Below are 72089 nucleotides of genomic sequence, written 5' to 3' on the forward strand. Positions count from 1 at the left end.
AATGAATCACAAAAGACAATAACTCCTAAACCGCCGCTTTCCCTTTCCCTTTTGCATCAATAGCCTTGGCAGCCTGGAATCTCTCCATTTCACCTCGAATAACATCAACAAGATCTGCCCTCTGGAAGCCGGCAATGGCACGGGAAGGGAAGTGCTATTGCTGGAAGCCAAACAGATCCCAAGGAGGCACAAGCCTCCCACATGCATCGAAGCGCAAAGCAGAATCAAAGGGCCTTTTATCATCTACTGCAGGAGCACGTGAAGATTGGGGTTTCATATAAAACCCCCTTCCTCTACATTGAAAGGTTTGAGTGATAGGGGGCGACGGAGGATGGGCAAGAGTGGCGCGAGAATCCTGTCTTGCATTACGACGAACATCTGTAACCCAGGAATCCTCCAGAAGAGGCAAATTCCGCTCACCCACAAGCGAAGCACGCTCCCAATCACCATGGGAAACGTCCTTCTTGCCTTCATTAAGATCATGTTGGAAAAGCTGCTCAGGATCAGCCATGGGCTTTTGAGTCGTCTGCTGAGGAAGGTGGTCTTGCATTCCCATATCTGGGTCCATAGGGCATTGCCCTACCTCCATATTTTTGTCGCATTCCAAAATGAAATGGCCCAACTGGCCACATCTGAAACAGTGTCCTACAAAAGTACCCCATTTCAACTCATACACCAACGTTTGTAGCCCTAGAACCTCAAAATGAATCTTTCTCGGGCGAGGTTTCCCTATATTCCAAAGCATACATGCCCTATTCCGATTGCAGAAAGCCAGCCAAGGTTCCACCAAAACCTCCCCAATAGTTCTCAAAACCAGAGGGAGGAGTCTCTAGAGATGCGTAGGGAAATCCACCACCTCAACCCAAATCGGGCATGCCTGTCTCAACACCTCCTGAAACTCAGCCATGGGCCTCCAAGGGACCACATGAACTAGTTGCCCATCCATAAACAAAGGAATGCATTGCATAATAAGAGCCCATACTTCTGCAGAACGAAAAAGAACCTCAAAGAACCCCTTCAGGCCATCATAAATCTCTTCCACCAAAGGGACCTGCATACGCCCTAAAACATCTTCAAAGCACTATTCAAAACTGGCAAGCATAGACTGTAGCCAAGCATGAATTCTAGTGATCAAAGGGGTTCTTCCAGTAAAATAAAATATGGCTGCCGTCTCATGGAAAGCAGCTATCTGTTGTAAAACCAGGTCAGCTCCCATGACTGCAACTACTTGATCCCCATCTGGTAGTGCATTAGCTTTATCCTCATTACAATGGACATAATCAGACATAAGATGATTGGTAGTGGCCAGCATGAACTGTAAAGATCCATCGGGCTGTGAACACAAAACATGAACCTCCGTAAGACAAATTCGGGCCCAAGACCGGTTCTTCGATCGACATCCTATGACCTTTGGCCATCTCTTCGCTATTTTGCAACGGCCCGAGTTCATCGGCCAAGGAATCACCATCCAAATCAGCGAAGTCTTTGTCATTCCCTTGCCCAATCTACTGATCGATAAAGGCCATATCGATGCCATTAGATTGTAGAGCCAGAGTGTCGCTTTCCATTTCGTTGCTGGTAGGAGAAGTCATCCTGACAGAATCAAATCGAAGGTGCATGCAGTGTCAGGGTAATGCAGGCGGTGTCAGAAATGGTGCAGCCTAGGCTAGCCTTGTCCTCTCTCTCTCTCTCTCTCTCTCTCTCTCTCTCTCTCTCTCTCTCTCTCTCTCTCTCTCTCTCTCTCTCTCTCTCTCTCTCTCTGTGTGTGTTCAGAGGCAAGTCTACTCTCTTTCTTAGTGTGTAGGGGCAAATTGCACATGCAATAAGAGAATGTCTTGTCTGCAGCCTCTAGTCTACAGTAATCGTCAAACCTCCTAGGAGCGCAAAAATGTTATTTCTGTGTAATTCTGTTGCCGCTAACATGTGCAGGGTCAGAGTCGTGCCGCTCATACCTGACGTGTGCACGGTTAGAGTCGCACACCCCCAAATCCTAACAATTCGGTAGTACGTTGGTCAAGGCTTGGGCTTCCTCTCTGCTGAACAGCACAATCACAGGAAGGCGGATCGCAGGACGCGTTGGTGGGTGCGAGGCGTCAATGCAAGTAGCGGCAACCACGAGCGTAGGCTTGAAAACTTGATGTTGGCTGCACGAGAAAGCAAGGGCAAGGAGCTGGGGGCTAATCGCAGTGCAAGGGGGGGTCACAAAGGGTCACCGTCAACCATCGCTGGACCTTGCCATCGTCCCGTCCTCATTCTCTCTCTCTCTCTCTCTCTCTCTCTCTCTCTCTCTCTCTCTCTCTCTCTCTCTCTCTCTCTCTCTCTCTCTCTCTCTCTCTCTCTCTCTCTCTCTCTCTCTCTCTCTCTCTCTCACACACACACACAAACAAAAGTCCCATAAAATAAAGCTTTGAGCCTTACAAAAGTGACTGGAAAGTATTAGAGATTCAAAGCCTAAGCATGAGAATAATAGTGGCTCTTTGCACCATTGATACAGTGCACAACACCTAAAGTGAATGCTAAGCCAAAATGATTGAAGCATGAGCCTTGTGATCGTAGTAAGTGTTGTTGTTGAAGAACTATAGCATTGACGAGGATTGGAGTTTTGATGAAGCAAATTGCATATCATTCTAAGGATGTTGAAAGCTTTTGAGATGGATGTCAAGGTGGATTCTACTTAATGAAATCAACTTATTGCTATTTGCTTGGGTGCTTCAATGATGCCATCTTTAAGCTCAAGCGTACCGCTTATCACCTGTTTTGTCTTGCATTCACTTGATAAAACTTAAGAGTACATTGCAAGGGTATTAATCTTGTGGCGTGTATGGATATTTTTTTAGTAAAATTTTTATTTATCTACAACAATTGAATTCAATTGATTCTTCATATACAAAGTTATTGACCTATGATATAATGTTACTCCGTGTTCCAAGAATGTGAAATTTTGATGCTTTGCTTAGAATTTGATTTAAAGTTTATCAAATGTGCAAATGTGACTTGCACATGTGAGGTGCAAATTAATTATTCCACAATTTGGAACCCATGACCCCGAGAGATCTATGGGTGCCAAAGGCAAAAGTTATAACAATTTATGCCTAACAAATACTAAGTGGTATCTAGTGTTAGATTTGGGCCTAGACCAATTTGTTGGCCACTAATGTCAATGGTGACATTAGAGACTAGACATTAATTAATTAATCAACGGCAATCTAAGAGTCAATAATTGCTCTCACATACTTGGGAGACAATTTGGTCTAACCAATGAAATTATTGGCGAGTGAATTTATTTTTTTGAGCACTAACTATTGAAGTAATTTTTTAAATCAATGCTATGAAAATTAATTTAATAAGCCAAATAATGCTAGAGAATGAAATTAGAAGACTGTCACTTGGCAAAACTTGATCACACAAGTAAAAAAAACGTTTTTGAGACTAGGGAGAGGAGAGAGAGAGAGAGAGAGAGAGAGAGAGAGAGTTTGTATATGTAATGCTTGCTGTAATTATTGAATAATTTGGTTAATTGCCACGCTATCCGAGAAGAAAGGCTAGTCTCATAAGATACAAGAGCTTCATGACACTTTTAAGGGCTGCCAACTTCACCATTGCTAATGATAAGAAAAAGAGTTGCTTGACATAAAAGCAAATTGGGTGTTAGGGTTCATGGTTTTGTGAACATCTATGATAAGAAGATTACTTTAGAGCATAGGGAAATAACTCATGTTTTCGATGTAACACTTAAGAGAGAATCAATCCCTTTTGAATCAACTTTGCTATTTCTAATATAATGGAAAACCATCTTTTTGTTAGCGGATATGTTAGTTCATGTGTGAGTGTGCAGCATGTTAAGAGTGGATTGGGCACATTATAGATATTCAGGCATTTTATATTTGTCATTTTCAAGGTGTTTGAGGCATTTGTTGTTGGCCGACCTAACATCATTTACGGCATGGATTTGGCCTATATAGTCTGGTCACTTCCTCCTCCACAAATATATTGTGTGCTTCACCATCTGCAAGTTTTGGTAGACAGAGGGAGTTGGTGCTAGTGCCTTCACAGCCAATGACTTACTTGGTTTGTGCTGTCTCATGTCTTGGTATATGGATTCCATTTCCCAAGCATCTCTTTTTTCCTGAGTTCTTTGTGCAGCGTTATTTTCTTTTGCAATGTTTCTCTTTCTTCTTCTCTCATGTTCAGCAATCTATTACAGCAGTTTTCCACTCTTCCATCACTACACCCACTTCTGACATGGTATTAGATCTCACCATCAAGGTTCCTGCTGCTATTTTTTGCTCATACAAGTCTGCGTTTTGACTTTTAGTTTGCTGTTTGGACCTGCTCTTCACAATTGCATCTGATTTACAACTGGTTGACCATCTTCTGATGATTTTCGGCCTATTTCCATCAGCGTTTTGTAGATTGCCATTTGAATTTTGGTGTCTACTGGCTGAGACGACTTGTTTCTTAGCCAAATGACTGCATTTATTGCAGTTTATGCCTATATTTTTGTCATCAGCCTCTACATTTTGAACGTTTGTTCCTATGCAGGGCTAGGTGATAGTGTTTTAGGCTGGTTTTGTTTGTGTTTGGTCCATGTTTTCACTGTGGTACATTGCTAAGCTTTAGAGAGGGCTCATATGCATCCGGTTGTCATGTTCTTATCACTACACTCCGGCTATTTTTTAACATTTCTCTATGTGCTTTCTTTACTGCTTTGAACTCATGCAATCCTTGTGAGTCTATATTCTTGGCATACCTTTATCCCTCAAGATCCCTTGCCTCTTCATCTTCTCTGTATCTCCCTCATCATGGCTCCTCCGGCATCTCCCACTAGTGATCATCATGTAGACATTCTGTACTGATCTATGAGTATTATGTTGGAGACTTGCTACGTTCAGCTTCAGGTTTTGGTGAGGATGCTATCTCTTGGTACTTCAAATGTTCTAGTTTCAAAGAGGGGTGACATACACTAGAAGAAGGAAAAGTCTCGATGCTATTATTGCAGCTAAAAGGGACACCTCCGAAAGGACTACTAGACATTAGTTGCTTTACGAAAGGAGAAGGCACGGATGGTGATGAAGGGTAACGACTCTCTCGGCGAGTCTTCCTCCTCTCCATGTCAAGGTTAGGCTCCTTTCATGCTACCCTAGCGATGGCTACCAAGGCCTTCCTTCCAAGTTGCTAGTACAGGTGATGCAAAACATCCCTCACAACTCTCCAAAGCCAAAGAGGGAGTGTAAGAGGGTGGTAAGGGGGGGTAGTTGTACCATCTGTACAAGTATACAATTGCACAAGATCTAGAGAGGGGTTTCCCTGACGCATCAACCAAAGAACGGCAGGTTTACACATCCTAGAGTTGGGATTGCCATTCAAGTTCATCATGAGTTGTTTGACAGAGAGCGGGCTTGGCTCCTAGTCTGAGTTTACATGAGAAGACACTTTGGCAACCTGGCCAAAGGTGGGAAATCCATAGTCGTTTATGCACTGCAACATAGGTGACAAGATGATCAGGTGTGCTATTTCAAAGGCATTATTGACAGCTACTATGATTCTTCTCTATTTTTAGGAGCTAGTACAATCAACATTGACCTCAGATTCTCTCCAAGGCATCTTGGTGGTGGGCCGGCCACTCCCTACCTAGATATCCATGGTTCTCTTCTAGTGGTTAATGTTGTCTGGACTATGATGCGTTCTTATCATTATAACATTATATTGTACCAAATCACCCATGATCTGAGAGGGTGTTAGCAGATATGTCAGTTCATGTGTGAGTCTGTGCATGCCAAAGTGGGTTGGACACATTACAGATATTTTAGGCATTTTATAGTTGTCATTTTCATGGTGTTTGAGGCATTTGTTACTAGCCAACCTAACATCATTATAGCAGAGATTTGGCCTATATAGTTTGGTCACTTCCTTCTCCACAAATACATTGTGTGCTTCACCACCTGCAAATTCTGGTGGAAAGATAAAGCCAGTGCTAGTCCTTCACAACCATTGACTCACATTGGTTCTATACTATCTCATGTCTTGGTATATGGATTCCATTTCCCGAGTGCCTCTTTTCTTTTGAGTTCTTTGTGCAATGTTCTTCTTTTCTTTTGCAATGTTCCTCTTTTTTCCTCTCTCTTATGTTCAGTTGTCTATTACAGCAACTTTCCACGCTTCCATCACTGCATCCACTTCTGACACTTTTCGGGTACCTAGTTTTTGATAGGGATAAGAGTGATACTGAAGTTGAGATAAAGTTGTCTAAGTTGGATAAGGACAAAACTTAGTTCTTGCAATAGCAAAATTTATGACAGCATGCACCTATGGTTTTTGACCTGAAAATAGTAGAAATACACTAAATGAAAAAATGAGATTGGAAGCTTTGGCAAGTTAAAAACAGTATGCAAATCATTACTAGCCCATCAATTTGGTCAAAAGCCAAATCCCAACCACTTGCAAGGATGAAGTTGGCCACCACACAAATGACTAAAGGGCCACACCTGAACATCCCATGAGTCACATATCTCATGTGCTATTGGATTACCATTGCTATGGCATGATCTAAAAGCGGGTTAGAACAACATTGATTCATTGAGTTCAAAATGCGAGTACAACAATGTTTGCACATGGGACAATAAGGGTTCTTGCATTCACAACATATCTTCAACAATACATTTAAAGCTTATATTAATATAAAACATGCTTAAGTAGTGTGTTCATGAGCTCTTGCCCATTCAAACATTCAGTGGGTCCTCTTCATAGTTGTCTAATGTTCTATATGCTTATGTTCAATGTTAGCTAATTGATTCATGGGCTTCATTTCATATTAGGAGGGTCTGGGTGTGATCAGCCTCTGTTATTCATTTGGCTTGCAAGCTATCCTATTTGTACATAGAAAAAGTCAGCATGGCTCTTGCCTGCTCTCTCAACTATATTTGGAGGGGAGGTGTCTCATCTTGTGGCCTTTTCAGTGTCCAAGTGTCTTGCTTTGAAAAAAAGTTGGCATTAAGTTAACCAGCAAGGATAGCCCCAACATCTTTTCCTTTTTGAGGAAATCTTACCGTCCAGCCATGCAACACATGTACATCTCTGCAACATCACAGAACATCCTCAATTTGTCAAAAGTCCCTAGACTTACAAGAAATCTTTGGCAGCGAGAGGCAATTTTAGGTAGCTGCATTATCTTTGATGACATAAATTACAGGCAATGGCAGCAGGAAAGCTCTTTAGACATACTGATAAAGTGCATATAGACCTGGAAACAGGAGTATGATACCCACGCCAATAGGTTAACTTCTATTAACTTCATCGCAACTTCTCAACTTAGGTTGTCCAAATAAGCAAGACATAAACATTATCATCCTCGAAATTAGATTATTGCTTGGCATATATCCATTTCAAAATGGTGACAGTCGATTCATATCACGAAGCGGCTCGTTAGGTTGTTAGTTGTATTCGGGCTTGAATGGTCTAATCGTTAAAACACACACACACACACACACACACACACACACACACACACACACTCTCTCTCTCTCTCTCTCTCTCTCTCTCTCTCTCTCTCTGTGAGTGCTGCTTGCCTGCTCAAGAGATGGTTGAGTAGCAGCAGCCGCCGTTTCCAGAGATGGTTGGGTTAAATCATATCCGGTACATGCTGCCTGGCGCCTGTGCCTACTCCCAGCTTCATTTTCAGCTTCTATCTCCATGGCGGGGGGTGCAATAGCATGTCGACTGCTGAGAGGCCGAACAAGCTAAAGACGACAAGGCGACAACGAAATTTCTGCACAGCTGGTCGACTGCTGAGGCCGCCGGCCAGATGGAAGGTAAAGACGAAGCAAAAGGCTCTCTATTCAAAACGGCGACAACGAAATCTCTGCACGGCTGGCTAGCGGCGATCTTGAGGAAGAAGAAGTGCGATGAATCCAAGGTTTGTCTTCGAAGAATCCTTCACTCTGGGCAATCAGGGCGTGTGATCGATCATTCAAGGGGATGGAATAATGATGATGAAAATAATGCTCCTGTCGTTTGGTGTTTATTATGCCGTTTTGTAGGTGGAATGAGTGCAGTGCGGGTGGGGTTGAGCACAAAGGGCCGTGCTTTCAACAACAGCAGCAGCACCAAGAAGAAGAAGAAGAAGAAGCAGCATGACAAGGTCAAGGTGCAGCAGCAGCAGCAAAAAGGCATGGCGGTAGGTCCATCGATCTCCGCGTCGTCATCACCGTCATCAATCACTGTGGCCGCCATCTTCTTTAACATTCCTTTTGCCACAATACCTCGAAAAAGGACCAACACAAAGATTACACTCTCGATTTCCTTTTTGTCGTTGTAACTTGTCATTGCTCCTTGCGAGACCATCCCTGTCACTCACCGGTGGGGTGGATTATCAAAAGCCCTACTTTTCTCATTACTGGGGGTGAGTTTTCACGAAAAATAGATGTCTTCAGGCTACCTTTAACACATCAGCTTTACTCCTCAAAACCCTCAATATAGCTAAATAGTCTTGCTTAGACATTTGAATCCATATCGTTGGTTGGGATTTTCGCTTCTTTTTCATTAAGTCTCTATTCCAATTACCCCGTAGGCATTTCATGGCCATGGCCCCAATCATGTATGAAGTAAAGTTAAGCCCATTTTGTAGCGAAACTTGAGGCTTAAACAAGGTGCCACAAGAACTCACTTTACTTGTACACATCCAACAATTATAACAAGTAGTTTGTGTGACATTACCCTAAATTTTGTGAACATCACTATGGGGTATGCCACTTAAAAATCAAGACTAGGCTTTTCTAAAGTCTAAGATGTGAAGTTAAGCCCTTATTGTGGCAAATTTGAAGCTTAATCAAGGTGCCACATGCAATCGCTTTACTTGTTATAGATCCAATAGCTATAGCAAGTAGCTTGTGTGGCATTACCCTGAGCTTTAAAAGGTAAGAGAGGGTAAACTATGTGTCCAATTGTGTCATACTTTTAAGTGTCAATTTGCACATCAATCAATTTCCACATTCCTCTCAAATGGGATTAGCCACACTCATAGCACATCACATCATCAACACAAGCATGTCTTTCGCATGAGAGAGATTGACCCTATCCACCTTCATGGGTGTATCGCATCCCATGTATTCCAAAGTATTAAAAAGGCTTAACCACTATCTAAAAAAGCTGAATAAATACATAATTGTATGAACTACAAATTGATCGATGAGGATGATGGTTCTATTGGGCAACTTCATTTACCCCTAAATCATTTTCAAATGTCTATAATACACCGATGTCAACATAGCACATTATGGTCTACACATTTTAATTCTCTTATACACAAAAGTGGCCCATTTCACATGCTTCAAATATAACATAATCAAAATTGACTCATGTTTGAGTCTATTTCACTAGTGAGCCAAATTTTCTTATATGTTTATTGGTCCTTTGGTGTTGTTTTTAAGTCTAATCAAGGGCTAGATAAGTTGCCCATTTCATGTGCTTTAGATATAATATATCAAATTTATCTCATGTTTAAGTCTAGTCATCAACGATTCAAATTTTCTTATAAACAAGCTAAATTATGCTTCCTCCACGACTAAGAATGGATTGTTTTTTTAAGCAATGGCAATCTAAAGAAGATCTTCAATTCAACTTTTAGACTCTAAAAGTAAAACATGAATTGAGTTATGATGAATCCCCTTTCTCCATATAGTTAATAAAGAAGTAGAACTTAATCCTAGTCGTGCAAAAGAGATAGTTTAGATAACATCAAGCTTAGTATTCATTCCAAAAATGCTCAATCAATTCACATACCTAGTTGTTTGCCTACAAAATGTATGTTGGGATTTGCATATAATAAATTACCCCAAAACAATCATCAAAATCATTTCATCACAAACATGATGTAGGGACATGATTGCTTCACCTTGTCTAACATCTAGGACTTTTTTCTCTCTCGAGATTCAACAAGAATTGAAGTAATAGGGAATTTAATGAGTGTAATAAAATGTTCATTCTTTGGTTCCTTTCAAATTCTTTACACTTTGAATACTTTGTGCATATCTCAAGAGATATTATATTCTGTTATGTTCACTTGATGCATTGATCATCCTGAAATATCAATTTCTTGGGGGTAAAGCCACATGTGCCTAGACACCCGTTACTATACTAACAATACCCTCACACATGTACATTGCAAGTGGCAGGCACCCATCAACCCATCACTGTCACTTTATTTATTCTTTCAATGACATTTGAATAAAGGGAAGGCTAATCATACATCTTATTACTATATTATTTTAGCTATAGGTTCGAAAAGCCCCGAACCTCGAGAGGGCTTCCCGAACCTACCTCCTTTTTCAAACCTCCTTTCTTTAATCAAAAACCCCCTCCCCTCTTCTCTTTCTCACGTGTAATATCTCATTTCCCTTCCCCTTCCCTTTTTTCATTAAAGCCTCCCCTCCTCACCTCCTTTTTTTAAATTAAAACCCCCTTCTTTTTTTAATTAAATTCCTCCCCCTCCCCCCCTCTCTCTCATGTGTAGGGCTTAGGTTCTCTCTCTCTCTCTCTCTCTCTCTCTCTCTCTCTCTCTCTCTCTCTCTCTCTTTGTGTTAGATTAAACTTTTTAATTTAAAATTTTTTAATTAAATATTTTAAAAGATTTTTTAAATTTAAAATTTTTCGAACATAGTTTTTCACACACTTTGAGAAGGAGAGAGAAGAAAAGAGAGAGAGAAGAAAAGAAGAAGAAGAAGGATAAACAGAAGAAGACGAAGTCTCTCTCATGTGTAGGGCTTTGGTTTTCTCTCTCTTTCTCTCTCTCTCTCTCTCTCTCTCTCTCTCTCTCTCTCTCTCTCTCTTTCTTCTTTAATTAAATCAAACTTCTTTTTAAATCAAAAGTTTCTCTCTCTCTCTGTTAGATTAAACTTTTTTAATTAAACATTTTAAAAGTTTTTTCAATTTGGCTATAGGTTCGAAAAGCCCCGAACCTCAAGAGGGCTTCCCGAACCTACCTCCTTTTTCAAACCTCCTTTCTTTAATCAAAAACCCCCTCCCCTCTTCTCTTTCTCATGTGTAATATCTCATTTCCCTTCCCCTTCCCTTCTTTCATTAAAGCCTCCCCTCCTCACCTCCTTTTTTTAAATTAAAACCCCCTTCTTTTTTTAATTAAATTCCTCCCTCCTCCCCCCCTCTCTCTCATGTGTAGGGCTTAGGTTCTCTCTCTCTCTCTCTCTTTGTATTAGATTAAACTTTTTAATTTAAAATTTTTTAATTAAACATTTTAAAAGATTTTTTAAATTTAAAATTTTTCGAACATAGTTTTTCACACACTTTGAGAAGGAGAGAGAATAAAAGAGAGAGAGAAGAAAAGAAGAAGAAGAAGGATAAACAGAAGAAGACGAAGTCTCTCTCATGTGTAGGGCTTTGGTTTTCTCTCTCTCTCTCTCTCTCTCTCTCTCTCTCTCTCCTTTAATTAAATCAAACTTCTTTTTAAATCAAAAGTTTCTCTCTCTCTCTCTCAGTTAGATTAAACTTTTTTAATTAAATATTTTAAAAGTTTTTTTAATTTAGCTATAGGTTCGAAAAGCCCCGAACCTCGAGAGGGCTTCCCGAACCTACCTCCTTTTTCAAACCTCCTTTCTTTAATCAAAAACCCCCTCCCCTCTTCTCTTTCTCACGTGTAATATCTCATTTCCCTTCCCCTTCCCTTCTTTCATTAAAGCCTCCCCTCCTCACCTCCTTTTTTTAAATTAAAACCCCCTTCTTTTTTTAATTAAATTCATCCCCCCTCCCCCCTCTCTCTCATGTGTAGGGCTTAGGTTCTCTCTCTCTCTCTCTCCCTCTCTCTCTCTCTCTCTCTCTTTGTGTTAGATTAAACTTTTTAATTTAAAATTTTTTAATTAAACATTTTAAAAGATTTTTTAAATTTAAAATTTTTCGAACATAGTTTTTCACACACTTTGAGAAGGAGAGAAAATAAAAGAGAGAGAGAAGAAAAGAAGAAGAAGAAGGATAAACAGAAGAAGACGAAGTCTCTCTCATGTGTAGGGCTTTGGTTTTCTCTCTCTTTCTCTCTCTCTCTCTCTCTCTCTCTCTCTCCTTTAATTAAATCAAACTTCTTTTTAAATCAAAAGTTTCCCTCTCTCTCTCTCTCTGTTAGATTAAACTTTTTTAATTAAACATTTTAAAAGTTTTTTTAAATTTAAAATTTTTCAAACATAGTTTTTCACACACTTTGAGAAGGAGAGAGAATAAGAGAGAGAGAGAGAGAGAAGAAGAAGAAGAGAGAAGGGGGAGAAAGAGAAAAGAGAATAGTCTTTTTTTAATCAAATATTTTTCTTCTCCCCCTCCCCCTCCCCCTCTCTCTTATGTGTAGGGCCTAGGTTTTCTCTCTCTCAGATTAAACTTTTTAATGTAAACTTTTTGTTTAATTAAAATAAGGAGAGAGAGAGAGAGAGAGAGAGAGAGAGAGAGAGAGATACAAAGAGCAAAAAAGAAAGAAGAGAAGAGGGAGGGAGAAAGAGAGGGGGAACAGAGAGAAAGAGAATTGTAGAGAGAGGAAATATAAAATTGAAGAGAGAGAGAGAGAGAGTGAGAGAGAAGAAAAGAAAAAAGAAAAAGAGAGGAGAGAGGGGGAGAGAGAGACACAGAGAAGAAAATGAGAGAGAGAAAATAAGAATAGAAAGAATTTGAACACAGTGAGAGAATTATAGAGAGATGAAGGATAAAATTTAAAAGAAAGAAAGAGAATTATAGAGAGATGAAATATGAAATTTAAGAGAGAGAGAGAGAGAGAGAGAATGAAAATAAAAAAGAAAAAGAGAGGAGAGAGGGGGGAGGGGGAGAGAGACAAAGAGAAGATAATGAGAGAGAAAAAATAAGAAGAAGAGAAAGAATTATAGAGAAAGGAAAGTTAAAATTTAAAAGAAAGAGAAAAGAAAAAGAAAAAAAAAGAAACTTTCTTTTTAATTAAAATAAGGAGAGAGAGAGAGACTGAGAGAGAAATATACAAAGAGCAAAGAAGAAAGAAGAGGAGAGGGAGGGAACAAAGAGAAAGAGAATTATAGAGAGAGAGAGAGAGAGGAAAATAAAAAAGGAAAAAAGAGGAGAGAAGAAAATGGGAGAGAGAAAATAATAAGAAGAAGAGAGAGAATTTGAACACATAGAGAATTATAAAGAGAGGAAGGATAAAATTTAAAAGAAAAAGAAAAGAAAAAAAATTAAAGAGAGAAGAAAAAAAAGAAAAAAGAGGAGAGAGAAGGAAAGGAGAGGAGGGGGGGGAGAGAGAGAGAAGAATAAGAATAAGAAGAAAAGAGAGGAAAAGAGGAAGAGAGATGAGAAAAAAGAGAAAAGAGAAAAGTCTTCTTAAAATTTAAATATTTTTTAAGAGAGAGAGGAAGGAAGAGAAGGAGAGAGAGAAAGAATATAAAATTTAAAAGAGAGAATGAGAGAAGAAAAAGATAAAATTTAAAAGAGAGTGAGTGAGAGAAGAAAAAAAGGAAAATTAGGAGAAGGGGAGAAGAAGAAAAGGGGACGGAGAGAGAGAGAGAGAGAGAGAGAGAGAGAGAGAGAGAAGAGAAGAGAGAGAATATAAACTTAAAGAGAGAATTATATATAAGGAAAAGATAAAATTTACATACTTTAAGAGAGATTGAGGGGGGGGAAGAAAGTGAAAGAAGAAGAAGAAGAGAGAGAGAACATGTAGAGAGAATTATAGAGAGAGAAAAGTTAAAATTTAAAAGATAGAGAGAATAAAAAATAGAGAAAGAGAGAAGGAAGAGAGAGAGAGAGAGAGAAAGAAGAAAAGTGCAAAGAGAAGAAAAGGAGAGAGAGAGAGAGAGAAAAGAAAAATTTTAAAAAGAGAATGAAGAGAGAGAGAGAGAGAGAGAAGAAAAAAAAGGAAAAAAGAGGAGAGGGAGAGAGAAGGAAAAGAGAGGAGAGAGGGGGATAATAAAAGGAGAGAGAGAAAGAGAGAAGAAAAGTGGGGAGAGAAAAAAAGGAGAGAGAGAGAGAATCAGGAGAGGAAAAAAATAAACTAAAATAGAAGGCAAAGAGAGAGAGAGAGAGAGAGAGGAAAAAGAGGAGAGAGAAATATGAAAAATGGATTGTTGAGCGAAATTGCCGTGCGATAACTTTGCTTGCCGCTTCGAGGCAGCGAAGCTGCTGCGAAGTGGCCTAGTGTTCCGTGCGCGCGAAGCAAGTGCAGAACGCTAGTTGTGATTGTTGAAGTTCCCACATCTTCTCTCTCTCTCTCTCTCTCTCTCTCTCTCTCTCTCTCTCTCTCTCCCATTCTTCTACTCCAAACTCACTCCATTCAACTAGTATTAGAGCCAACTATTCGAGGAGCTTCTTCATCCTTTGTTTCAACCTAGATTTAAAGCTTCAACTCAAGGTTTCATGGTAGCCATTGTTTCTTTCTCTCAAGGTATGCATTGAGTCTTTCCTTCTTCCGACTAGTTCTAGCTTTCTTCGTCCTTATTGAGAAGCTTCACGAGGCTTAGCTAAGCTTTGTTGAGTGCTTATTGAGTTGAGGAGCAGCCATTTTATCCCTTTTTGAGTGGATACAAAGCATGTTGTAGAAGTCATAGACAGCCATGGCAGCTTGACATCACTGTCATATTTGGGCCATAACTTTTGCATACAGTATCGAATTCAGGCGTTCTGCAACTAAAAACGAAGATTGTGATGAGATCTACAAATTTGACACTCATATTTGATTCTATGCACTTTTCTATTCTCTGTTTCACAAAAACAAAACTATTTTGGTTTAGATAGCAAATAGTAGATTTCATGATGCATATTTGATACTTCAAGGATGCTACTTTGGTGCATGGATGGTATGGCTACACTTTTGGGACTGATTTGAGCTTGAAATAGCTTAAATTTCATTGTCATTTCAATGCTATAATAACATGGCAACAAGCATTTATCAATGAAAAGCTTATGTCTAATGCTTATTGATGCTTTATGGGATGGTCAATGGATGTGCCACTACTTCGATTGTTATGTATACTTCCCAATATACTATGGCATGTCTTGAGCTAAGATTTGAGCTTCATTACATTAATATTGAAATAGCTTAAATTTCATTGTCATTTCAATGCTATAATAACATGGCAACAAGCATTTATCAATGAAAAGCTTATGTCTAATGCTTATTGATGCTTTATGGGATGGTCAATGGATGTGCCACTACTTCGATTGTTATGTATACTTCCCAATATACTATGGCATGTCTTGAGCTAAGATTTGAGCTTCATTACATTAATATTGCTTGTGGTTACATGCCTTGCTTACTTCAGTGGCTTATGCACTTACGAGCTTAAAGAATATATTGGGTTTTATGATTCCAGATGTATACTTTATGGAGCTTGGATGTCTAGATATCATTCACGTGATGTTTTGAGCTTTGGTTGCTCATTTGGCATTTGACTTTTGCTTTAGTGGAAGCTACTCAGCTTTGTGTATTAAGCCACATTGGCACTTGGATATACTACAAAGCATTTAGTTTATGTAGTTAAGCTTGAGCTTATTACAGTGAGATAGTGGGACTTATTATGACATATACATGCTCTCTTGATATTTATTGGATATAGTTATCCTATCATGTGTTGATTTGATCTCTTGGCTAGGACGTGGTATTTATGTCTATCAGGGTTTTGTCAATGGTATTTATCTACTTTTGGATTATATATTAAGCTTTGCTTAGTGGGCTATGCATCTATTAGTTCTCTTCATTTACGCTTGAGACCTATCCTATGCATGATATCTATGTCTATTGCATGTGTGGTTTCTGACACACTGCAGTTGTAACAATCTTCAATGCCAATTGTTCATGGCTTCTTCCCTCTTAGTTGCTCACCATTGCTTGTTGGCATATTGTTGTAGTTTATCATGGTAGCATGTCATTTCAGTTCTATGCATTCTATTTGAGGACAATTACTTGGACTTGACAATCTTTTGCTTATAGTTTATGGGCGACTCATTACTTTGGCAATATCTCCTATCTTCCGCTTGATTTAGCAATGGTTTTAGGACTGATTTGCAGGATATTACAGCAGCCTGTCTTGCTCTTTTGTGTACTTGCTTGGCCTCGTTGTGGCTAGTGGTTCTTGTGACAGTGCTATCTTCAATATCGAGAAACTAGATGGGACCAATTACAACTGTTGGGAGACCTAGATATGGTAGGTTTTAGTGCAGAAATTGAATATTAGGCACTCAAAAATGGGGTGTCGAATCCAAAAACATTGACAATCGAGGATTGGGATGAACCAGATAAGCTATGGAAGTCCACATTCATTTTATCACTCTTTAAGAAGGTTTACTACAATGTTGTAACTAGAAATTACATTGCATATGAGCTTTGGACACATATTAAGAATCTTTATGACAAGCAGAGTCTTGCATCTCAAATGTATTAGCTAAAACGATTGATGGGCCTTCACAAGAGGAACTTCTATGTCTACATACTTGAATGAGTTTCACTCCTTCATTAGCCATTTAGCTTCGTAGGAGATTGAGTTCACGGATACTTTGCATCCCTTATTTCTGCTTGGTACTCTACCTAAGTCATGGGACACTTTTCGTACATCTCTTTATACTAGGAATGGGTTGAAATTGCAGGATATTGAGAGTGTTCTCTTGATAGAAGAGGTGAATAGAAAGAATGCGGATGCTTTCTATATGTCACATCCATTGATTGTGAGAGATTGGCAATATGAAAATGACCGTAGTAGAGACTCTAACAGTTCTCAAACTAGGACACGTGGGCAATCTCATAGTAAATCTTGTGGTTGTAAGTCCAATCTTACTTGTCATTATTGTGGGAAAGCAAGTCATATTTGGCCATAGTGCCATCAAATGTGTGAAGACAAGTGCAAGGAAAAGGGAAAGGATAAAGTGTAGGATAACAATGATGATTGCAGCATTGTGCTTAGCAAGTCTAGTATCAAAGATTGAGGAGATTAATGTGGTGTAGCTTGATGTATTTGATGATCTATTCTTGGCAGCTTCTTCTTTGGATGCTTCACAGCTAACCAATGCTTTGTCATGATATGCTCAATGTTGGTTGATAGATTCAAGGGCTTTCTTTTATGTGAACCCCTCATAGAGAGTGGTTTCACTCCTATCATAGTATGATTGGATTCGTCCATGGTTTAGGTAATGACTTGGCATTGGAGATAGTTGGTATTGGTGATGTCCTCCAGCTGCATTTTGGTTAGGGTAGCATGTTCACTCTTCATGATGTACATCATGTACCGGCTCTTGCAAATAGCCTTGTCTCAGTTGGCATCTTGGATGATGCAGGGAATGCTATCTCTTTTGGTGATTCCTCATGGGAGATTACCCATGTGAATATTGTTATTGCATGTGGTGCTAAGTCTAGTACCCTCTATCCCTTTACTTGTATTTGGGTTAGTTGACCATGTTTTGGATGTGGCTACAGTTCCACATGTATCTATTTGGCATCATCACCTTGGGCATATATATTTTTAGAGGAATGAGAATGCTTACCAGTTTGCAATATATTTCGCCCTTGGACTGTAAGTGTTTTGAGTCTTGTGATCATTGTTTATATGGCAAGCAAACACATAATATCCATAAGGATCTAGTATGAGAAGCAAATGGGTGAGCCTTTGGCTCTTATTCTTTCAGTTGTATGTGGTTCCATGCCCTGTCAGTCACTGGGTGTTGCGAAGTACTTTATCACATTCATTGATGATTACTCACATAAGGTATGGGCTTTCCCTATTAAGTAGAAATCAGATATCTTGTCTATATTTCAGTGTTGGCTTGCTCTTGTTGAGAACCAATCTAGGTAAAGGCTGAAATGCCTAAGGTCAAATAATGGGGATGAGTATGTCTTAAAAGCTTTTGAGTAGTTTTGCAATGAGCAAGGTATTAAGTGTCAATTGATTGCCCCCTACACCCCTCCCCAAAATGCTATTGCCAAACACATGAACAAGATGATTCAGGAGAAAGTCCGTAGTACACTTAGCCAGGCAAGCTTATCCCAACACTTTTGGGCTAGGGCAATTACCACTACCATACACTTGATTAACATGTACCCTTGCATTGCTATTGATCGCCATGTTGCACAGGACATATAGACTGGAAAACCTCCATCATATGCTCATTTGTGCCTCCTTAATTGTGAGGCATTCTTCCATGTTCCCAGGGACAAGCGCAATAAGCTAGATCTTAAGTCCATGAAACACATCTTTCTTGGTTATGGGGATGTAGGTGAGATGGGCTATCGCCTACGGGATCTGTAGGGCTCACAAGGTCATCCATAGTCATGATGTCATTTTCCATGAGAAAAAAATGCATAAGCAACCTAAGCAAGTGGTTGAGGTATGCAAAGTGATATTTCAAGAGGACCCTCTTGCTCCCATATAGCTAGCTAGATAGCCTACAGTAACTAATGCTCCAATGGCCCAGGCCTTGCCTCTTATGCAGGATCAAAATGCTTTGAGACACTCTACTAGAGCTAGACGTCTGCTGCTTGAGCGCTTTATGCCCTCCATGGATTATTTTATAGTGGCAGATATAGGTGAGCCTCTCTCTTATGATCATGCTGTGCACATAGATGATAGTCACTCATGGGATATGACTATGTAGTCAGAGTTTGACTCCGTACAGACTAACCATACATGGGATTTGGTTCCTTTGCCTAGTGGCAAGAAGGCACTACCATGCAAATACTTTCATGCATTCACAAGGATATAGCCATAATGCTATGGATCCATGTTTATATAGAAGAAGGCTCATGATGACAACCTTATGATTTTGATACTCTATGTGGACAATATGCTTATTGCTAGGAGAGCTTATGATGAGCTGGTGGATGCCTTGAAAACTTAGCTCAAGAAAAGCTTTGACACGAAGGATATGGGACAAGCCTTACATATTCTTGGGACACGCATCACACGCAATTGCTCTAATAAGGAGCTCCTTTGTCATAGAAGGAGTTTCTCTAGAAAGTCCTTGAGTGGTTTCATATGCGAGATGATAAGCCTATTGGTTGTCCTCTACCTTCTCATATGAAGGTTAGTTAGGCGAATTGTTGATAAGCAGAAGGTTGGGACGGCCAAGATCCCTCATCTTGACATAGTATTTGTAGTGGGAGTTGTGGCATACTATATGGCTACACTTGGCGGATGGCATTGGGATGTTGTTAAGGATATCGTAAGGGATGTGAAGGGTACAACAGCTATGTGCATATGTTATGGTGGCAAAGATATAGGAGTCATGGGGTACGCTGACTTTAATTATGCAAGACATACAGACAATAGAAAGTCCACCTCTGGTTATGTCTTCACCTTGGTTGGTTGTTTTTCTTGGATGTCCAAGGTGCAGAAATGCATGGCCCACTCTACTACTGAGAATGAGTATATTATAGCCACTAAGGCTTGCAAGGAGGCTCTCTAGTTAGACCGTTTGGTAGCAAACCTTGGTATTACTAATGTGATCCCTACACTGCATCCAGATTCTATGAGTGCTATCCACTTAGCCAAGAATCATGTCTTACATGCGAAGATGAAACACAGTGAAGTGTTTTACCACTTCATTAGAGAAGTCATTGAGGACAAGTTTGTTGACCTTGTCAAGATCTCAATTGACCAAGAATTTGCAAATGTTCTTACAAAAAGTCTCTCAATAGAGTGTTTTGCCTTCCTTAGGAGGTTGATGGGCATTAGATTAGATGACATATTTCCTCATCTTGTTGTACTTATGTACATTTGTAATTTGTTACTTTTTTATTATTCTTTTCTCATTGGGGACACATTCGTGTTTAAGTGGGACAATGTTGGTGGTAAAGCCGCATGTGCCCAGCCACTCGTGTTTAAGTGGGACAATGTTGGTAAAGCCGCATGTGCCCAGCCACTCGTGTATTACTACATTGATAGTACCTACATACCTATACACTACAAGTGGAGGGCGCCCATTGCTATCACTTCATTCTTTATTCTTTCAGTGATATTTAAATAAAGGGAAGATCGGTCATGCATTGTGACTGTTGGAGTTCTCACATCTTGTGTGTGTATGCCCCTTTGTTGAAAACCATACCATCTTCTTTGCAATATTTCTTTCTCCATTGGAGAGACAAACACCTCCAACATTTCCTTCTTAAAATCCTCCCAAGAAGCAAAATTGTGACCAACTCTTTGCATATATCTCCACCATGTATGCACATAGCCTTCAAGATGGTGAGCCGAAAAATAGATCTTGGCTTCATCATGGCGATATAAAAGTGTGAAGTACATCTCTAATTTGTTTACCCATTCTTCCCACTCTATTGGAGATGCATTATCCCCCTTGAAGTTGGAAATGATAATCTTTTCTTTGTACTCCCATTCATTATAAGTTGGCTGGAAATTGTTGGAGTGTTTCCCAAGAGATGATTGTCTCCAAGAATCTCTATACATTGAGTCTCTTCCAAAAGAGTTTGGTTTAGAAGTATTACCACCATGATTCAATTGTCCCAATCCAAAAGAATGATGATGCCTATTTAGTGAGCTGACCATGAAATGACTTATCTTTATTGGTGATATCATGAAATGACCTTCTTTCATTAAATCTTCCACTCTTATCATGAAAGTCCGATTCTTTTTGCTTGATGGTAGATTGAGAGGGAAAATATTTGAAGAAGGGTGGCTCATCCATGAAACTCTTCATTCTCTTCTTCTCTTGGGTTGTCCTCTTCTTCGTAAGTAGCCTCACATCTTGAATTGAATTGAGGACGGACATGATGCTTTGATGACGTTGGTGCTTGATAATGAGCACTCCTCAATGTTGATGGCTCTCCTTTCTCAAAGGTTGACATTATAGGCTGATCGACACCCTTTTCTACATCTTCAAATCCACTCTTCATAAACTTGATCAGTTGCTGAAGTCCTTTGTTCACTTTGTTGGATGTGTTCTCAACCTTTCCCAAGGATTTGGATAGTTTCTCATAAGTTTCATGCATCCCAATGTTCAGCATACACAACTCTCTTGAAAGCATAGAGTCTTCAAAAGGTTCATGAGACAAGGGATTTCCTTCATTACCCACTCGTGCACTATGAGCATTACCAACACTTACACCATCATCTTGTTGGTCATGATTGAAGGCTTCATTAGTGTTGTTTTTATTGCTAACATACTCTTTGATGTCCTTTTGAATGGTCTCCATGACTTGATCTTTCCTTTTGTTTTTGGCCATTATGGATATGTGCTATTAAAGATGACTGTAGGGAAGAAAATTGTCATTATCTTGCATACTATTTCACCAATCCCAATAGTTTCTTAATCAAAATAAAGATTATATAGTAGGGGTAATCTAGATTTATCAAGAACTCATCTTGGAATAGGGTAAATGGGTGAAATGAACTCAAACAGTGCACCCCTGTCAGCCTGTTTAGGTGCAGTCCCACTAGACCCCCTGTCAAAAAACTGCTATAACTTTTTCTCCAGAAGTCAAATTATTGAACTTTTTGATTCAAATATAAGTTTGACATCCCATCTTTGAATCAAGCTATCAAGCTCTCAAATTAGATCATGATAAAAAAATTTGTAATAGAAACGGTGAACCTGTCCTGTGAATTCTTGCACCTTGTAAACACCCTGTGAAAGCCCTGTTTCACCGTGAAATGGACCTTCTAGCACTTGTAGACCCCCAAGCCAACTAATTGACCTATGATGGGATGTAGGGCACCTATAGGTATCCAAGGAACACCTATAACTGATTGGTACATGTAGGAAAGACCTATATATTTGTTCAAAGATGTCACAAACTGCCTTGTTTTTGCCATGCTTGGTACTATAAGTCTTCAAGTCTTCATCCACTCTTTCCAAAGTGGTATTCCGTGGTCCACCACTTGTGGTGAGGGATAAAACGGTAGGACGGGTAGCTAAATGGGCTTTGAAACTCTGGAAGGTATGCAAAGTTCCTTCCGAGCCAAGTTGTGCACCCCTATAAAGTCATAAATAGCAAGGGAGGGTCACCTCACTATTGTCTTGCTATCTCCTTTGACTTTCAACCTTTTTCATCGGTCAGAATATACATGGCAGAGCTAGTGTTCTAACAATCAAAGCATGATATGCATGGCTAAATAAAAAAATTTCATTTTCATGATATGCAATAATTGGAATGGAATTGGGCTAAAAATGAAATGGGGATAGGTAAGGAATACCTACAGTAGTGACTCATTGCTTTACAAATTTTTTATTCCACTTACCACTTGATTTTACTTTCAGCCAAATTGCAATCAATCACATCAAGCAATCAAGGTTAGGATTAGGCATAAATTTTCCAACAAATGGAAGAGATTAGCAACAATTGGCTACTCATTTTTATTGAGTAGGATGAAGAGAATTCAACATAACATCATTCAGCCCTAAGTTGGGTCTATATGCATTCAATTGGCAATTCCAAAATGGGATTACTCTTCATTCTCCCTTTTCAACAAGTGGATGGCTTAAGCAATTGGATTTTAAAGGGATTAAGGGCAAAATTTAGAAATACCTATTTCATTGTTGAAGTAGATGATTATGGAAGCTCCAATAACCGTTTGAGACTTGAAATTCTCGATCTCCCCCTTGATGTAGCTAAGAATATCCTCAAATTGCAATTCCCATGATGAATATGTAGTTCATAGAATCCAATTTTTCCTTCAAGAAAGCTCAAATATCCATAAGCTTGATGGAAGTGATCCTTCTAGCTCCAAATGTGGCTAAAAATTTGAAAGGGAATGAATGATGAGCATCCAAAAGGGTAGAAGACTTCAATCCTTGATAGAGAGCTCTTCCGTTAAAGCACATAAGCTTGCATAAGCTGTCCATACACTTGCAATGCCAAGAACAAGCCCTATTCTTGCAATGTTGAAGCAAGATAATCAAATCTTGACAAAATCTAGTGCATAGAAGCCTTAGGAGGCATCAAGAACCAAAAGCCCCATGATTCCAACCTTCAAAGATAAAAAACTTTGAAGAATCAAGTGGCTGCCCTGTTTTGACTCCATAGCCAACTATTCCAAGATCCACCATGAAAGCTTGAGGGAAGCTTAAGAGAAAGAAGAGAGAGAAACTGGTTCCCAAAAAACAATCAAGATTTAACTCCTGTAATCCCAATTTAGACTCCAATTAGGGTTAAAAACCTTCAAAATGGGCCTCCATTTGACCATGACCTACTATTTCGGCCAAGAACCTCCATCTTCGTCAAAATCTTCTTCAAGAAACCTCCAAAATTAACCGCGACTTGTTACAGAGAACTTTGACTAGTCACAGTTTGAACTGTACCAAACCCCGTGACCAAATCTTGGTACTCCAGTTACTTGCTACCTGTCCTTGTAACTAAATTCTCCATGAAAATGACTCTTCCCATGGATCAAAGTTCATGCTTTGATACCAATGTAAAATAGCTAGTTCTCACAGCAAACAAAATAACTAGAAATTCATGAAATACACCATACTTGCAAAGAAATACAAGAGATACACCATGTTTGCAAGGAAGCCATAGCTAAGTTGGCTAGGCATGAAATTACATTGCCATGGAAGGTTGAGAATCATAGATGAATGCTACAACATGAATACTCATCTCATGTCAAGGTGGGACATGGCATGCACCCCATATCTTGGTGGTGAAGAGCATGCACCCTCTTAGTTGGTGGGAGGGAAGGAACCTCAAAGCATTTATTGCTTGAAAATGACAAAAATATCCCTCACACGTTACATCTCTACCTTTTATAATTAACGCTAGCCTAACCTAGACTAAGGTAACTTATGCTTTATTACAAATGTATGCCATTCTCCTTTCTTACACATGTTGTAGATTAATGTGGAATAAATCACCATGACCAAATTGATGTGGAGTCGTCTCCTACTATGATTGTGTGAGCAGCTAGTGTGAATCTAGCTCTTATGTCTTAATATTGAAAAATCATCAATAAGAATGCCTCCATATTTTCAAGCATAAACGATGGCTAAGATAAGTTGAAGTACACTACTTATCGTCATAAGTGGTGCACTTCAACTTTTTACCACCTTAAGTTTCCAACCACTCTCATAAGCCACCAATAGCCACATTGTTGTTATGCCACAACCTCTAGCATCACAAATCACCATGAAGAGCTCACTAAGGTTTGACAATCTTAATAGAGGTAGGAAAGCCAATCCATCTCCACCATGCATATCCATTAGAAGTCGTTTGTGGCATTTGTGAGAGGTAATGTGTCATGTGTGTAATGCTCCATAAATCCCTTATAGAGAACCTTATCAATCTAAAGATCATATGCACATCCCATGCGCCTTTTGAATGAGGACAATCCATGATTAGCTTGACCTTCTTAGAACCATGTTTGAACTTTGCAAAAACTGTGTGCTTTAAATGAGGGATGGGTATTGTGAGAATCTTGTACTTCTTTTGGCTCAAGAAAATCTTGTAATCTTGCAAAACTTGAAAAAGTATTTGTAGATGATATAAGAATCCTTTCAAGACTTACTACATACCAAAATATCATCAAGACAGAAACCCTATTAAAGGCTACAACATGTGTTGTTAGCCTAGAAAATTATATAGGTGCATTGGATAATCCACAAGAAAGTTCCTAAAAATCAAGCAAATGACAAGGTTTCAAAAAGGTTAATCTAGGGGCTATCCTTTAGTTTTGTTGAAAATTTTAACCCTAGCAAGTCAATGCAATAAATCATCAAGCCATAATAACAAATCAACTTGCATCAAGGCCCAGTTTTACAAAATACTTTAAAATGGTTCAAGGTATAATAATAGGAAAAGGAAAGTTAACCCTCATATCCTTAGAGAAAATAGATATCATATTTAACATGTTAGCATGAGCATAAGAGCTTACTGATATAGGACTGATTGAAGAAAACAATATCAAAGTTGCAAACACTTTGGTCAATCACATGGGGGGAACATGAGCACATTTTCACAAAGCACTCACAAATAATCAATGAATTTATAGGAAGGCTATCACTAGAAACTACAAGAAACAAAAATTAATCCCTTCTCTTTATGAAATCCAATATGAACCCATTCAAGAGGAGACTAGTAAAGTCAAGGCCAACATTGAAATGAGAAGTTCACTTGAAAGGAAGTGGTATATGCAATAGTGCAAGTAGCTAGCCTTACGATGACCAATGCAAAGTGAAGCATAAGCAAGAAGACAATGGAATATGATCGCATTGATGTAGCCCCAACAAACTAATGTATTTGATATATCCTTGAGATAAAAGTTTTACATTGAGATCAATATTTCCCTAGAGGCTAGTAAAGTTTCCCTTGTGTGTGTTTTTGTGAGCAAATCACATGCTTTTTTGGATCAAAGCTCTTGTGCACACTTGGAGTGACTTGTGAGTGTGTGACTTGTAGAGTTGCACAAACTTGTTTTTCCCTTAGATTTTGAAGGTTTTCACCTCGATGTGCATGTTTTTAAACTATTAGCAATGTCTTGTACATTTAACATGCACCATAGGTTCTTCTGTCTATATTAGGCTACCTTCTTTCCATCCATAAAATAAGCTTTGATATAATCAAGGGTATATCAATCTCCAATGAATTATCTAAGTCACTTGGCCTTACAACATTACAATTGATGAATGTGTAGTTCTTTCTCCATAGGGATTTTTTATATCAATGGATAGTTTAGGAGTGTGAGTCTCTTTGATGATGTGTCTTCTCAATTCTTACTCTTGCAATGTTCCACCATCCCTTCAAATGTTGAAATCTTACATTAGTTTAGGTAACATAATGTAAGTAAGATCTTCATTCCTAACAACATTTCTTAGCTGTCAATGATGGATCAAAAGTTTGCACAATCAACATTGAGATAAGTGAAAAAAATTTCATGTTGATATGTAGGCAAGTCCTTTTTCTTATCTTGTCTCTTTTCAAACATGAAGGAAACTCTAAAGACAATTTCTCTTTAACATCATGTAGAAGACTAGTTTTGGCAATCTCACTTGTGATGCAAGATATACAAAAGCAAAGAAATCAGCCTCAAGGTAAAATCACTAGTTTCTACTTAGACGTAGGCAAGAATGATTTCAATCTCTTGGATCCCTCGAAGTCTTTGTAGGCCGTCCCAACAGCTTTGCTATTGCATATGTTGTATAATCAATGATTGTTTATAAGATAAGAGCAGCACAAGAAGTGAGCATGGCTAGCTATGGCCAAGCTCAATTTCCATTTTCTCAAGAGGAGAAAACTCATTTACAAAATTATTGTGCATCTAGTCTCACATACCATTGTGTCAACCCGCTTGACAATATCCTTGATCATCACTCAAGTTCTTATACCTTGATCTATATTGCAAAAATATATGAACTATCTTAATCACACTATTGATTATGCTAAATACACAAAATTCATTAAAATACTTTTTTAAATAAAGAATGTTCCTAAGGATTATGTATCATCAATGTTGTTATGGTTTTAATGTTATTAATGTGTGAAAGGAATATGCTTACGTAGTCTAGTACATAAGTAGACGACAATTTGTTTGGTTTCTTCTTGGTGAAGGTCATTGTATTAGCAAGGGTGACCTTCATTGTGGTGTATGAAGTATTATCATTGTTAAGGAAAAGGGTCACTTATGAAGATTGTAAGGAGAAAGAATGTCATATAGGCAAACCCTTGAGTTTTGACCTAAGGTAGAGTTGATACACATGTCTCCTAGTGCACAAGAAATATTTCGTAGTTGGAGTGCCTTCTTTGCCTTGTTATCAACAAGCTCCTTTTTTAGTACTATGATAACGAAAGGAATTATGGAAGAAAGGTGCAATTGGCTCAAGTAGTCATGTCTAACACTAGGAAAACAAGGGCTTCTTAGGTGTGTTCTTCTCTTGATGCACCTTGAGCATGTATAAGTGTAGAGAAAGGGCTAGGGGGTGAGAGATGGAGTAAATCAACCGAGGCCATAAAACACCTCTAACTTGAGAAACCCTAGGTGTGGTGCAATGAACATGGGCACACATTTGTTATTCTTTTATTTCTTTTTTTCCTAATGTTCATCTCCCCCCCTTTTTTTGGTGTGCTACACAATATCATTCGTGGGGATTTTAGCTTTGTTGGCATGTTATACTAAAGTTTGGGCTAATGGAGGTTAGATTGTTGGCTCTTGAGGGACTCATATGCACATAAATGTGTACATGATGGTATATGCTAGGATGTGAGTAACATAAATTGAGAAATTTTGTTGAATAAGATCCAATATTTCTAAGGATGTTATTGATGTGAAGTTTAGAGAGCTATTTGGAGAAGCATCAAGCAAATATTCTTGAAGAAGTTCACCTCAAAGGAGGTGGATTATCAAGGTATACTTTGCTTGAAGATGGGTTGGATTGAGTTGATGAGCCTTGATGGATTCCTCCTTGATATAGATAAATGTCATTTTGTATTTCCTCTTTGTTGCTTGCAATATTAGTGTGCAATGAAGGTTTTGTTTTAGAATTTAGATTCCTAATTAAATATAGTGGATAGAACAATGTTTTACTTATGTATAAAAAGATTTGGTTTATTGTAAAAGATTACTCGTCCTTGGAATAATTCATTCTTAAAGGTATGAATTGTATTGAAGAGATGTAGAATTGTCTAGAAGATGGGGTGTAACAACCAAAAGTGTGATGTAGACAATGACATCTACGATTGTATCATTTGTTCTTAATTGACTACCAACTTGCAACTTTTACTTTTAGGATTTATTGGTATTTCTCTCCATCTCTCATGCCCACTCCTCTGTGTGTGTGTGTGTCTCTCTCTCTCTCTCTCTCTCTCTCTCTCTCTCTCTCTCTCTCTCTCTCTCTCTCTCTCTCTCTCTCTCTCTCTCTCTCTCTCTCTCTCTCTCTCTCTCTCTCTCTCTCTCTCTCTCTCTCTCTCTCTCTCTCATGCACACAATTTCTCCCCTCCCACCTCTCTTCTCTAGCACCATCTCCTCCTCCTCCTCCTCCTCCTCCTCCTCCCCCCTCCCCCTCCCTCCCTCCCTCCCCCCCCCCCCCCACACACACACACAACTCCATCCATCACTCTTTCTCTTAATTTCTCTTCTTTCACCATCATCTCCTCCCCGATCTCTCTCAATTTCTCCCTCATCTCTCCTCTAGTACCATCATCTCCTTCTCCTCACACACACACACACACACACACACACACACACACACACACACACACACACTCTCTCTCTCTCTCTCTCTCTCTCTCTCTCTCTCTCTCTCTCTCTCTCTCTCTCTCTCTCTCTCTCTCATGCACTCACTTCTCTCTAGGGTTTGTATTCCACTATCTATTGATGAGAATTATAAGAAGCATGATTAAGACACCACCCTCTCTTAGAAATATGCTTGATATCACCTTTGTTAATTATCCATTTATATTACCATACTACAGATTGAGGTACAGAATGAGAGAAAAAGGTTAACAAAAATTGGAACAATGTTGCGACGATTTTATTTCTTACAGAAGAAAATAATTGTGCTAATAAGTAGCACATATTTTTTAAAATTATTGGTCACACTATGGGTGACGTTGGAAAATTTATTGAGGTCTATAAACATGTTTACATTTGCATCCATTTCAAACACTTCTACACGTAATACAAGTGCTTGCATGCGAAATATGCTTTCCCTTATACATCATGATCTATTAAATCTTGAAAATTACATATTGGGTTCCTTGCAAAATGTATCAACACTCTTGCAAGACACTTTAGTTGGATGTCTCTAATTAAATAAAAACCTCATGTTTCAAGCTTTTACCACTATGTCATCCTTCATAGTTGCATCTAGAGCCATTGTTGAATCTATCCTTTTCCTTGCATCTTGTAAGACACCTTGCCAATATCTATGTAAGACTTCACTGGCATCTACTTGTTGTGTTTGTTTATATAAAACAAACCCACCATTCTCTAACATATTGATTTCTTTCATGGTCAACTTTGTGCCATGAGCCGCTAGCCATATGTGCACAACTTTGGATGGGGCATATTTAATGGAAGAACATATGTTCCATGTGTGGTCCCATGTGGATGTGTTTCAAATGGATTTTTGGATTTTTCTTATCAATCCACCAACCAATTCGACACGGCTATGGACTAGAATTCTTCTTATGGCCCACACAATGTCATGCTAGTCAATCTCTATGACTATTTTCTTTGAAGAAATTGGAGATAGTGGCCTTGTTTGGTTTGATAGTGATGGGTCCTCAAAATTTAATTATCTTGGACCCTTTCTTCTTGGCCCTCAATATTAAATTTATTGTGTCCTTTCCTTTGAGCTAATTTTGAGTTACATACTTTGGCCTATGAGAGGCATTTGCTTCCTCTAATCTCACTTTCCCATTACTCTTTCATTTTCTCACCACAATTACGCTATTGCCTTTAAAATCAAGTTGTTGATGCATTTCAATTCTAGTTATCACCTCCTCCACCATCCTTGTTGCCACCATTGGTGTGGGGCTCCTCCCTTTTTGTAGTCAACTTACAAGCTTCTCTACAAAGGGTCGCTTACCATGGAACTTTTCACCAATGAATGCATGCCATTTTGTGCTTTGTAGCAAAGCATTGCTAGACCATTGGCGCATGCATTGTACAATGTGATAGTCCCTTTGAAACTCTCACTAACTAGCTAGCTTGCATGCATTGGCCCTACCAAGTTTGTAGTTGGTACATGGGTAATATCCTCTACCATGCTCACAAATTGGCATATGAGCAATGTCCTCTACCACTTACAAAAATTGGCATATAAGCAATGTCCTCTACAACCTACACAAAAAAAATATGAATGTGTAATAGGGCATGCAAAGAGTATAATAGCATTTATTATTATCTAGTGTTAGGGATAGAACTTACCCTAGCAAAGTATTGTCTCTAGCATGAATATCAGAGATGCCACCAACTAAGACTACAATCCACTACAGGAATATTGCAATCTACAACCCTTTGTGATGCCCATAAGGCATGAATGAATTGGTATTATGTAGTTACATCATCTTTTGTTGATGCATATCTCCACATGTGGCATAAATGCTTGTCTTTTCTTGGAAATTCTATATGTATACTACAAGGTGTGTATTTGAAGACTTGTTCCTAATGAAATAAACAAGATCTCTCCCTTTCTTGCATTATGTTCTCTAAATCATTATTGAACACTTCACAAAATTCCCTCAAATTGATACCTATCTTGTTTGCCACCATGAACCCTCAAAAACAAGCTTTGGAATGGCCACACTTCTCCACCATGAACCCTCAAAAATAAGCTTTGGAATGGCCCCTAAAGACATTATGTACTCGAGCATACTTGTGTTTTGATTGATTGTCTCTATCCCCATGCATGGCTCCTCTTCCACTTTTTTTTTTGTGTTTGAGAGATTGGCGAGCTTTCCACATTGTTTGTTGCTTGCCCCACATTGCCTAGGCTTCTATCAGATATATGGTGGGTGATGTGGTCCCATTTCGTTCCTTGACAAGATAGTCTTGTGAAACTAATGTATCCAAAACATACACTTAGCCAACCTTCGAGACGCTCTTGCGATGGATGATAACTATTCTTATATCTCTCAGATATCCTAAGCTATAACTATATGGCTTGGTAGATACAATGTTCTCTTAACATCTCTATTATGTGATAAATCCATATGGGGCCTTGATTTGCATCATAATTGATATATGTAATTGTTAACACTATAATATGTATGTAATCCTATTATAGTTGTAGTTATTGATACTATCTATAGGATTTGTATTCCACAATGTTTAATAAGATTAATAGTAGTAATCCGTACATATTACCAGATAACTATAATTAATAACATAATGTATACAATAGTTATTAATAGTGTTATAAATTTGAATAAAACTCTAATTTTATGAAATTAACATAGTAACGATTAATATTGTATTAGTTTAACTAATTTTTTTAACATTAACATATAAATACAAATATTAAAGTATTTTAATTAATAATATATCTAATATATAATTTATATATTAGTTAATATTAGGATATAGTGTTAGTTAATATATTAGTCATTAATATAATACATAATAATATAATTTATATATTAATACAATATTATTTATTAATATAGTAACTACTATATTAATTAATAAGAGTTGACTACTTAGCACTAACTTACTACTCACTATTTATTAATCAATACCGACTAACTAATAACTAACTAGGACATTATACTACTAACTAATACTAAGAAAATATTAAGTAATTATTATGAAAAGCAAAACACAATGAGAGGGTGAGGGAGGAGGGCGAGAACGAGGACAGTGAGGGGGGAGGGAGGGAGAGAGAGGAGGGAGAGGGAGGGGGGAGGAGGAAGAAAGAGAGAGAGAGAGAGAGAGAGAGAGAGAGAGAGAGAGAGAGAGAGAGAGAGAGAGAGAGAGAGAGAGAGAGAGAGAGAGAGAGAGAGAGAGAGAGAGAGAGAGAGAGAGAGAGAGAGAGAGAGTGTGTGTGTGTGTGTAAATAATGAGAGAAAGAGAGGTCCAATTTTTTTTGTGCCAAGCCGAACATCACTAGTTTCTCTCTCTTTCCCTCTCTCAAATTATGTGTTAATAATTTCAATAGTTATAGTATAATTTTACTAATATAATGTCTCAACAACATAATTCTATTATAATGTTATAATATGAATATAGTATTATAGTATAATGTAGCTATATCATAATGTACTAATGACCATATATGAACTAATGCACTCTAGTATAATATCATCATAGTAAAATTAAATTATAATATTCTAATTATATTATTATGTTATTTGGTTATGTAATAATATAAAAAGTTATGCTATTACATTGAGAGAGAGAGAGAGAGAGAGAGAGAGAGAGAGAGAGAGAGAGAGAGAGAGAGAGAGAGAGAGAGAGAGAGAGAGAGAGAGGAGCCATTTAAATGTCTTTTTATCGAAAAGGGGTTTTTTAGCAAACCCTTGTCTTGGTGAAAGGAATTTTAAAATTGCTTTGAATCTTTTTTCATTGGGTCTCTCTTTCAATTGAGACCCTACTTATAAATTATTTTCCTGCTAGGAAGGGGATTACGAGCAATCCTCGTTCCTGTGCAACAAACTTACCCCACTAATGATCTCTATCTCTATGCATGCTTTGAATTTTTTTCATACGAAAGGGGTTATAGCTAACCCTTTGTAGTGATTTTTTTTTTGAGTAGCCTGCAACTCTCTCTCTCTTTGAGTACTTTGAAAACATTTTCACCAAAAAGAGAGTTGTTGGCATAGCAACTCCCTTTTCAATGAAAATTTTTATTTGACCACCATCCTTGTCCTCTCCTTCCAAGTCCCTTTCTCACTCACTCATTCTCTCCCCCTTCTCTCTCCTTTACCTATGAAAGCCCCCCCCCCAAAATAAACCACATTATAGTTTCTTTATTGACCCTTGGTATGTACCTCTCCTTCTCTCTCTCTCTCTCTCTCTCTATATATATATATATATATATATATATGCCTTTGTGTGTGTATATCCACACTCTTTGTTCATAGATGTAGTGCCTTCAATTTTTCTTTTCAATAGAAATGGGGTCACCTAACAACCCATTTATGATGAAAAAAGCATGAATACACTCCCTTGAACAACTCTGTGTCTATCTTTGTCTCTATCTCTCCCCCTCTCCCTCCCTCTCTCTCTCTTCCCCCTCTCTCTCTCTTCCCCTCTCTCTCTCCCTCCCTCTCTCTCTTCCCCCCTCTCTCTCATTGCTTGTGCATATAAAAGGATCCCTCTCCCCAACAAACCACATTGTAGTTTATCTTCATTAACCCTTTATGTGTGTGTATACACACACACACACACACACACACACACCCTGAATAGCTCTCTCTCTCTCTCTCTCTCTCTCTCTCTCTCTCTCTCTCTCTCTCTCTCTCTCTCTCTCTCTCTCTCTCTCTCTCTCTCTCTCTCTCTCTCTCTCTCTCTCTCTCTCTCAGCATGTTTCTTTGTGTGTGCATGTTCACCATCTTTCACTTTGTGCTCAATGTGTGTGTGGAAATAAATTTGTGTGGTTTAACATGAAGCCCAAATATAAAGTTGTCATTGGTTATGTATGGTAGAAAATTCAACAAGAAAGATCCCAATATCTAGCAAACAACAATAACTCAATATTGTAGAAAGAGCATAGTTCAAATGGCAAGATCGTGTCACCCTTTTCGTAGGTGATGAAAGCATGCAAGAAGGCCATGTTCAACAGATGGTGACTTATGAAGGCTTGCTCATTGGATATGTGAAATTTCTTATTAATGTTATTACATCACCAAGGTTTGGAGCGCATGACATCAACAAAAATGAAATCGAGCTTGAGGAAAATAAAATTTTGTAATGGCCAATTGACTTAACTATAGTCTAGTGCCAAAATATGGCAAATATTGGGTAGTGGTACGAAAGAGGGAAGAAATTCATAGGATGGCAGAAGTTTTTGCTAAATGCTACTATCTTGAGCTTAATAAGTACATTTTACATGCTCCTTCTTACTTCTTTTGGAAAAGTGTAGGAAAGAGAGCAATGATCAAATGAGTTGTTAGAGGAGGATATGGGCTTACCTTCCTACCCTTAAGGTGGATATCATGTAATCACTAGAGGTAGTCAACAAATAAAGAGGGGAACATCTACCAAGAGAGAGAAAAAAAGTAAGAAAATCAAGACTACTAACATTGATAGAGGTGGAGGAGGTCATTGTGATTGCCCATGAGGGAGGAATGATCTTCAGGGAGGTAGTACCATGTTGCCCCTCACGTGAGTGTAATTTACCTCAACTAGGCAAGCTCATACAATGGAAAGAGAAAACTAGTAATGCTTGATAGTACCACCAAAGAGTAGGCTAGAGAAGAAAAAAGCAATGACAAAGAAAGTATTATCTCAATTAACACACATCGAGAGTGGGGCCCAAGTAGGGGTAAAAAGGTGTAGAGGTAAAAGATAAAGGATCTAATGTTAGAAGTAGGGAAAATGAGTCATGAAACTCCTCTCATGGTCACGTGTCTCAAATGTACTATGTAAGCTTGCATCGAGGACCAATTAGAATATATTTGTGAGTAATATTTATTGCATTCTTATATATTGCATCACCATACCAATCTTATGTAAGTATTCTTATGTTTTGATATGTAGATGTATACATCCATTTCTTTGCCTCATGTTCTACTATGTTGTTTTCTTGTATGCTCCACAATTAGACAAGTCACTACAATGTATATGCAACTCATGGAGATCGTCTTTAGCAATGGTGTGCAGCTATGATGTGTGTAGAAAATACAAGGTGGTGTATACATAGGTGACTTTATCCCAACAACCTTTCACTTAAAGGTGAATGTGCCTCTAAGGAGGAGAGAACAAGAAAATATTTGACAACGTACAAATGTATATAAGTACAATAGAATGAGAAATAGATGTGATCTCATCCTACACCCATCATCTTCCTAAGGAAGACAAAACGTTCCGCTAAGAGACTTTTAGTGTGTAGATTTGCAGGATACTTGTCAATCAAGATCTTGACAAGCTCAATAGACTTATCCTCTACTACCTCCTTGATGAAGTGATAGCACACCCTAATGTGCTACATCTTCATATGGAAGACTAGATTCTTGGCCAACTGAATAGCACTCAAAGAATTCGAATGCAATGTAGGGGTAACATTAATACCAAGGTCTGCCACTAGATGGCCTAATCATAGGGAATTCTTGCAAGCCTTAGTGGTTGCAATATACTCTTCCTCAATATTAGATAAGGCTGTGTCCATTTCTACACCCTAGATATCCAAGAGATAGCACCTCTAGCAAAAGTGAACACACACCTAGAGGTAAACTTCCTACTATTTGCATGTCTTGCATAGTCGGATCTAGTCTAACCCATGATTGTAGTATCTTGGGCGTCAGTGAAGGTGACCCATACATAGCACTCGTGCTGTAGAACTTCTTCAAGGGAGAAAGAAGAACACCAAGGTAAAGTATGCACAAGATTACCTCTATGGCCAATAGTAGAGGCCGAAATCCAGTCATGCTCTCCACAGGATCCAATAAGCACCATGAATAAGCCCTTTCCCACAAATCGATATTGCATCAAAGATGCTTTACCTTGGTAGGTGTTGTCAAACCAATGCAAGGATTCCTTCTCACTTGGGGGGCTATCGATATTGCACCAAAGATGCTTTACCTTGGTAGGTGTTGTCAAACCAATGCAAGAATTCCTTCTCACTTGGGGGGCTATCCATGAAATAGAAAAACATGCCAACATACACTATATTAGCATACCTTTTTTAAACCTTGTCAAGCGATAGTGCGACCATGGCTCTTTGCACTTTCTTGCCATTTTCCACAATATTTATTTCTCAGGCTTCATTGTAGCAGGCTCAATCAATAAAGATCTATTTCTCTACTGCTGCCATGTCAACCTTTGTGCTTTTTAGTGCTTGCTTGTAGTCCATTTGTTCTTTTGGTTCACCATGTCCCTACATCACAGTCATGTCATCATCCTCTCTCCTTTGTCGCTTGCTTGAGCTACCTCCCCCTGCATGCATACAAGTTGGGGAGAAGGACACATGTTAGCCTTTCCTTCCCTCATAGTAGTTATTGTACCCTTTAAGGCTCACATGTAGCAATCCAATCACCTTTGTTGGATTCTCTACTTACACTGTACTTGCCCACAATCATTCTCCCTTGATTTGTTGGCTTGAATTACAACAACCAATGTATAGAACATAATGTTAGGTATATATTTAAAAATTATATATTCCTCTAAATCTTGTAGTAACATTACTTTGGTTCCATTGAAAAATGAGTTTGGGGGGTGCATTTCTTGAAAATTATGTTGTTGGATTGCCATTTAAAAAGTGCGACATAGACCATCTAGTAGAGGTAATTAGGGATGCTTACCAAATATCTCAACCATCTTATAGGCTTACTAGAACAAAATACCAAACAGTGGAAAGACAAATAAAAGAATACTTTAAAAAGTGGTTTAGTAACCCATTAATTTAACATGGGCTTCACAATTGGGAAAAGGCCTTATGCAACTTTGCAATGACCATAGGGACATTTAACAACATCACTTGAAAAAATAAATCTGCAATGCCCAGAATTAAGTGTTTTAATTACAAGTAAAGGGTTAGATTCTTCAAAAGAAAGATAGATTTGAAGTATAATTATTATCAAGTTAGAGTTAATGTTGAGAATGTTTCTAAGGCAATGTTTAGGACTAGATATGGGTTCCCTAGAATCATGAGATAATTTTTTTGCTCTAATACACCTTTGAAGGACTATTCTTTTTCCCCTAGCCAAGGTATCTCCCTTGCCCTACCAAAAAATCTATATGACCCATTTCTCTTAGTCTTGTCTTGTCCTTTTTGCCTTGCCTTGTCAAGGACATACGAGCTTTACAAGCCCAAGAGGGGCGTAGCAACACACTAGGAGTGCTCACATATTGTGATAACCCTCAAGCGATGATAGTAGGAGTAGGATAAGAGGTGGCATATAGAAGCAACGTCCCTATCACACCGAATCAAACTCAGATGCCCTCCCCTATGACTTGCGAATACTTTTGATATGATTTTCCTTATGATGTTTCAAGACTTCAATAAATGAACGTTAAATTAATCACCTAGGAGGGAACTTCCAAAAGGCGCATCCCCTCTCATGATGGGACTAATACATGTGTAGCATGTTATTATGGGATAGTTAAAATAAATTCTGTGTTTATGATTATCGAACATAGAGAGAATAAAGAAAGAAACATATAGCTGAGGTTCTACAATGGATAACTTATTAGAATTCATTTCCTTAAATTGGACTTAATAAAGTACTAAGTTGAACTTAATTAGGGTTCCTCTAAAAGAAATTGGATTTCAAGGGACACTAGGTTACATTGTAGCCGTTCTCAATAAGTTAACTGATATCTACGATAGTCTAAGCAAGTGAAGGAGGATATTTAATCTTAATAACCTAACCAAATAACATTGAGCATTGTTTAAGAATCCATTTCACTAAGGTCTTACCAAATGAAAATTTGATTATGGAGAATAAGTACATCCTAGCTAAGGGATGTCATTTTCGTGTACTAGTAAGATGTCACCCTTACTATAAAACTCAAGACAAAGGATAAATAAGGCAGATTAATTTGATCAAGGTTTAGAGAACTATACTTATCTAAAGGATTTTACTTCAAAAATCCTTGTGGAGAAAACATTCTGCAGCCTTAAACATGTCACGTAGTAAAACTTCTATATCCAGAAGGAAGGATTATGGTTTGAAGAAACCATAAAGGTCCTTATAACTTAACTGTTTAAATTTTAGGAGAATCAAAGATTCCCAAGGGAGAATACAAATTCAATTTTAAGATGTCAAGGCAACCTAAAAGTTGAATTCTCTTCAAGAGACTAGGTTCATGCATTCCCTAAGTTCATGTTAATAGAGGGTTGAAGTCTATTAATAGTTCTCTAAACATGCACCCTCTCCAAGGAAACTTGCATGTAGACTAGGCGTGTGTGCTCCCTAGTGTCCTAATATTAGTACACTTGCATACTTGTGTGGAAAAAATGTTATTGAAAAGGAAATGTGGCAAATCGTATGGGTGGAACACTATAAGGGTGAAGTATGTGTAGATGCTAATGTTGATGTGGGACAAGTATCAGACACTCGTAGTTGGAAACAAGGTCCAACTATTCCGAAGGAAAGTTGTAAGGGGTGAAAGTGCAAAGAGGGCACAATTTGCACTTAGTGCAAGGGATTAGGACCCTATTGTGACCGTAGGTGGTGGATACCCTAAGATGGGAAAGTCTAGGGTCTACTAGCCCTTTTGGCTTATGCTTAGGAGCCAATAGCCTTGTGCCATTAAGGCAAAAGGATATTGTCCTTAGAAAAAGGAGGATGATCCTTAAGTAAGGGATTTTAGAAACACAAGGACCAATGCAAGAATGCTAGGACAAGTGTGGAGTGGAGAGTAGAGGTGTAAGTGTGGGAGTGGACACAACAAAATATCATACATGAATGAAATCACGTGCTACATTTGCATGTAGCCCTATGGACACAACAAGTAAACACAATAAGAGAAGCCAATAGAACACACCTACGAATCTCATCCGAGCCTACAAATGTAATAGCAATAAGACTGTAATATATCAAACATTATGTTTTAGATAGTCAAGCAAGCATCACATGTTTCACATGATCATGAGTTGGAGAACACAAATTGCATTGCCTACCTTGAGTCTTCATTGTAACTTTGTAGTCAATGAAAAGAAATATTGTGTGTACATTCCTTGTGCTTACATGAGCCTCAAACTTCCCTTTGTGATGAACAAAAGAAAATCAATCTTAGGAAAGACCCAATCGTAGTGATATGATTATCTATTAGGGTTTTTGGTGAGGGTTTGGTTAGGGACCTAGATCATACATTAGACATTCTCTTCGTTGCAAATAAAGGAAACCAAAACTTATCATCACATCCTCTTTTGTGTTTTCTTTGATCATCCTACTTTTTTGCATGTTGAGTTTTGAGATTGCACACCTTATTGCCTCCAATGCATATCCTCTATTCAAGATCTTGATGTTGAGTTTTGTGTTTTCTTGTATTTATCCTACTTTTCTACATGTTGAGTTTTGAGGTTGCACACCTTACTGTCTCCAATGCACACACAAGCCTGGGGCAAAAACAATCCTAGTAACAACAGTGAATCTTCTAAGCATGATGATATTAGCCCAATTGATCAATCAGAAAGAGTTTGAGTTTTCCATTTTGAGTTTTGAGTTTTGTGCTTTGTGTTTTGAGTTTTTTTAAAAGTTTTTGTGCTTTTGAGTTTATGTTTTATGGATTTTTCCCCCTACTTTATTTAATATTTCCAACCTCAGAGCAAATCTATTCCTTCCAATTTAGCTTTCCTAAACTAGTTGCATGTGTTTCAAAGTATGCAAATTGTGATTGAGGATGATCGATACCTCATCGATCCCATTCACACTCAAACAAATCTCCTATTCCACCACACAAAAGGAGTTTGAGAACTACTATGGTTGCACCATCCTTTATCATAGTAACAAAACCAAAATGTTGAGCTAAACACACAAGAGTTGGGACATTGGATGGACTTCTATTCTTTCATATTGCAACTTCTTTGGTAAAACTCTCTCACCTGATCTTCTCGATACTCCACTCTAACTAACCATGCATCCTTCTCTCCAACCCAAGAAAGCAAGAGTATAAGATTAATTTCAAGATGTAATGAGCTCACCACTCTTACCTTACCATATTGTAGTCCAAAAGCTTGAAGGCTCAAAGACGATTTCACAACCCAAGGAACATAATCCGATGTCATTGCTCCTTTGCATCCAGCACCAAGTATGCCAACATTGAGGGAAGAAGATGGAAAAGAAGAAAACCAAGAAGATGACAGAGATTCACATTCCCTCAGTCCCTCACTCAACACCTTTATGTGTGTATGTGTGTGTGTGAACAATGGAGACAAGATGATAGAATAGAAGAAGAGAATGGTTGCTTATTATTCCTTGAAGCATGATTATCCCTTGAGCTAATTAGACCTAGCCTATGCTACTGTAATTACAAATCCATGTGTGCAACCTATACAGTGGGTGCAAATGCAATAAATACAATTGTAGGTGATAATAAAATATGCACAGGTGTAGTGAGCTTGGCTCTCATAAAATAATGCATCCTTGTTAATGTAATGTCCATGAATTACAATAGATAATACACATGTCCAAAAATAATACACTAAAGCTCCAAAAATAATATCATTCTAAAAATAAATCAGACACTTGTGCTTTGATTGTATTTGACTTTCTTTGACTTTGCCTTTCACTTTAGCATTTCACATTTGTTGATAGAAGTTATCTTAAAGTTTTTAAAAGAAGATGCATTTGCAATTTTTTATAGTGAGCTTCTCAAAAATCTCGCGGAAGGACTTCTTTACTTGTGTAGTATGTATCAAAATATAAGTAAAGCTACCAATTTTTTTAACAAGTTCTCTAGTAAGCCAAAATAAAGTCATTGGAGGTAAGGAAAGCATGTTCTAAGGTGTAATACATATCAAAATCTAAGTGAAGCTACATGTGTTTTAATTAGGTTCTGTAGTGAGACAAAAAACAAAGCTATCGGAGATAAGGAAAACATGTTCCAAGGTGCATAGTATGACATCTCATACACTAGAGATAGTGAGAGTACTTTGATTGACTACTATGACTCAAATCAAATAGGAGACATAGACTGTAGGAGATCAATGATATGTTATTGCTTTTCACTAGGATCTAGTTATCTTAGGATTAGTAAGATGCAACCTACCATCATCTTTCTTCAACTCGAGTTGAGTACAAAGAAGCATGTTTTATCATATGTGAGGCCTTATGGTTTAAAACACTTTTGGAAAATTTGGGATAGTGTAGAAATAGCCTACAACATTAGTATATGTGATTATTTGAGTTGCATGGCAATTGCAAGAATCCTTGTGTTTCTTTCCCATAAAAAACATATTGAAGCTCAATATCATTTTATGTGAAACCATCTTATGGTTGGAGAAGTCAATTTGGAGTAGTATTTTCAAATCAATGACAATTGTGGAGACATTTCTGATAAAGCTCTTTGGAGAAGTACCTTTTCATGACATCTTCTTAAGTTAGAATTATACAAAAGGAGTAGTTCACCTTTAGGATGAACATTGAGGGGGAGAGTTGGAGATCAATCTTTCACCCCTTAGGTGACTAAATAAGTTACTATTGACTCTATTTTTTGTGAACCCCCATATTAGCACAAGGCATTTATGAGTAGCACATTTACCTATTAGGTCCTAGATTCAATATGAATTGTGACCTACTATGGCTAAGTAGCTAGAGATAAACCTTGGAGGGGATTACCATATTGCCAGTCTCCCTATATACATGTGTAGAGTCATTCCTACACTAGGCTCTTATTTGGAGGTCTTGTCTTCACATGACTTTTTCCAATAGACTTCTTGGGTGGAGATTTAGAGGGGAGAACAGTCCCTCTTTGGAGGGGACTTGAGGGGTGTGGTGATTACACGAAATACCACACATGAGTCATGGATCTACTGCCTATATGTTTGGTGGTTACTTTTCATTGCATGCTTAGAAAAGCACGCATGATATGTGTTATTTAGCATTACAATTTGTGGCTCGCTTTACAAGCTTTAGCAACGGTTTTATATATATGCATCCTTTTCTCTCTCTTGGTTCTCATGTGCTATTGAAGCCTCCTACTAGAAGTACATGGTGTAATGTCTTGAAAACTGGCATATGAGGGGTGAACTTATGCCCCGAAAACTCCCATGTGAAAAGGATATAGAAATAAGGTGTCTTCTAACCTTAATGAAAAATTTTAAACAAATAGGAAAAACAATTTAAATGGTCAAAACAGATCGCAGATGCTGCCACCCTCTTGGTCCTATCGAACTACACATCACCAATTCCTTTGATCGTGCCATTCACTATAATCATCACTGTGCATTATCTCTTGACAATCCACGTCATTTGATGGCATTGCCAAACTCCTCCCCTGCTATCAACTAGTTAAAAACTACAATATGAAACACTATGGTTAGACTTAACTAAGGCTATAAAGCCTTAGCTTAAGCCTAGGGCTTAGGCTAGCATTCTTTTTCTACTCACGACTTGTAGAGAGAGAGAGAGAGAGAGAGAGAGAGAGAGAGAGAGAGAGAGAGAGAGAGAGAGAGAGAAGAAGGAGGAGGAGGAGGAGGAGGAGGAGGAGGAGGAGGAGGAGGAGGAGGAGGAGAGGACGAGAGAAGAGGTGGAGAAGTAGGGAAGAGAAGGATGAAAAGAAGAGAAGAGGGAAAAAAATAAAGGGGATAGAGAAGGAGAAGAGAAGGAGGGAGGGAGAGGTAGATGAAGAGAAGAGAAGAATAGAGAGGAAGAGAGTGAAAGAAGGAGAGAGTGAGTGAGAAGAAGAAGAGCAAGAGGAGGTCATCATCAACCACCATGAGAGAGAGAGAGAGAGAGAGAGAGAGAGAGAGAGAGAGAGAGAGAGAGAGAGAGAGAGAGAGAGAGAGAAGAAGAAGAAGAGGAGGAGAGAAGAGGTGGAGAAGTAGGGAAGAGAAGGAGGAAAAGAAGAGAAGAGGAGAAGAGGGATAAAAAAAAGGGGATAGAGGAGGAGAAGAGAAGAAGGGAGGGAGAGGTAGATGAAAAGAAGAGAAGAATAGAGAGGAAGAGAGTGAAAGAAGGAGAGAGAGTGTGAGAAGAAGAAGAGCAAGAGAGGTCATCATCAACCACTGTGAAAGAGAGTACCATTCTAGCTTGTATCATACTCATCCACCCTTCATACCTCTAGTATCCGTGGAACAAGGCCCTTCTCCTCTCTACAAAGTCTTTGTCTAGCAAGGAACCCATCTAATCATTCAGAGTTCTAATCAAGACCAAGTGAATTATGATAATTAAAGTAAGTGATTAAAATTGTTGATTAGAAGTATCCTCTTTAGAGAAAAAGTATACCACTATTAATTAAATTACAATAATTAAATTGTAAATTTTTTGAGTTGAGTATGTAACTATTAGAACCTAGGATATTCGAATCAATTCACTTTGTCAACATGACAAAGTGAAATACGAGCCCTAGGTCATGAAGTAACCAAAATGACAATATATTTTTCATTTGAGAAAAATAAATGTCTAAAGATTCCTAGGAAAAATACTCGCCTTGTTGACTCACATAGATTCCAAGGAAAAAATCGTGATTCCAAGGTTCCAACTTAGTTTCCACAAATTAGGACAAAATTAAACCATTTTCCAACATATAGAAATCTAAAAGAATAGTCAAGACTTGTAATAAGGTCAAGCAATCAATCTTTAATAAGGGTTACGAGCAAGATTGCAAACAAAGACTAATAATAACCAAGAAAATATCCAATGAAGGAAGGGTAATCAAAATTTAGATTTCAAAAAAGGAACTTAGGAAAAATCCAAAGGAAAACTAGGAGAATTTAGAAAGAAGCTAAGAATATGACCAAGTTGAAAAGAATTGCCGCTAAGTTAAGGTCTTGCCCTAATTACCTCCCTATTTGTGTAGAAATATTGCTTGAGGAAGAATTGCTTATGCTTGTAATGGTGTATACAAGTTTAGCTTAATACACTCAGGAAATTTATTGAATTGAATCAATATCCTAATGTACTAAGTTTGCAATACGATAAAAAGGAAAGTGAGCTAGGCCTCTCCTAAGGCTAGCTATGGATCCCTTGGGATTAGCTTTGCTGCCTTAGAGAGTTAGGACTAACCCCAATAGTGAGAGGTCACTTCGTAGGGGAAATCCTTAGGCAAGAGGATTGAGGGTGTTAGAGGGCTCTAGCTAGTAAACTCTTAGACTCCTAGGAATCATCCAACCCTTACGTGACTCAAGATGGACTTCTTGAGGGCCATGGTACTAATTAGGGGTGGAAATCTTAGTAAAATCAAGGCCTTCATATTGTTCTTTCATATGGACAGAAGGTAGAAGACTTGTATAAGGATCCCTATTAAATAAAGAAGTTGTTTTTTCAAGGATTGTTTTCACTGTTTGTGTGTTGTGATTTAAATTACGTGAACGAACATTGTGATTAAAAGGATTAATTAAAGAAGCTTTTATGTGTACAACTTAATTATATTAAGTAAGCAGAAAACTAAAAATACCCAACCAAGGGAAGCGAGAGGGTGTGATTCTTAATGAATCTACCCTAAGGCAAGGTGGTCTTGGTAAACTGAGAGCTTCTTTACAAATTCAAGGCATTATAGTATAGGAAATGTTGACCCATACAATCTACTAGAACCTTGACTCTGCATTGTTTTAGGGGAACGTAGTGAGACTTTGCCTTATGGGTAGAGGGGTTGATGTACTCATACTCCCTCTCATTTCTCACTCTCCTTGAACCAAGTGTGATATACGTCAACTTTGATTTGGGCAATCTAGAACAAGTAGTTGCTCGAAGATTGACGCTAGTGAATTTGGATAGGTAACCTTAGTTTACTTAGAATCCAAAATTCAAGTCGATTCTTGTAGGGACGGCCAAGATATTTTGTTGCAAAGTGGACTCTAAAGAGTCTAGGTAGCAAACCTTGTGTTATTCAAAAGTGTACCGAGTGGTATCGCCTAAAAAATCATCTCGATTGATCACTAAGGATGTCTTAAGCGAGCACATCACACATGGCTAGGAAGCATAAATTATCTATTGTAATCTTACACAATAATCAAATTCTTATGTTTTTGATACATCATTTTTTCTTTCATTTGCAAGGTTGGATACTCTCATACAATCTAAACCTTGTAGAAACCATGAAGTAGCTAAAATAGCATACCTCAAGTAGTGGACCTCAAATGGCAATCCTACAATGGAAGAAACTATTGGTGAAGTCATTGTGTAGTAAGCAAAGAGAAAATCATAAGAAAATGTGTAATATTATAACTCAACATTCCTATGGAAACTAGAATCCATGACAACATAAAGAACATATAACTATAGCTTTTACTCCACTTGACATGTAATTGTCTCCTCTCTACAATGTGAAGGAACTCACATTGCCACTCATATGCTTTCTCATAATCGCCTCTAAAATTAGAGGCATCACATTCTCATTAACCAACTCTATAGCTTCTAGTTAGGTTTCTAACTATATATTAAAACTAGTTTGGGATAATCATATTGATACCATGTTGGATGATTGGTCCTAGATTTGGGAGAGCCATTTCATTATATATTGTTTGCTAGCTTAACAAGTTTTGTGGGAGGCCCACACATCATTGCAAAGCTCAGAAGATTGCACCTTGCTTATTTTATGTTTTTCATTGATCAAAGAGAAGAACTAGAGCTTCAAAGCTTATAGCAAAAGATTGAGGCACGTTATTCAAATTAAGACCATTGTGCTATTCATTTTTAGTGTACAATACAATAGGACAATGCTTGGAACATTGTGGTAGATGTTCCTCCTTTTCTTTCTCCTCCGCATCACAATAACAACATTCTCAATTGTCCATGCAACTTCAGCCCCACGCCTCCCCGCTCGCTATTTTTGCAGCTCTACCATAACACTTGCAGGCAATTAGGGGGCGGCGTAAGCTTGCCAAGCGGGTGAGAAATGTGCATAAGAACCTATATTAAGAAGGCACTGCTATAAGTGACATTCGGGATGGGGGGCATAGACAGAGAGAGAGGGGGGGGGGGGGGGGGGCAAGATCCGCCATGTGCTTGACATGCCATATTGTGAACTTCGACAAGAACTAGGATAGAGTTTCAAAAAGACCATGTATGTGATGCTTCTACATTTATGTGAGAGAGGTGAGAGACAATTTGGTGTTTATTGAAGGTTTCTATATTTCAAAACACCTTAAAATCGGGGAAGTTAGACAATCATCCTATAATCACCATGTAGGATAAAACTCAGGTTTGGTATTTATGCAAATTACAGTATAGTATAGATCAGCGAGTCTGAGGCCTATTGAAGTCACTATGATAAAATGAATGTATAGAGGTGCTCAAGAAACATATTTTTATAAGTGCATCTAAAGTCTTGTGAATACTTGTATCTACAAGTGTGATTAAACGTGAACAGTCATAAACATGCCTATACATACATTTATTAATGCAAGCATAGATGTGAGTCTTATCATCCACTCTACGTAGCTACACTAAATGATTGGATATTTCCTTGTCAAAATTTCCCTTTACATGTGGATTAATGAAAGAGGAGCCTTCAAAATCATGCCTTTTGTATGCTTTACTAAAGGAGGATCCTTCTAAAGGTATACAAAAAGCATCCTTTTGATGTCAATCCTTAAGATGTCATCCTCAAGTCTTCTTCATCACTCCCCAGTTGTGGGAGGGAGGATCCACTTGGATGAGAAATTTAGAGATATACACAATTGATTCCTACACCATGCTATCTTCAAGACTTGCATTTCAGCCCATGAAATCCTTCGAGTTTTTTATAAATTACTGAAGAAAGAACATTCATTGAGCATGCATTATGCCACATTGATCCATCTCACCCAGCAAACAGACCATGAGATGTAGTTGGCTTGCGACAATGGACCATGTGCAAGTCTTCTCCATGAATCAAACCACCTCAATTGCCATGGCCTCAATTGCCTCATCACCATTATCTTCAAAGTCTATTATCAAAATGACAAGAACTACATGAAAATAAGACAATGATTTAATTTATTTCGATTTTCAATATTGTATAATTACCGCATGATTGTAATTGTCATGTGTTGGCCACGTGTGACACTTTTTGCTCATGCGGGGAAGGTTCTCCTTTTGTGGGATTGTTCTTTGATGACTATCTCAGTCTTGCTAGCTTGATTATTTTCCTTCTTTTCTATCTAGTTGGGTTTAACAATAGAAATTTGTAGTAATGGCTTGTGACTGCTTCCCTTTATCCTTATCCTTGGGTTTAATTGGTAGCTGAGCAACCTTTGTGCCTGTGTTTACAAGGGTGTCCTTTTGTTTCTGGGAGTTAGCACTCGCTTCCTCATTGTCCTCATGCACTTGTGCCTTTTTGGGACAAGCTCTTGCAAAGTTGCCATTCTCTTGACATAGGTAGCAAGCGTATGGGAAAGGGAGAAGTGAATGTCCACCACAACATCGAAGCCATTCAAATCTATGCACTTCTAAGAAATCGGGGGGCTTATCTGTACGATCCCACAAGACAAAGGCTCTGTGTTTTGATTAAAGTTTGCTAGAGAGGGTGGTGATGTTGGTACACATAGGACCTTACTAAGCGCCTATGCCAGCTTGTTAACTTCTTAGGAACAAGAAAAGTAGGAAGAAGCAGCATAAGGTGTTAATCAAGAACTTGATTTCACTCCTCTTGTTGAGGGCAACATTTGTGCGGCTATCAAAGGGGTTGGAGATCTTATCATTGATGTCAATGAATAGTGTATTTGTGCACAAGCTAACATGCAAAATGCCCTTGCTTATATGGAATGTTGGGGGATTAGCCTCTGACGTTAGACAAAAAACTTGTCACAGATTAATAAGGATGCATAAGCCATCTATATTAGCACTATAAGAGATTAAAATGGATTGAAAGCATGATCACCACTTGGATTTTAGATTTTTGCAAATGTTGCAGAGGCAAAGCAAGCATGTCGATTGCAGTATGGGAGAAGCTCCTCCCAAAACTATTTTGGAAAAGAGAAGATGACATTGCACTTGCTATCAAGATTACTATTGCTAAGGAAAATCAAATTCAACTGTCAATCTATGCCCCAAAAACCTCTATTAAGAGGCAATAACTATGGAATTTCAAATGGGCAAAATTCATGCAAGTAATCACCCACCTTGCTAAGAGACATGGAAGAATTGAAGTAGCCTAAAGAAGGCAACAAGATAATCAACCTCCTTGGATTACAAATGGACGAAGTGCATGCAAGAAATCACCCATCTTGCTAAGATACATGGAAGAATTGAAGTAGCCTAGAGAATGCAACAAGATAGCTAATAGGCTTAGACCAAATCCTCACTATAGGAACCAGAAGAGAATAGAGTTTCTACAACCAAAATTAAGCTCAAATCTCATGGAAACTATTGGGGGACAGCACGTCTTCCATTTCCTTTCGAGCCCTAAAGATCAAACAAAGAAAGGACCTAATTTCTAAAATAGAAGATTAACAAGAGAGCAGGATAGTAAATGATTGGGAGATGTTTTTATTTTTTGTTTTTCTTGCACTGGAATTAACATTACCCCCCTCCTAGTCAAGTGTCAATCCCATGGCACTTGTGGGCTTTGTTGTTCGATAAGGGCTCGAGTGGTTGAAGGGTTGTCATGAAGGTCGATGATGGGTCCTTGCAAGGATTGGACATGGAGAAGAAGAATATCAAAATGGTTGAGGTTGTGGAGACCGAAAGTGGATTGAGTGGGTGATGGGGCCTTCGAAGACGATGGGTTTTCATGGTTGGCCAAATTCACCTAAAAAGGAAAAGAAAGTGCACGGCCTAGGTGTCTACCTTGCCGTGGAGTGCATTGTGTCCATGCAGTGGAACTGGGAGTTGGATCGCAACTGCAGGCAAAGCCTGGGGTGTTGTCCCACACTTGAGGACCCAGTTCATGTAGAGGGGAGGTGTAATGGGTGTAGCTTAGGGAGATAGGTCTACCATAGGCAAGTTTGACCTCCCTAGGTTTGTCCTGTGCTTGATGAGCCCTAAGTGTAGAGTGGGGGGCAAAAGGACTAGGGGGGTTAAGCACGGAGCTGGTAGACCAAGGCCACCAGATGCACTTAACTTGAGGACCCCTAGGTGAGGTGATTGTGGTGTTCATCAAAAGTGAGATCCATTGCTTGTGCTTCTTTTGGTTTTATTTCCTTTTCTCTTCTCTTTTCCTCTTTATTTTTCTCTTTTCTTTGTTTTTTTTCTCTCTCTCTCTCTCTTTTTAAAGGTGCATAAAGAACTATTCCTCATGTTCCTGGTCATGGGAGGAAGAGGTTGGGGGCTTGAGTAACTTACTAAGGAAGTTCTTACTTTGCATGTAGTCCTTTAGATTCATACGTACATTTAGAGGGGTTGTGGACAAGAAAGGATGATTATATCTAGTGAATTAGCTATCATTCATATCTTCTAGTAGAGCCATGCAAAAAGATGGAAGAAGTGTGTCTCACGTCATAAGTCTAGCCATTGCACAGTGGTCTATGTCAGTGCTCAAGTCGTGCTCAAGTCAAAAAAGAGTGGTAGTATGCAATATTCATGAGAGGAAAGAATCTTTGTGAGCAGCACTCTAGGTAGCCTAAGGTAATTATAGGTTGTAATGAAGGCTACATCAAGTCAAGGCAGGAGGAGAACTCAGTGGAAGTGGGAGATGGAGAGCCTAAGGTCATCGACAAAAAATGTGAGGGCCTCTTATAGTTTAGTAGCATTTACATTCTATATTTTGGGGAAGCCATAGCAGCTATGGATGTTGGAATTGAAATCCACCCCTATCCTTCTAGGATATGGTATGTAGGTCGGGTCATTTCTCTCATAGGGTAGGGTGTTGCAAAAAGTCATCCACACATCCATATTTGCATCCCAAATTCTTCTCCTTCACTTTGGTTGTGCTTCGTACCCCTTCATAGTCTTGGGCACTTCCATGACCTTATCTTCCCAATGGTCTGGCGACTTTGTCCTCCATAGTGTTGGGTATTTTTCTCTTTCTTCATTACATTGGTCCCCCAATCTTCTACCCATGTTTATCACCTCTTCCACCACTCCAGGGGATAGCACTCAGCTCATTGCAAATGGGAATCAGAAGGTAAACTCAAAGGGTTTGCACTTGTTTTCCCATTGTTCCCACACTGCAAGTTCCATGTTCTAATTTTTGATAGGATAGCATTCTTCTTCTGTGGGATAGGAGCTTACGGGCTTGCTAGGGGTTGCACCCTTAGCCTTCTTCATGCCTACTCCAACATCTTTTCTCTCTTCTTTCTAGCTTCGGCTTTCCTTTCTTGCATTGGGTCTTCTTGTGGGACCTCTTGTTGTGCTTCAGATCATGGGGGGCTAGGCTATGGGACTTGCTCTTCTCCTTACTTGCCTACCTCAAAATCCGACTAGGTAGCACTTGCTGCTCTTCTCCTCTTTTTGGCTCTAGTTGTCTTTGTTCCTCTTGATACCCTAGCAAGTCTATTTCTTGTGCCGTCAACCCTGCCCTTAACAAGTATTCTCTTTGCTCTTGCTAGCTTAAATGGGTCTCTACTTCTTGCGTTTGAGGCCTCTACCCCCTACTCTCTGCTAGCACTCTCTTGCTCTCCGCATGGGCTAGATGGCTTGCCAAGTCTTTCACTCTTTTCTCGCTCTTAGCTTACCACTCTTTAACTCTTTGCTTAATTTCTTCTAGACTTTTTTTTTTGTCTCTTGGCTAAAGCCACCACTCTTGGCTCCTGCTCTTTCCACCTTTGGGCAACATTTTCTTTCTCCTCTTCTAGGTGCTTCACTTCACCTTTTAGCCTTTCTTGCTCTTCCATCACATGCTTTGGAGGTGTCTTCTATTGCAAGCCTATCCGTTGCCTCCTCTATCCTTTGCAATTGTTGTCTTAATTCCTCATGTTGCACGATAAGAAGCTTATACTCCCTTTGCACCCCTATGAGCTCTTGTCTTTCCTCCTCGAACCTTTCTTGCCAATTGCCTTTTTCTTCATTGGCCTTGAGTTTTTCCTTCAACTCATAGATCTCCTTTTGGTAACTTGCCACTTGGCACATCCTCTCCAATTGAAATGCTGCTCAGGCTTCCTTCTCAGCCTCCAACTCAGCCCCACCACAGCTATCCTTTTTTCTTCATTTTCCCTTTCCAACTGTGCATGGAGCTCTTTGACATACTCATCATATCCCATCAACAAAGGCACTACTATAGGCATTGACATTGTTGATGCCTCTATTTTCTGCTTTTTAGGATCTTGCCTTGATTCGATATCTGCAACTGCGGATCTCTTCATTCTCACTGTTGGAGCTTCTCCACTTGGCTCTAGGGCTATCTCTTGCAGTCTGCCCACCAAATATTGCACCCAGGCCATCAGATTTATTTATTTTTACCACGGTTGCAATGCCTTGGGTGATCATTATAGTTGCAATTGGGGCCACAAGAACCAATGGGATCGGATGGAGAAAGTCCTTGCCTTTTCCTTGCTCAATCTCTATAGCCTTAGCACTGGTTCTTGGTCCTTTGTAGGATCGTGGCTGCTAAGTCCTCCTCCCCGACACACTATTTTATTGACATACAAATGGCTTTCATCATGTCTTCCTCCTCTTCCCTATGTAATCTTTTTGCTTCTTCCTCTAATTTCCTCACTCTCTCTTCTTCGATCCTTTTTTTACTCTTCTTGTGCCTTTTGCAACTCAACCTTTTCTTTTCTCGTCATCCACTCCCTAGCTTCCTCTTGCTTCTTCAATGGAATTTAAATTTGTAGTTTCTTTGGCCCTCTTTGACTAGGTGGTGTCTCTTGTTCTTCGCCCTCGCTCACTATTCTTTCACTTGATTGTTCCTGCTCATGGGGTGGTGATCTCTCAAGGGTCTCCCCTGCTTCCTCTTCAACTTCCACTTCTCCCATTGCCTCTTGCATAATGGTGGTTAGTACTCCTCCAAACCCTATGATTGATGCTTTGGATGCTGGTGTTCTACATGCGGGTTTGGAGGTGGCAGTCGGTGACTCTCCCCCTGCCAATTTGTAGACGGATGCTAGCGCCTTAGCAGAAATTTTGATTGTCCTCCAAACACAAGCATTCAGGTTGATTTCCTCTAGGTCTCCTATTGTGATGCTTTCAAGCATGGGCACTTGGATCCTCGTCACGAGCACGTTATACCACTGGAGAAGAGTGCATGCACCATTTTTCTTACAAATGGAAAGTAGCATTGGGAATGTCTACCAAGCTAATTCCATCGTTAGTGTGTACCCTTGCCTTCGTCATCTTCAGCATGATGTAGACGTTCCTCTTTTATCTTTTTCCTTGGACATTTTCCAACCCTAATGCTTTCTCCACCAGTTTCGGCCTTAGTGCAACCTCAGTCTTCTTAGGAGAGCCTCCTCAACTAACAATTATGGTACTACTGCCCTTACTTGCATCAAAGGTCCTCAAGAACTCTATGCATTGGCCATGGTCGATCTCTTGGCTAGCTTTTTCCATGTACTTGTGAAGGTTGTACTGGTCGACCATCCTCTTCACTACATCGTTAGCATTTATTAGTTCCTTCAGGTTGCTGATGCTATGGTACTTGAGTTGGTTGAAGAATCTTGTCTCGATGACCAACTGATACCTATTATGCTCTTCCTTGGAGAATGAAATCTGTGCTTCCATTTTGGGTTCCTGGCAAGGTGCAACAGCTTCTATTAGTCCACTTGCAATACCATTTTCTAACATGAAAGCAAAACATTACAACTTTACACAGACAAACAAGGGAACTTCAAAGATAGAATGGAAATTTTGCTTCAGGTAGTCCGTAAATTCCAAGCAAGCATTTCTTGACTATTCTTCTTAAGCATAAAGTCTTTTTATTCACCTTTTAACTTTCGGGTTTCGATCTCAATGTTTTCTTCATGTTTGCCTCCCCTTTTTATGCTTTATCATTCGTGTTCCTCTGAGGTTTTGTTTTCCACCTTACTCCCCCTCCCCCCTCGGGAATGATGCACATCCTTCCTAGGATTGGAGGATGAAGGGTGAAGGGAATTAAGCGCATGGGCATAATGCTTTTACTTTTTCATGAGACAAGCGCAAAACTGTGGGTTGTATTCTAAGGTGGCATTACGGTCCATGTTCTGAGATCAAATGCCAACACATGTGATGTAGGTCAGGACATCAATTAGGAAATCACTAGAGTTGATCCTGCTAGCAACATGTAGTTATTCCTCACTCAGGATGTGATCCAAGTAAGGATGGGCCATAACAGGATCTTCTAAGGGTCGATTATGAGTGATGGCCAATACTCTGAAGGAGCTGGGAGCTACATAAGTTGGATCATACTCCACAATTTTGATGGTGCATCTCTGCTTGGCAGCACTGGTCATGATTTGGTAGACCTCTTTCTCCCATTGGAGATGGAGGGCATATCATTTCCATAGGAGAGAAGAGTCAGAGTCGACTAGTGTTTTCAACTTGGCTAGTTCCTGATGGGTTGCAGAGATTTTGCTCTTGCTATAGGAGGGGATGAGCCATTGTTGGCGAGCTTGCTCTCAAGAAATTCTATTAGCAATCAAATCCTCAGCCTACCATGGGGACTTTAACAAACATGAATTCTGATTATTCCTAGGTGCATGGCAGCATGCATACATCAGTTTGCCAAAGGCTCTTCCAAGAGACCTAAGTTCAATCGCTTGTAGCTTTTAGCAAGCATAGTGAAGGTGGCATCCAAACATTGAATGCAAGTGACCAAGTCATCCCTCGTATTCTCAGCTAAATTGGAGGCCAAAGGGAGACTAGTTCAACACTCATAAGAGGGTCTAAGGCCAGCGAAGGTTGGGGTTTGACTGGGCTAGACAACTCAGCAATTGATGTATGGTGTGTGTATTGGTCATCAATAGAGCTCTCATCTGTGACCTATGTGAGGGAATTATCTTGGGGCTTCGAGGTTGCATTGCTTCCTGCTTGTGGAACAACAGGGACATTGAGAGTGTTGGGTTGGATCGGTTCAGGGATAGTAGGCTACAGTTTTGGTCGATAGACCCATTGAGACTCTATGGATTTGGTGGATTTTAGTTCACGTAATATCTCAGTTCTAGGTGGCTTCAAAGTTTTTGGAGATGGGTTGGAGGGCTTGGATTGAGAAGCATGCATAGCACTCTTAATCTTGGGCAACCAAATCTAGTTGTTGCCTTCATAGTAGCCCCTAGCATGCAATAGGTCTTTGGGTACCCATCATGGCTTGATTGTTCATGTGCTTTAGTAGTGCTAGCTTTGCCTCCTAGGCCTATGACATGAGGTTATGTGGTTACAAGTTCGTACAGGTTGACTTCTAAGCGGCTTTGATTGTCATTTGGGCACCCATGTGAACTATTGCTTAGTGGTCTTGGATGTGTCACCTTCAGATTGCAAGCGGTTTTTCTTGGTAGGGTGGGGAAAGTTACAACCCCCTCCTTAGACCTTGCACTTGTTTCCTCTACCGGTGGCACTGCAGGCTGCAATGTAATTATGTTACCCTTGCTAAAAGTCATCACTATCAAAACATTGCCAATGGCTAGGTGAATGTGCTACGAGTCATAGTCAATATTGCAATGTGCTTGCTTCTTGAATGCACAACAGCCCAACAACGATTCCCTACCAATGTCCTTAGTGTTTGGTAACACATAGAAGATCATGGGGAGGCTATCAGTCTCGATAGAGACTGCTACGTTGTACTTTCCCGGCAATGGGTAGGACTTTCCCCCAAACGAGTTGAGCTTAGCATTCATGGACTGCAATTGGGGTTGACCCATGAGAGTCCAATGCTCATGGGTAAGGATGTTGAAGCCAACTCCCTCTTCGATAAGCGCATCAAAAGCATGTATTTTTAGAGCAACGAGCATTATTCGCAAGTAAGCAGGTGCTACTACTTCCTTGTCCATGTCCTCAATCTCTATGATAGTGGCCACTCTTACATTTACACGAGTTGTAGCATTGGCGGCTCATGCAATGCGTGGGTTGGAGGGTAGTACCTCTTGAATTGACTACCATTGAATAAGCCTATGTCCTCACCCTCTGAGGTCTCAAGCTCGACATTGCCAGTTCAACTAATGTTGTAGACTTTGAAGGGACCTAATCCTCCTAATTTTTTTTTCTGATTATGGCCCTTCACAAAGTATAGCAACACAAGGTCACCTTGCTCAAAGTCACACTGTTTGACATGCTTGTAAAACCAATTCTTGCTTTGTGCTTTTTTGCAAATGATCGCATGGGTAGCTAAGAGCTAGGTCTCAAAAAGACGTTCTAGCTCTACTAGTAGGCATTCCGTCCATGCCTCATTTCCATCCCATCTCTCTTATACAGCTATTCTCAATCTTAGAATGAAAAACTCTACTTGGTAGGATTGCTTTGGTCCCCTACGTCATTTTGAAAGGGTGTTTGCCCCATTGTCATTTTATAGGCTATCTTATAGGCCCATAGCACTACCATGAGTTTGATATCCCAATCGCTACACAAGGCATAGACCACTTTAGTTAGGACATTCACTAGGATTTTGTTCATGGATTTTGCCTGACCATTGGCTTGAGCGTAGTAAGGTTATGATTTCCTATGGATGATAAGGAATATGGATAGCAAATGAGAAATCACTTCATTAATGAAGTGCATGCCTTGGTCTCTATTTAGCTCGATGTGGCAGCCGAATCGTGAGATCACCTACTCCCAAAGGAACTTAGATGTAGTCCTATCATCATTCTTCTTGGTGGCTCAAGCTTCGACCTATTTTGTGAGATAGTCAATGGCTACTATGATGTACTTATCCTGGGAGTACTGTGTCGCAAGACTAATCGGCCCAATGAAGTCGATTCCCCCATTTTTCAAAGGGTTTTTGTGCTATGATCTGGGTCAACTCCATCTTATCTTTACAAATAGGGACCTTGGTCCTTTAACACTTGTCACAATGCTTTACAAATTTATTAGCATCCGGAAATAGGGTGGGCCACCATAGTTGAGATTGTAGCACCTTGTGGGCCATGGTATCTCTATTGAAGTGTTCTCTAGTGATTCTAGCATGTCCTTCAATAATTAGCACATCATCATTGTGTGCTCGCAAACGCATCTTCGCAATGGGCCATCCTATTCTAACCTATAGAGCTGGCCATTGATAGGGTTGAATCCTAAGGATAAGGCACTTTTTCTTGGCCTTTTTGATAGGCCTCTCAAGCAATCCGTGCTCTAAGATCTGGACTATGTCATTTGCCCAATATGGTGTTAAGTCTGCCTTGAACAAGTCTCTTTCACTGGATATGCTAAACAGGTGTGCATCACGTAGGACATCTACAATCCCTTGTCCAGTAGCTTCTCCTATGGGTATGGAGGACATGTGATCGACCATATAATGGTGCTTGCCTTTGCATACTACAACAAAAAAGTCAAACTCTAGAGGCAGAAGCAACCATCTAGCTATGCATCCTGTAGTGATGGGTTTATTTACAAGATAAAGCAAAGCTTGATGGTCCACAAAGAAGCTGAAAGGCATGGCCAAAATATAATGTTGAAACTTCTTTACAGCAAATATCATGGCTAGGCCTTCCTTCTCTGTCATGGAGTAGTTCATCTTTGTATTCGTGAGTTGTCTACTAGCAAAGCTCACCAAATAGTCAAGATTGTGTTCACCAAGCTGGCACAAAACAACACCCAGGGCAAACTTCGATGCATCAATGTACACATGGAATGTTATGTTCTAATCCGGGCTCGTAGAATGGGTACGATAGTGAGAACCTTTTTCAATTCCTCATAAGCACATTGGCACTCCTCCATCCACTCAAATACGATCAACAACAAGCACTGATAGTATCGTGTGTGTCCCAGGAAGCACTGAACTTCCTTATAATTCCTTGGTGGTGGCAAATCGATAATAACCCTAATTTAGGAGAAGTCAGTGGCAATGTTTTTCTTGGAAACCACATGCCCTAGGATACATCCATGTTTTATCCAAAACTTACACTTTAAGGGGTTTAAAGAGAGACTATACAACCTACACCATTCAAAGATTGTGCGAAGCTTATCTAGGTGTTCTGCCCAACTAAAGTATACGCATAGGTTCCACGAATACCTCTAGTTCTTGCCTAAGTATGTCCTTAAAGATGGCGCACATGAGATGTTGGAAGGTGGAAGGTACATTAGTCATCCCAAATGGCATGACCATGTAGGCAAATACGCCCCATTCTGTAGCAAATGTTGTTTTGTGTCTATCGTCAAGGTGCACCTAAACTTTGTTACAGCTTGAGAAGCTGTTCATGAAACTATAGGATTCTTTTTTTGCTATCCTCTCGAGCGTGTGCTCTCTGTAGGAAAATGGATAAGGTATTGACTTTTTGTAGTTTATGCACACTCTAATTTTTTTGTTCTTTTTCAAGACAATCACAATGGGTGATATCCAATCCATGTGCTCAATCTCATATATGAATCCAGCCTTCAATAGTTTATCGACCTCTTCCTTGACGGCATGACCATGCTTTGGATTCATCGAGTAAGGTCACCACTTTACTGGTATTTCATCAGAAGTCATTGGAATGTTATGGGTTATGACTCTCAGATCAACCCCTTTAAGTTTATCTAAGGACTAGGCAAACACGTTTATGTACTCTCACAAGAGAGCAACGAGATCAACCTCCTCGTGCTTGGTCAGGTCATCAACTATAAACACGAGTCAAGGATCAAGTTGACTTCCTTGACCTTTCCAGGTCCTTCTATATCAATTCCCTTGTCTATCTCTACATCTTTGGTCCCAACAAGATCACTACCCTATCTCCCTTCTTGAATTTAGTGAAGCGCTTTCGTAGGTCCTGGGGCTTCCTTTGTTGTTTAGCCTCCAACTCCTTTCAATGTCCTCTCCTTTCCTCCTTCAACCATCTGTGCACCTCAGATGGACTGGCAAGTCCCCCTTGGTGCATCTAGTTTTAGGTGGTCGGGGTATCTCTGGATCACTCTCAGAGCTTACTTCCAATTTCGAGTCAAACTCGCAACCCTCGCTAGAGGAGGGAGTCTCCCCTGGGGGTTGAAGCTTTGAGGCTGATTCTATTCTAAGGAGAGGCATGGCACTTGGCTGGACTAGCCCTACTTGCTCATAGTCCATCACACCTAAGTGATTCGACCAAGTGTGATCACAATTAGTTTTGAAGACTCCTCTTTCAATCCTAAAAGCATTGGCTCTCCGTGGCTTGGATTCTACTCTTATTCGTTTGATTAGTTAGTCTTCAATGTCGCACTCTATCTTCTAGGTCTCTTCTTCACTTTCCTCATTCGTGGAGCAGCAGCTCTCTTACTCATTGTCCGAATCATTACATTTTGACTACTTGTTTTTATCTAGGTTTCTATTCTCAGTTGTTAACCCTCAAACAAATAAGGTGAAAAAGTTGGAAAATCTAAAGCAGAAGATAAGGCCAAGGCAAAAGTGAAACAGAAGACGAAGGTGCACCAAGAAGAATCTAGAAACACAAGAAGTGCAGAAAAGTCCTAAATCAAGGAAAAAGGTGCATGAGAAAAAGCGCGAGTCTATACTGTTGTAAAAAAGCGCAAGACGCACCATGATTTATTTTAAGAGTGTCAGGCTCTCACCCGTATAATTTGTAAATGTAGACAGGAGGTGGAAAGGAAGCTAGGAAGATAGGAGGACAATGGAAAAAAGAGCCTAGGCCACGGCCGGCCATGTAAAAAAGGGGAGAAGGGGATGACCACCCAAAAGGGATTTAGGGTTTTGTATATAAAGTTCAAAAGTGAATGAGAAGCTCATTCTTGTGTGTGGCCAAAAGTGGCTCTCCTTTTCTTCTTCTTCTTCTTCTTCTTCTTCTTCTTCTTCTTCTTCTTGCTTGCTTGAGCTTGTGCTTGAGAGAGGGAGTGTGAGAGTGTGAGATTGTGAGGGAATGAGTGTGTGAGTGTGAGGGAGTGAGTGTGTGAGAGTGAGGGACCGGGAAGGAGAAGCTCTCCATCTTCTCCTCTTCTCTTCTCTTCTCTTCTCTTCTCTTGCTCGTGGCAATGGAGCTTGGAGAGTGGAGCTACCGGAGTGCGCGGGAGAGAAGGTAACTCGATCAGCATGGAGGTAAGCTCAGTACACTCAGGGATAGGTAGTGTATTAGCTATGTGAGAGGTAGCCATTTCTACTCGGCTTGGAACGCTTGAAGCAATAAGCAGTCCGTGGGTCGTGGCAATTGAGCGAAAGCTCCCACATTTTGGTTCCGTTGCCGGGACCAACAGATTCAAGCCTTGAGCGCTTGCGCGCTTCGAATCGAGCATCGAAGTAAGGGTTTTCCCCGAACCAGTGCTTGAGGTAGATAGGTAGGAAGCGAGGAGTTTGAAGAGGTATTCGATCTCGTTAGCAAGTAGGTTTTTGGTTTTTGGACTTGGAAAAGCATGATGGAGTAGTGTAGGTATTTCCCTTATGATTTTTTCTTGCATTTAAGAAGGATAGAAGCAAAACATTGGAGCACGCAGTAGGGTTTTTGATTGCTGTATAACAGGCTGAAACAGGGAAAAGAAGGGCAAAAAATGAAATTTTGGGTTAAATGTTAGTAAGGGAAGCAAGACTAAGGTGAGTACAGGCCTGGACAGGGTGATAAGGGGCCAGGAGTGGCAAGAAAGGCCACATTTTGCATTGCAAGGTTTCAAGAGAGCTGGAGAGAGGGAGAGAGCTTCGTCACGTGGACCTGCTTCGATCTGGTCATTTAGGAGTTATTTGCCCAGCCTAGGTAATTCCACACCTTCCCCTACATGAGTAGCTTGGATTTGGAGGTGCTCAGTAGGTAGGAAGGCCTCAATCGCTCGGTCGACGAATTCTTTGAAGTCTGGCAAAAATTGTGTCGTGCTCGGCCCATCCAAGTGACGTCGATTCTGGGCTGAGTCCTAGAATTGGCCCTTTAGTATTCGGCCCTTTAGTATTCGGCCCTCAACCAACTACACTCGGATGCCTTTCACTCGGCCCGTCTGAGTGAAGCATTCGGACCAACTTTTAAATTTGGCCCCCGGCCCTGCCGACTCAGCCCAACCCCACTCGGACAAGATGACATTAGGCCCGGTCGAATTCACCATTTGGCCCTCGGTCCACTTGACTCGGCCCTCGGCCCTTGGACAACTGCACTCAGACCGGTCAAAGTTAATATTCGGACCAGTTACATTCGGCCCTTTCTCATTCCACCCTCGGCCATTCGGATGGGCTGAATTGGGCATTCGGCCCTTGGAATTCGGACCTGTTGGGCCAAATTTGGATTTTTTCAAATCTTAACATGGAGACCCTAGAACTGATCGAGAGACCATATAGAGCCAAAAGTACATCATAGACCTATCACTAGACTGAAATCTGAAGCAAGTAGTTCAAAACTTGGCCACAAACAGTCCTTCAAATCGCGCATGGTGTTTACCATAACAGCCCTGTGGGTCGGGGTGGACTGCCCCCCCTCCCCAGACCCCTGCAGAAGTGCCCCCTCCACACCTCCCCCAAGTAGGTTGGAGAGAAAAAACGCGTGCCGTGACAGGTCCTCCAAATTAGATCCTAGTGTAGTAATGGCTCTACACAAGCATGGACTCGCACATGCAAAAGAGCAACCAAAAGCCCGTACTCGAACAAAGACAAACAAAGACCCTAGAATCTCAATGGGCCAATCTAGCCAACAAGGGCAAAAAGGCCACACCGCAAAAACATATATGTGTTGCATTCAGAATGCATCTAATCAAAGCAAAAATCAACAACATCAAGCTACAACTGCAAGGATGACTAGATATGATAGTCCCAACGATAGATGCACCTTGAATAGCACTGCACAGACGATCCAAGAAATCAGTGGATAATTCACAGTTGGTCGTGCACTTGGGGACTCAAGGGCCTTTGTCAAAAGGCTTAAATTTATAAGTCAAGACCCAAAAGATGAAGACATAGTACTGCCTGCTTATCTTAGGGTCAAACTCACCGTGAAAAGAGAGCACACTATCGATGCTCTGATTGATGAAGGAGCAGATTTTAATATCTTGACCTATAAAGCATGGACCCTACTAGGCCAACCAGAGCTCACATCGACTAATGCAACTCTTAATCCTTACGGGGACACCCACAAGCACTCATAGGGAAGTGCAAAATCCTTGCGACAATTGAAATTGAAAGCTTGCCTATCCTATTTCATGTTCCTTCAAATAGTGCTAATTATGAGAAGAAAACCCTCCTCGGAAGACCCTTCAAAAGGGCGATCAAGTGCGAGACCAACTATGTAGCATAGAGGATACACTTGACACTACTGGGTGTGAGGATAGTCACAACCTTTAGCAAGGGTGACCTCATCGAACCTCGAGGAAAAGGCAAGGAAGGTGCTAACATAACAGGCAAGCCTAGAAACGAGAGCAAGGACTAGTTGAGAGAGCTGATACAAGTGCATGTTGAACAGAGAGAACCAGTGAGCGAGGCCATGCTTAAAACAAGAAGGTTAGGAGACAATGCCAAGTATAGTCTTTGGACTTACAAATATTGTAGAAGACCACAAAAGAAGCCCAAGCCTTATAGACAAAGGTATAGATGGAGAGCTAGCACAATGCCGCGATAGATATCCAAAGCATTGCTACGTGCACAAGGGTATTATGCTGGTAACCGATGGATTTGGGTACCAAAATCCCCTGCGAAACCTCCTCTGACGACCAAAGGCCAGGACATTTCAAAAGCAAAGAAGCGCAAGAGGAAGTCTAAACGAAAAACCAAGTCTCGAGTCAAGAACAGTGGAGTGACCGAGCCCCTCACGATCGAGATCAAGAAACCAAACGAGACTAACCAAAGGGTAGATCCTCAACCTAGCATGCTTGACAAGTAGATATCATATGTAATCGTTGAGGATACGCAAAAGCCACTAGTGCCCAAGGAGCCCTTGATTTCCCAAGAGGATAACATGCATCATAGGCACAACATTGCTCATGGCAAGGTTAAATGCTCAACAAATTAAATAGCAAAATCATCTAATAGCCATGTGCAAATCGTTCAGCCAGTGCCAAGTCCACCTAAGAGTCCCAGATCTCCTACACCCTCTTTTCCTAAATGGAAACATGAAGCACAATAATAGCCGTCAAGTGCAGCTGCTCAATCTAACTTCTATCTCCATCTAAGCTTCAAGATGTCCAAGAGGTGGGACATGACACCACCCGTAGCTCTCGGCCCAAGGATATGCCTGTGCAACCTGATGTGACTAGCTCGATCCACACAAGTGAATCCTCAAAGGGCAACAAAAGACACGACCACTTCCGATCGGTCTAAGGACTTGACACCGCAATCCACCAATAGTAGCCAGCCCACTGAACTAGCTGCTACTACTCCCAGTCAGGGATCACAGCAGTCACAGCCCTCGACCGTGACAATGCCCCTTGCGGAATGTGTCCTTAGCCATTTGCCTATGGAGGAGGTGTCCCAACGAACGTCCTTGACAACTCCAGCACTTCCAAAGCACCTAAAGCCTAGGCTTGAGGAGCTATACAAAGGGGAATCAGCTAAAGAGCTAGACTCTCCAAAAAGAGAGGCAGTTGTACCCTCACAACCTAGCAGGGATGTTCAGCAGGCCGCAGCTATGTCCCATGAGGACACACTAGAGAAAGAGAGTGCTAAGGCCCATCCAAGCACATCAACGATTGACCTAGTTCACGGACTTGAGTCCTTAAAGGAGACACCGCAATTACCCAAGAAAAAGAGGACAAAACAACGAAAACAACAGCGGCAGTTGCAAGCGGTTGTAGACCCCAAGAAGATTGAGACCAAGAGTGCAGCTAAGGGATAAAGCATCGAGCCCATCCACCAATGAACCCATTGCCATCTCTCCTAACAGTAGTGAAACCTCAGAAACATCCATGTGCTCTGAAAAATCAAAGCAACCATTACCATCAATGATTGCTTGCAACACTCAATCCACCGACGATAGAACTCACATTGACCAATCAAGAGTAGATACAATACTGTCACAACAGGGTGACAAGACTATACCAGTCACATCCAAGGAGAACCATGACACAATAGCAGCAAGGCCTCAGGAGAAGCATGGAAACCTCGAGAGCATAAGCAATCCTAGTGTTGACCAATATTTCTCATCTAGGCCTAAGCCCCCAGCTATGCTAAAGCATAGGGAAACTCTTAGAACCTTGCATAAGATAGCAAGCGAGCAAGCCCTCATTGAACATAGAAGTGTTGCAGAATGCTTAACTGAGTTGGATACTAAACTCAAAGTATTTGCACGTGTTTACGTCCTTGTGGACATGGGTGCATTCCCTAAGGAGCAGCTTGGGGAATACTTGCCATTTCCCCTATCCTAGGAAGAGCAACAACATCTTGATGAGCACTATGACAAGCTCCTGCATGAACACATGCGACTCACCTTTGACGAGGAAGCCGACGAACTACGCTTAACTGTAACATTCAATGATGTGCTCGATCAACCAAATCTATTAGAGATAGAGCAACTAAAGCGACAATCAGAGGATTGAAGTCAATTTGAAAAATGTTGGTTTGAAAATCATGTTGCAATGGTCGAACTAGGAGCCCAGATTAGTCTCAGAGGAGTGATTGGCCAAATGGTGATCTCAAAGAGACCCAACCTATGTGGCGCCGACTTCCTTTCGAGTACTGACTACCATACGGGGTACAAACTTAGCTGGAACTAGCCGAGAAAACTCTCTGGCTGATAAGGTTCTCACTGAGGAGGAGTTACATATTACCAGTAGACTCGGATAAGGTACCATGCTACTCGATGTTGCAAAACATCTATCATTATTGAGTAAGCTGCCACGAGTACTAGATGTGTGTGCCACACTCTAGTACAATCTTGAGTTCTACAATTGGTTTTTATCCTCATGAAGTGACATGGATTCGTAAATATGTACATGAATAAACAATGAGTTTTGTAACCATGTATAGATAATATCACCACACACAAGCAATGATAGTCAAGTGCAGGGAGAAGAGTTGGGTTTGAGAGGCTGAGCTCCTCAGGTCCTCCTCTCACCACACATCTAGAAGTCGTGTGACCATTCCCGCCTCTAGATGGAGGACATGTAACCCTCATTACTGCCATAGGAAGCCCTGAACAACATCTCTGATGGCGTAGACGGGGCACCATCCCCTTCTATACTCCTTTCCCCTTTTCGGTCTATCCTTCCGGGGACAAGTCCTGCTCCACTCCATGACAACCAATCCATGCAGCTTTGCATAACTCAAGATCTCCTAATGGTTGGAATACGCCCCGCAGTCTAGGCAGGACGAACATCATCACGGGGACCGTCCCTCTACAACAAACACTGCATGCCTCACCTCGCCCCTCCTCCTCATATGCACTTGATAATCCACTGTTTAATCCCTTCCATACAAATAATTCTACCTACCTCAAAGCCTAACCTTGGTTCACATTTTGCAAGTTCTTCTATAGTAGCCGTTATGGAGCACCCAGTGCAGCTGGCTTACAAGGACGCTATCCGTCGTCGAAGGGAACATGCAACACAAGCTCCTCTACCAGAACGCTATGTGCCTACTCTTAAAATGTATGCAAAGAAATGAGGCCCCAAGCGACACTGCCCCGGACGCAGGCCAAACAGTTCCCAAGCCAGGAAAACAGAAGCTCGGGGGAACGCCCAGGGAGTGGCAACCCCGGCCGTGCAGGCCCTCCCAAAAGCTCGGGCACTAGGTGCTCAAAGGAGGAGAAGGAAGCTCGATTCAACGAGGAATTTGATGAATTGTTTCGAGGCATTCTTGAGATCGAGGTGGCTAGGGACTATACCTTTTGGGTCCCAATCGACGTTTTCCCTGCCCAGCCTGCCAAGAGCCCACCACCAGCACAGCCCCAATCGCCTGGCCGCACAAATTCACCCCACGTCATACAAATCGAGTAGGCCCTATGTTGTATTAGCTGCTTGCCAAACACCATCCTGCCACAACTTTTTGTTTTAAGTGGTTAAAAGGGCAAGCCTCCCCCAACTGTACAAACCTTTCTACTAATGCATGGCACATCTTTAACAAGCTCAGATGAGATGCATCGCAATCAACACCATAGGATTTAGATGAAGTAATATATTTTTGTGTTGCAACTGTTCATCATAATTGACACATGTAATTTACATATACTCTCCCGAAGCATCAAGTGGATGCAAGACGACACATGTCTTTGTATGAAAGTGTTCAACGCCCAAATCACCACAAGAACACCAACCTCACAAGAGCCATGACGGAAGCCTCTTCACTAGAATTGAAAATCACCCTTGCAATCATCCATATCGCATGGCCCACAGCATGATCAGTGGTAACTCTCTCCTTTTGGGTCAAACTCTACACCTGGCACTCACGGCAGCTGTAACCTCAATTGTACCGACATCGCACATCACAAAGAGGTTTTACAAAATCTCCAGTGTATCTCCCCATTTCAACGGTTTCTCTAGCAACGAGGCTAGGGCACAATCATCGTTGTAATATCCATTTCTAGAGCGTTCGAATCTCGACATTTTCCAACCCATGGAAAGGCTGTGGCCTCAATGTATTGCAATGTTTTACTCATGTTATTCCTTTCTTTTTTTTAAAGAGTGTGGGAAAGAAAAGGAAAGAAGGAAAAAGAAAAGAAAAGAAAAGAAAAAAGCATTCACAATCACAGCACGGCACCTAGGGGTCCTCCAATTAGGTATGCCCACATCAACCTTGGTTGGCTGGCTCCGTCCCTAGTCCCCTGGCCCTCTACACATCCCCTACAATTGTTCAGGGCACATCAAGGGTATGACATACCTAAGGAGCTTGTCTCGCCTATGGTTAGACCTATCACCCTGACCCATTTGCACGATTCCTTTTTGCACTCCGCCGTAGTATCATTGCGATCGATCGTGGTAATGCAAAGGATGTCTCCTACACCTTCACGTGTACTTCTTCTCAACATGGACAACTTTGCTTCATCCACACGTTGTTACGAGAAACCAGTCCAATGTCTTCTAACTATGTAATATCTAAGTATGCACAAGCACTCACATAATATCTGCACCAAAATATATACACAGTTTGGGTCCTCAAGTGCATGACAATAATCTCAGCTTGCTTAGAGTTTGACCTGTCTCCCAAACTAATTGAACTACGTCTTGTGCACAATAAAGAAGACTAGCACTACCCCGAGGGAGAGACCACATATGAGAGGTTTTCATTTGCAGGTATTGAAGACTCCAACGAAAATGTCGTTCGCTCTTCATCGACACTCAACTCTGAATTCTTATCCTTTATCATCTTGCAAGCCCGCCAAGAATCGTCATGTGCAGAATCCCAAAAAAACCAATACATGTGCCAGCCCAGCGCAATTCCCAACAGCGAACAGCCCTACCCCAACTCCAACCACCCTACCATCAACCACTCATGCCAACAATGTGGCCCCAACAACCTTCATTTGCCCACCGCCAAAAATCCTCCAAGGCAATCACAGACGTCCTTACCACCCATGTCTTCGATGCATGCTAAAGCTTGCTACCTGCGACTATGAGTGTCATGGGACTGGCACTCGTCTAGGAGGGGGGTAATGTTAACCCTCAAACGAACAAGGTGGAAAAGCTGGAAAATCTAAAGCAGAAGACAAGGCCAAGGCAAAAGTGAAACAGAAGATGAAAGCACGCCAAGAAGAATCTAGAAACACAAGAAGTGCAGCAAAGTCCTAAATCAAGGAAAAAGGCGCATGAGAAAAAGCGCGAGTCTATACTATTGTAAAAAAGTGCAAGGCGCACCATGATTTATTTTAAGAGTGATGGGCTCTCACCCGTACAATTTGTAAATATAGATGGGCAGTGGAAAGGAAGCTAAGAAGATTGGAGGACAATGGAAAAAAGGGCCTAGGCCATGGCTAGCCATAGAAAAAAGGGGATAAGGGGATGACCGCCCAAAAGGGATTCAGGGTTTTGTATATAAAGTTGAAAAGTGAATGAGAAGCTCATTCTTGTGTGTGGCCAAAAGTGGCTCTCCTCCTCTTCTTCTTCTTCTTCTTCTTCTTCTTGCTTACTTGAGCTTGTGCTTGAGAGAGGGAGTGTGAGAGTGTGAGGGAGTGAGTGTGTGAAGGTGAGGGACCGGGGAGGAGAAGCTCTCCATCTTCTCCTCTCTTCTTCTCTTCTCTTCTCTTCTCTTATCTTCTCTTCTCTTCTCTTCTCTTCTCTTCTCTTGCTCGCAGTAATGGAGCTTGGAGTATGGAGCTTAAGGATGGAGCTTTCTTGAAGCTTGTACTTAGATCGTGGAGCTACCGGAGTGCGTGGGAGAGAAGGTAACGCAATCGGCATGGAGGTAAGCTCACTACACTCAGGGATAGGTAGCACGTCGGCTATGTGAGAGGTAGCCAGTTGTGCTTGGCTTGGAATGCTTGAAGCAATAAGTGGTCCGTGGGTCTTGGCGGTTGAGCAAAAGCTCCCACATCAGTTCTTTTTTCATTTGTGATCAGTGCCCAACTGTACCTGAGGTTTAGGCCGTGCATCTTGGTCCATTTTCATTTCGACTCATCCATGAGGTCTTGGAGTAGCTTGAGATTGGCGACTAGGTTAGTAGCTAGCTTTCTCATCAAGTACTCAAGAATCCCTTGGAGCTCAAGTCCATTAGCACGAATAATGAAAGGGACAAGATTTTGTTGTCTACTGGGGCTTCTTGCCATCATGCAAAGTGATGTTGAAGGTGGGGTCTTACACTTCGGTAACTGGAATGTGGTGGCTTTACGGGACTCACCTACAATCCTTGTTTCTTGCTTGTAATCCCCTTCTTCATTTGAAAATGGTAGATCGATGGTGGCTGGCACATACATCCAATCCCACTCGTCTTTCAGACATGAGATATACTTTTTTAATGGCCCATGCAAATTCCTAGCATGTGAGTCTCCCTTCAAGATAAAGGACATGGCATCCAAGTTGACCGGCGTGGTCTTCTAGGTATCCATCTCAACTCTAACTACCTCAGTCCTATTACGTGGGAATATAAGACCATTACCCCAGTCTTCAATTACTCGTGCATGCTGCATCCAGGGTCAGTCTAACAGAATATCATAGTCCACTCCCTTCATAACTATGAAGTTCACTGAGAACTAGACACCTGCTATTTTCAAGGGCTAGTCTTTCAGCACCCCAAATGGTCTAACTTTCATGCCATCATCCAGTGTTACATTAAACCTTGCAGTCTCCACCGCCGGATTATTGCATGCCTATAGGACCGCATAGCTAAATCATAGTGACTCTGCTCCTATGTCTACAATTCTCTTCCTCGTGACGTCACCTAATGCTACCACTGATAGGACTACATGCATCTCTGTGCTTTCCTAGGAAGCATTTACATGCAAGGACTTAGGCACTGAATTCAGTGTTAGTAGACTTGTATCTGTGTGGCTGTGTTGAGGTCATGCAAATTGGCTGCTCTTGGCTCGTTAGATCCCTCCACCCACATTGTTTTAACTCTCGCCATAATGAGGAACTTCGCCTAAGCGGATCCCCCATTGGCAAAGTCACCGAGGCCGATATGAACGTTGTAAGCAAGCCACTAGCTACTTGCCTTTCACTACACTCTACAATATTTTTCCATTGCTTGCTCTTGAGAAATCTGCCTACCTGTGGAGCCTAGACTTTGTCTGTGTGGTGCTGGTGGCTGGGATGCAAAAACTTGTCTAGATTCTATGCAAGTAGGCGAGACCAGTGCACTCACACTAGAGAGCTCATTGATTTCATCTTCCATGATGGGTTTCACATATTTTCGGTGCACTTGGGCTCCTCTCACCCACTCCTTGACCTTATCAACCACTTCTAATTGGTGCCTTAGATCTGGATATTCTCCAACCTTGGCACTTCCCTTTTCTGCTATCTTAGGTGTTGAGAATAGTAAATGATGCTTGTATGTACGCCCATAGAGGCTGGATGTATGTCCAAAAGAGGCTAGCCCATAAGTGGCTTTGTATGGAAGATAAGAGGCTCTAGAAAGAGATGTCAAAAATCCCATAAGCACAATGAGGAGAGTGGAGAAGCTAGAAAAGCTATAAAAGCATGTACTTGGTTTACCTTTCGATGAAATGCTATTGTACTTTTGCTCTTGGTCAAGAGTAAATGTCATTATCTAGACACTCAAGTTTGTGGTCATGAGTCCAAGCACTTAATCTTGGGACCTCCTTCACTTGTGTGATTGTCATTATTCTAGTCTATGTCTCCATGAGTTTGTTCTTTGTGTTTCAGCCTCCATATCCATGTCCAAGATCTATGTTTTCCCACATGGTATGAGAGCCGTGGTGGGCATGGTCTAACTCCTCTCACCGCCCTCTTAGTCTCTCACAACCTATGCCCAACTCAGATCAAGCACATGAGTTCATCTTCCACTCAAATCACAAGTTCCCTATTTGGTAGCCATAGCCAGCCTGCACCCATCAACATTGGAGCCTCCAAATCTCTCATCCTAAGTAGTATCTCTTTAGGGTTCCTTCTAGAGATATCTCTTTGATATTTGGGCACAACTTCCCATAGTGAAAATTCTTCACTTTGGGTATTGTGTCAACCAGCATTGGGAAAATTTCAAGTCATTGTCTATACGTATGTCAATATTGGTCATACTGTTGTCATCACCTACATAGTCTACCATTTCACCTACAAGCATAGGACGATTCAAGCTCACTATGTGGGCCACCTTCTCATCAAATATCTCGTTGCTCAATGGTCCACGGATTGAGCTTCTGCAATAGAATTATCAGGCACATGTGGGAACCCTAGTGCAGGAATCCATAGCCATTCACTTCAAGCTAATTTTTCCACATCATTCTCTCACTCCTGCCACTTGGACAAGGCTACTGCCACTCAGATCTCAAGTTTCCAGCAAGTCAAAACTCAAGAAGAAGATTTGAAAGGCTCTAGCTTAGCACAAGAAGATCAAGCATCAACATTAGGCTCTTCAAGAAAGTGTCTATTGACACTCCACTAGTGTTATTTGGCACTACTTCTTGTGTTCTTGGGACACTCAAGAGCAACTCACTTTCTGGTATTATCTCAGTTATTTAGATTTCATTATCTACAATCTCTTAATGTGGAAATCTCAAATTGATAAAACTCCTTGTAAGCCTCATTGTAAGGGATTAGACGCTGCCTTGAGCATTTGCTCAATGGTAAGACCTTCACGTGCCTTTAAAAGGGAGATATTTTATGCACAAATGTCAAGAAAATCCAATGCCAATGTAATGCCAAGCCATTTCAATGAACATCATCATATAGCCACCACTAATCCAAAGCTCCAAACTCTATGTATCCAAGCCCAATGTCATAATGTGATGTCAAGAAATGCATTCCAACAAGTCCCAAAGCTATCCAAAGAGAAATATATATATCTTGCAAAGTTGCATGGAATCCCCAAATCTATGTATCCCAAAGTTTATGTCATGTCAAGCTACATCGATGTACCTGTTTGTATCCATCTCAAACTCGCTGAGAAAGAAGATCTAAAGGACCTCACAAAGAAGAGTAGAGCACAATATAATGAAGAACATAAAGATGAAGAGCATGAAGAAAATAAAACGAAGACAAGGAGTCCAAGAAGATAAAGAAATTTTCGCTGTTGACAAGAAAGAATTTTTCCCATAGTGGATCATTATTTCCCGTAGTGGATCTTATTTCCCATAGTGGATGTAAAAGCCCTTACCAAAGACGTAAAGTTTCAAGCCTTAACTTGACTAGGCTGCCAAAGAGCTAGTCTCCCGGGCCATGTCATCATGTAGGGGGGCAAAAGCCAGCAAGGGTAGAGACTCATCATTTGAGGGGGGTGTTGAGAATAGCAAATAATGCTTGTATGTATGCCCATAGAGGCTGGATGAATGCCCAAAAGAGGCTGGCCCATAAGTGGCTTTGTATGCAAGATAAGAGGCTTTAGGAAGAGATGCCAAAAATCCCATAAGCACAGTGAGGAGAGTGGAGAAGCTAGAAAAGCTATAAAATCATGTACTTGGTTCACCTTTCAATGAAATGCTATTGTACATTTGCTCTTGGTTAAGAGTCAGTGTCATTATCTATACACTCAAGTTTGTGGTCATGAGTCCAAGCACTTAATCTTGGAACCTCATTCACTTGTGTGATTGTTATTGTTCTAGTCTATGTCTCCATGAGTTTGTTCTTTGTGTTTCATCCTCCATAGCCATGTCCAAGATCCATGTTTTCTCACATTAGGAACACGTCTCTACTTCTGTGTCTATCACTTGCTTCCCCTTTGGTAACATAGTGGCACTATCAGTTTTGAGTACCATTTGTGTCTCAGCTCTCTTTCTTCTCCTCGTACAACTCTTCTTTACTATGGAGGCTATGTCAAGGTTGCTATATCTAGATAATGAGATACTAGCTTGCCTCATCTACGCACTAGTCAAGACATTCAACGAGATGGGAGTGACCTCTCTATCAAGCATCTCAACTCCAAATAGTCCCAAAGGCACGGATGGCACGATAACTGAACTAGTGGATGCTTTCCACCTAAGGCACTTGGCATACAAATGAGTGGTTCCACACTCAAGGCATCTCAAGTTGGCATTTTCTCGATTAGCTTGCTCTCATTCAAGGCAACAAGAGGAGATGTGTCCTAGGTGGTTGCAAGTCCAACATGTGATAGGTTCTTAGTTTTGACCTCCTAGGCCTCTACCCCTTCCCCAACCTAATGCTGTCACCAATACTAGTCTAAAATCCATTAAAATGGGATTAAGCTCTTCATCGTAGGAGATATAAGGGTTTACGTATGTCTCTTCCTCATTTGGCTCCTCGTCATAGTGTACTATTGAAGCGTCACTCAGTGGGTGGATCATGAAGGGTCCAAGTAGTCTAGATATGCCCATAGGGTTGATGTCCATCCTAGGAATTGTTGGCATTGAATCATTGGGTACTGGAAGGGCTAATGGAGCTCCCCTTCCATAAGGCGGTGGCCTATTTCCTAGGTAGTAAGGCTGATTGTATGGTTGTGGGTATGGCAACCGCCTCGGCAATCGGAATGCACTACATCATGGCCAAACCTACCACAATTGGCACAGGGTTTGGATCTAAGATCCATGCACTTGGCTTGAAGGTGTCTTCCTTCACAATGCATGCATTTCATGTGAGGTCTTGCAGGCCTTCTCATCATCTCTTGAAGCTTAGCCAACTCTAGCTTCACGTTTGCCAATTCTTGGCTTTGATCAACATTCTTTCCTTTCTCCTAGGAGCACTGGCTCGATCTCTCGCTAGCGATCATGGATCTCTCTAAGGTTCTTGAGGTTGTGCTATCTCTGCTTGTGGTCCTCATTGAGCTTATCTCTTTGATCAAGTCGTCTATTTGTATGGATTCTTCAAAGAGCCTTGCTAGTACATCCATTTGCAGGTTTGAATTGCCCACCAAGGCCTTATAAAGCTCTTCACTTTGGATTCCACTTATGAACACAGTGGAGACTACTCATTCGATGGGTCACTCTACGGTTGGGATTCTCTTGAAGAGACTCCGCACGTGGGTGACATAGTCTCGAATGCCCTCTTTGTCCTTTCACTGATGTTCATCAGTCAAACAATAAGGTTATCTAAGTACCTTGCCTCAAAGAACCTCTTGATGAAGAGGCTCTTGAGGTTGTTGAAATTATTTTGTTCAGCATTGTCTAAACTAGTGTACCATGTCTGTCCTTTATCCCCAAGGCAAAGACCAAAAGCCTATGTACGTTGAGCAAGGCCTGTTAGGCCATTCACCTCGCACACCTACTCAAACTGCTCTATGAAACTATATGGGTCATTGTCAAGCTGATACTTGTTGAGTTGCTTGGCAACTATGGGTATCTCTGTTTGGCTTTTGGAGTTCGGAGTAATACCTAGTCCTATTAGCAACGAAGTTGCCAAGGCTACTCTGCTTTGGTCAATGGCCGTGTTATCTAAAAGTCGCTTCGTGAGAAGCTCACTCAACATAAGGTCGGCTTCAAGCACTCTTTCCCTCTCAATGTTGGGTCATGTCATGTTTCTATTGGCAAGTGTTGAAACTCTCTAGACCTCTCATATTTCTATCTCCTGCCTCAACCTTTGAGCTTGTTGTTCCTAATTGTAACCAGCCATGCCTTGC

This window comes from Lygodium microphyllum, chromosome 7, assembly GCF_053477565.2.
Source record: "Lygodium microphyllum isolate KBCC chromosome 7, Lygodium_microphyllum_v1.1.10, whole genome shotgun sequence".
Lineage (NCBI taxonomy): Eukaryota > Viridiplantae > Streptophyta > Polypodiopsida > Schizaeales > Lygodiaceae > Lygodium > Lygodium microphyllum.